The sequence below is a fragment of the Hyperoodon ampullatus genome, assembly GCF_949752795.1.
Source record: "Hyperoodon ampullatus genome assembly, chromosome: 18".
NCBI classification, from domain to species: Eukaryota; Metazoa; Chordata; class Mammalia; order Artiodactyla; family Ziphiidae; genus Hyperoodon; species Hyperoodon ampullatus.
In genome coordinates, this window is record NC_136931.1 from 58206504 (window position 1) to 58268300 (window position 61797).

Here is a 61797-nt window from a genome sequence, read left to right on the forward strand (position 1 = left end):
TTGAGCATGATTACTGGGTTAATAATGGTGTTCATAAGGAAGCACAGATACTACAGTTACTAAATAAAGATTTTAAATCAACTGTCTTAATCGTACTCAGAGACTTAAGGGAAACCATGGACAGAGAACTAAAAGAAAGTAGGAGAAAACTGTTTCAAGAAACAGAAAATATCAATAAAGAGAATTAGAAATTCTAGAGCTGAAAAGTACCACAACTGAAATTGAGAATTCACTAGAGGATTTCAACAGCAGATTGACAATCAGAATAAAGAATCAGTGAACCTGAACATACGTTAACTGGAATTATCCCCTCTAAATAGAAGAAAGGTGGTAAAAAGAAACATGAACAGAGACTAAGAAACTTTTGAGACATTCCCAAGAATACCAGTATACACATAATAGGAGTCCTAGAAGGAAAGGAGAAACAGGAAAGGGCAGAAATAATATCTGAAGAAATAAGAGCTGAAAAACCTCACAAATTTATTAAAAATGTGAACCTGCAAATCCAAGAAAGTCAACAAACTCCAAGTATGATAAATTCATAGAGAGCTTGGGCGAGACACATAATCAATTGTTAAAATACAAAAAAAGAATGTAGAGAGTAGCAAGACAGAAATGACTTCTCATGTACAAAGATGCTTAATAAAATCAACAGCCTCTTTCTCAGAAACTGTGGAGGCCAGGAAGGAATCTGATGATATACTTAAATTTTGAAAGATTAAAAAAAATTCATTATCAGGCAAACTATGCTTTAAAATTGGTAATGAAATTTAGAGACTCCTAGATAAACAAAAGCTGAGGAAGTTCACACTGACAGACTTATACTACATGAAACACTAAATGGAATTCTTGAGGCCAAAGTGAAAGGCTATAGCAGTACCTCAAAGGCACAGGAACAAATAAAGAACAGTGGTAATATAACTACATAGGTGTATATAAAAGGCAGTATTACTGTATTTTTTGGTTTATAACTCATTTTTTAACCTGAATTAAAAGGCAAATATGTAAACAATCATTATAAATCTGTTATTGAATGCAAAATATATAAAGAAGTAATTTTTGACAATAACAATATAAAGGGAGACAGGATATATATATATATATATAAAATATATAATCTGCAGGGTAACCACTAAGAAAATAATTTTAACATATACAGAAATGTGAATATGAAGGGAATCAAAATGTTATGCGTGTACAGACATACACAAAGAAGGAAACGAGAGGAATTACAAGACCAAGAAAATATTGGACGTACAGAAAGCAAATAGCTAAATAGCAAAAGTAATTCCTGCCTTGTTTATTGGGTACTTTTAATGTAAGTAGATCAAACTCTTCATTAAAAGTCAATGATTGCAAGAATTTTTATAAAATGATTCTACTGTATCTTTCTACAGAATGCTCGCTTTAAGATACTCAAATAGGTTGAAAGTGAAAGGAAAAAACATTGTGGAAATAGTTAGCAATCTTAGCTACACGAATGTCAGATTAAATAAACTTTAAGTCATAAAACTGTTACCAAAGAAGTTCAAAGATATTTATATATATATATAAAATTATATATATGAATATACACATATATAAGGTACATGTAAGGTATATGTATTTATATACATAAGAGTCAATTCATCAAGATGAAACAACTGTAAACAATATATACATAAGTAGAAAGCCCCACATTTTTTTGAAGCAAAATTTGAGGAGAGATAGACAGTTCAACTATAATAGTTGGAGACCTCAAAATACTCTCCTTTTAAACTTTTTTTTTGGCTGTGTTGGGTCTTCGTTGCTACGTGCGGGCTTTCTCTAGTTTTGGTGAGCGGGGGCTACTCTTCATTGCAGTGTACGGGCTTCTCATTACGGTGGCTTCACCTGCTGTGGAGCATGGCTCTAGGCACACGGGCTTTAGTAGTTGCAGCCTGCAGGCTCAGTAGTTGTGGCACACGGGCCGTAGGGCAGGTGGGCTTCAGTAGTTGTGGCACGCAGGCTCTAGAGTGCAGGCTCAGTAGTTGTGGTGCATGGGTTTAGTTGCTCCACAGCATGTGGGATCTTCCCAGACCAGGGATTGAACCCGTGTCCCCTGCATTGGCAGGCGGATTCTTAACCACTGCACCACCAGGGAAGTCCCTCAATACTCTCCTTTTAATAACCAGAGAGGAGCTCAATAAGGAAATAAAGAACTGAGCAAAACTGTAAACCAAGCAAACACTGTAGACCTAAGAGAAATATACAGAACACTCCATATAACAAAAACAGAGTGTACTCAAAACTAGGAATAGAAGGGATTATCTTTGGTCATAAAAAGGATATTTATTAAAATCTCACAGTTAACATCATACTCGTTGTTAAAGATGGAAAGCTTTCCCATATAATCAGGAAGAAGCAAGTGTGGGGACACATTTTTGGCACTGTATGTCAACATTGTACTGAATATCTAGCCAGATAAATTAGACCCCAAAAAAGAAAGAAAAGATGTCAAAATTAAAAAAGAAGTCAAACTACATTCACAGAAAACATGCTCTCATACGTAAAAACATTTGAGCAATCCTTAAAAAGACCATTAGTGATAATAAACAAATTCACTGAGGTTACAGAATACAATATCAATATCCAATATTCAGTAGTATTTCTGTACACTAGCAATAAACATATTGAAAGTAAGTGAAACAATTCCATTTACAAGACCATCAAAAAGAATAAGAATTTATTCAAGGAATTGGAAGATTTGTACAATGAAAACTAAAAGTATTGCTTAAAGAATTGAAGGAAAATTTAAATAAATGTCAAGATATCCTTTGTTCATTGTAAGACTTAGAGTAGTTAAGATGGCAGTACTCACCAAAGTGTTATAAAAATTGACAGCAATCCATGTCAAAATCCCAGCAGCCTTTTCTGTACAAGTGAGAACCTGATCCTTAAATTCATTTTGAATTAGTATGGACCCCAAATACCCAAAATAAGTGTGAAAAAGAGTAAAGTTGGAGGACTTACACTCCCAACATCAAACCTAACTGCAAACCATGGATAAAACTGTGGTTCCAGCTTGAGAAGAGTAATACAGATCAAAATGATAGACGAAGAGTCCACAAATAAACCCATACATCTATAGCCTATTACTTTTTCACAGGGTGCCAGAAACATTCAAGCAAAAAAAGTACTCTTAAAAAGTAGTCTCTCCAGTTGTACTGGGACAACTGGATATCCATGTGAAAGAGAATGAAATTGGACCTGTGCCTCTCACCATATAAATCAGTAAATTCAAAATGAATCAAAGACTAAGTGTAACAGGTAAAACTATAATACCCTTAAGTGAAAGCATAGGGATAAATCTTCATGATGTGGACTGGCAGTGGATTTTTTTTTAGATAGGACACTGAAAGCAAAAGATAGAAAGACAAAAATAGATAAGTTGAGCACCAAAATTAATAATATTTGTACACTGAAGGACACTGTCACATAATTGAAAACATAATCTACCAAGTGAGAGGAAGTATTTCCAAATCACATATCTGGTGTCTATTATCTAGAATATATGAAGAACTCCTATACATCAAGAACCAAAATACAAAGAACCTAATTATAAAATAAGCAAAGGACTTTAACAGAACTTTCTTCACAGAAGATAGAGAAGTAACCAAGAAGCAAACAGATGTTCAATGAAATTAGTCAATAGTAAAATGCAAAATCAAAACTACCATGAGATATAATTTCACACTCACACCTGATACGATGACTATAATAAAACAGAATAACAAGTTTTGGTAAAGATGTAGAGAAGTTAGAATCCTGATAAGTTGCCGGTAAAGTGTTGTAGCCATTGTGGAAAACAAAACCATGTGACCTAGTGATTCCACTGCTAGATAAATACCAAAAAGAAATGAGAACAGATAATTCAAACACATACTTCTGCATGAACGTTCCAGCAGCATGGGGCTTCCCTGGTGGCGCATCCCTGGTGGCACAGTGGTTGAAAATCCGCCTGCCAGTGCAGGGGACACAGGTTCAAGCCCTGGTCCGGGAAGATCCCACATGCCGCAGAGCAGCTAAGCCTGTGTGCCACAACTACTGAGCCTGCGCTCTAGAGCCTGTGAGCCTGAGCTACTGAAGCCTGAGTGCCTAGAGCCCATGCTCCACAACAAAGAGAAACCACCACAATGAGAAGCCTGCGCACCGCAATGAAGAGTAGCCCCCACTTGCCACAACTAAAGAAAGCCCGCGCTCAGCAACAAAAACCCAACGCAGCCAAAAATAAATTAATTAAAAAAAAAAGAAAGTTCCAGCAGCAGTGTTAGTAATAGACAAAAGGTGATTATAACCCAAATGTCCACCAAGAGATGAGTGAATAACCTGTGGTTTACTCATACATTGGAATATGACTCGGCCATGAAAAGGAAAGCAGTACTGATACATAACTGTAGCATGGCTGAGCCAGAAAAATTATTCACAGTGACAGAAACCAGACAAAAGGTCACATTTTATACCATCCCAGTTATATGGAAATATCCCAAACAGGTACATCCATTGAGACACTGCATTACTGGTGTCCAGGGACTGAGGCAAATGGGGGAGAAAGAAGCAACTGCTGAAATGGGTAAAGGATTTCTTTTGGGGATGACTGGAATATTTTTGAACAAGAAAGAGGTGATGTTTGTTCAACATTATAAATGTACTAAGTGCCACTGAATGGTACTTTAAAAATGGCTCACTTTTTGTTATATGCATTTCACCTCGGTTACATAAAGAGAAGCGTAACTTGCTCAAAGTTATCTTACATGGATTAGTCAGAACATTCACTTCAGCCAAGTCAATTCTTACACGTCTGTTTCTGTAAGTTTGTGTCAAACTCAGAAATCTCTCCTTGTCCACTTGGTGAAATGTGCTTTCCTTTCAGGGACTGTTTATGTTCAAGGATGTGGCCATTGAATTCTCTCAGGAGGAGTAGGAACGCCTGGACCCTGCTCAGAGGGCCTTGTATATGGACGTGATGCTGGAGACCTACAGGAACCTGCTTTCCCTGGATGAGGATAATTTCCCTCCGAAAGTCGGTAACTACTTTTGTATATCTTTGCATTTCCCCTTGGGAGTCTTTTAAGAGCCCCTAGCATGCTTGCGAGAGTTTCAAATCCCTGTTCTTAAGAGAGTGAAGCTGTTTGTATTCAGAATGAAAGGCTTCATAAAGTGGCTTATGACTAACTTCTCCTTTCTTCAGAAGTTTGGCACATGCTTGATTAGTGGTGGTTTGTAGAATATTAGTCAGAAAGCCTTATGGCAAATTAAAAAAAATTTCAATCTGTGGTTATACTCTTGAGCTTCTGATTGAGTAGTTCTTGGAAGGGTGCTAGATATCTACACATTTAATATCATCTCTAAACATTCAGGAGGCAGTCAGTTGATTACTTTTTGAAACACTTTTCTAGATCCATCTATAATACCCTTTCTTCTTAGCTGAACAAAGCACTGAGTATAGCATTATCATGTTGGGTTTTTTTTTATAAATTGAAATCTCTTTTGAGGTGAACAGTATCTTCACTATGGAATAAGGGGAAGAGCCCTGATCTGTGGAAAGTGAAGTGAAAATAGGGAAAAATACAGAGAGGTCAGCATGTATTACTGTTATTATTTTTTTTGGCCTCACCATGCTGCTTGTGGGATCTTAGTTCCCCAACCAGGGGTTGAACCTAGGCCCTCGGCAGTGAAAGCACAGAGTCCTAACCACTGGACTGACAGGGAATTCCTGGTCAGAATGTATTTAGATGTGAACTTAAATGAGAGCTCAGATGGGCACAGAGCAAGCTTCTTCATTAAATATTCTTTGAGAAGTTCTCCTCAAATGGGAAAGAACCATGGGAAAATAGAAGTCCATTTCATATGAGTTCTCCAGGGAAATTTAACCCTGCACAAGCATCCTTATCACTGTGTTACTCAAATATATGCAAGTTTAAACTCCCACTCTACTATGGTACTCCAGCTCATTCAAAGCCAAAGCAAAGGCTTTATCATGACCTATAACACTCTACTATCTGGCCCCTCCTACCATTTTGATGTCTTGGTTTGAGAGGGATGGAAAGTCCTCTTTCCCCTTCATCTCTTGGTTTTCAGTTAATACATATCAGAGCTAAGTCCCCTATAGTTCTGACCCCAGGACCTATTTAGTTTCCTCCACATTTTATAGTTTTGGGAGAACTTCTCAGGGGATAGGCAAAATAGCTGCTCTTCCACTATATCTGGGGTGCCATGAATCTTATGGGGCTGTGTCAGGCCTTCTCGGCCTGTTCAGGCTCCTGAGCCATTTTTTCAGTTTGCCACATGTATGTAAAGAGGAATGGGGTGCACATTTTGAGGTTGTTACTCAGAAGCAATATAATGACTAGAGACTGAGATCCTCTTTGATCCCAGCTGCTACATGGTAGTGTATCTCAGTCTTTCAGGCGTTCACCCTACTACAGCCTGTGGGTAGAGCATACCACCCCTTCTCAAGAGGACCAGTTTGACCTTGTCATTTTTTTCTCATATCTTGTATTTTTCTCCCTCTTCAGCTCTCTGCCTAGTACTGGTACATAGAAAGACCTTAGTCATTCTGATTTCTTTCTCTCTTCTAAGATTTTGCCTCTGAAACTTTTTTTTTTTTAATTTTAATTAAAAAAATATTTTTGGCTGTGTTGGGTTTTTGTTGCGGTGCATGGACTTTCTCCAGTTGCAGCGAGCGGGGGCTACTCTTTGTTGCAGTGTGAGGGCTTCTCATTGTGGTGGCTTCTCTTGTTGCGGAGCACAGGCTCTAGGCATGTGGGCTTCAGTAGTTGCAGCAGCAAGCTCAGTAGTTGCAGCATGTGGGCCGTAGAGCACACAGGCTTCAGTAGTTGCAGCACAGGGGCTCAGTAGGTGCAGCACGTGGGCTCTAGGGTGTGGGGGCTTCAGTAGTTGTGGCGCACGGGCTTAGTTGCTCCGCGGCATGTGGGATCTTCCTGGACCAGGGATCGAACCCATGTCCCCTGCATTGGCAGGCAGATTCTTAACCACTGTGCCACCAGGGAAGTCCCTGAAACTTGTTTTTAAACACACATTCCAGGGGCCTAAAGTTTCAATCTCTTTGCGCCTTTAATTCATAGGCAGCTTATGGTGGACACTTTGATGCAGGGGGTTTACTGTTTAAGAGAAGATTCTTGGAGCAAAACACTGAACAATATGTTATAATATTATCCTGCTCTACATGCAGAAATGTTTCTTGAAGCCACTGGATAGAGTGGTCAGCATGTCCAAGAAACTAAGATAGAAAGTATCAGGAGACCCTGACCAATAAGGACCTCCAGTTGTCCTTCTAGTTCTTGTGGAGTTTAACAATGCCTCTCTAGGGCAGGGTGACAGTGTGGGTAGGAAACAATATGGTCATCAACTCTGAGGTGGCAATAAAAGTTGTAAGAACTTATCCTAAGGAGAACACTGTCCAAGTTCACAACCTCATACCTGTGAGACTGATTAAACTACTGTTCACGCCACATTGTCAATCCTGTGTGTGCCGTCCTTCATTCACTTGCAACAAATAGGATTCTGATATGTCTTATTGAGGAAGCTTATACATTTGAATGGTGCTGACATGTTTTCTTTTTTTAAATTAAAAAACTTTTTTTAAATTTTATACAGTTTTTAAAGGCTACATTCCATTTACAGTTATTACAAAATATTGGCTCCATTCCCCGTGTTGTACAACACATCCTTGAGCCTATCTTACACCCAATAGTTTGTCCCTCCCACTCTCCCACCTCTATGTTGCCCCTCCCCCACTGTAACCACTAGTTATATCTCTGCATCTGCTGCTTTTTTGTTGTATTCAGTAGTTTGTTATATTTTTAAAATTCTACATATAAGTGATACCATACAGTATTTATCTTTCTCTGTCTGACTGACTTCACTTAGCATAAAACCTTTCAAGTACATCCATGTTGCTGCACATGGCAAAATTTCATTCTTTTTTATGACTATTATTCCACTGTATGTGTGTGTGTGTGTGTGTGTGTGTGTGTGTGTGTGTGTGTACAGCACATTTTTTTTTATCCATTTGTTTGTTGATGGACCCTGAGGCTGCTTCCATATCTTGGCAATTGTAAATAATGCTGCTATGAACATTGGGGTGCATGTGTTTTTTTGAATTACTGTTTTGGGGCTTTTTTGGATATATACCCAGGATTGGAATTGCTGGGTTATATGGTAATTGTAGCTTTAGTTTTATGAGAAAACCTCCATACTGTTTTGCAAAGTGGCTGCACGAATTTAAATTCCCACCAGCACTGTAGGAGGGTTCCCTTTTCTCCATATCCTCGCCAGCACTTTCTGTGTTCTTTTTGAGGTAACCATTCTGACAGGTGTGAGGGGATATCATTTGGTTTGGATTTGCTTTTCCTTGATGGTTAGTGATGTTGAGCATCTTTTCATGTACTTGTTGGGCATCTGCATTTCTTCTTTAGAAAAATGACTGTTCAGTTCTTGTGCCCTTTTTAAAATCGGGTTGTATGTTTTTTGTTTTTTGTTTTTTTGCGGTATGCAGGCCTCTCACTGTTGTGGCCTCTCCCGTTGCGGTGCACAGGCTCTGGATGCACAGGCTCAGCGGCCATGGCTCACGGGCCCAGCCGCTCCGTGGCATGTGGGATCTTCCTGGACTGGGGCACGAACCCGTGTTCCCTACATTGGCAGGCGGACTCTCAACCACTGCGCCACCAGGGAAGCCCGGTTGTAAGTTTTTTTGATGTAATGTTGTATGAGCTGTTTAAATATGTTGGATATTAATCCCTTATCATTTATATCATTTGCAAATATTTTCTCCCATTTAGTAGGCTGTCTTTTCCTTTTGTTGATGGTTTCCTTTGTTGTGCAAAAGCTTTTAAATTTAATTAGGTCCCATTTGTTTACTTGTGCTTTTATTTCCATTACTTTAGGAGATGGATCCCCAAAAATACTGCTGCAATTTATGTCAAAGAGTGTTCTGCCTGTTTTTCTCTCGGAGTTTTATGGTATATGGTCTTATATTCAGGTCTTTAATCCATTTTGAGTTTAGTTTTGTATATGGTTTTAGGGAATGTCCTAATTTCATTCTTTTACATGTAGCTGTACAGTTTTCTGAGCACCGCTTGTTTGAAGAGACTGTCTTCTGCATTTTATATTCTTGCCTCCTTTGTGGTAGATTAATTGAACATGAGTACCTGGATTTTTTTATAGTCTCTCATGTTCCACTGATCTATGTGTCTCGTTTTGCCAGTGCCATACTGTTTCAATTACTGTAGCTTGTAGTATAGTCTCTAGGGAGCATGATTCCTCCAGCTCTGTTCTTCTTTCTCAAGATTGTTTGGCTATTCAGGGTCCTTTGTGTTTCCATACAAATTAAAAAAAATTTTTTTTCTAGTTCTGTGAAAAATGCCATTGGTGTTGTGATAGGGATTACACTGAATCTGTAGATTGCCTTAGTAGTATGGTCATTTTAACAATATTGATTCTTCCAATCCAGGAACACAGTATATCTTTCCATCCTTTTGTGTCCTCTTCAGTTTCTTTCATCTGTGTCTTGTAGTTTTTGGAGTACAGGTATTTTGCCTCCTTAGGTAGGTTTATTCCTAGGTTTTATTCTTTTTGATGTGATGGTAAATGGGATTGTTTTCTTAATTTTCTCATTCTAATACTTCATTGTTAATTTATAGAAATGCAGCAGATTTCTGTATATTAATTATGTATCCTACAACTTTACGGAATTCATTGATGAGCTCCAGTAGTTTTCTGGTGGTGTCCTCAGGCTTTTCTATGTACAGTATCATGTCATCTGCAAAGAGTGATAGTTTTACTTCTTCCTTTCCAACTTGTATTCCTTCTATTTCTTTTTCTTCTCTGATTATTGTGATAATTTATTCAAAATTATGTTGAATAAAAGTAGCCTGAGTGGGCATCCTTGTCTCGTTCCTGATCTTAGAGGAAATGCTTTCAGCTTTTCAGCACTGAATATGATGTTAGCTATGGATTTGTTATATATGGCCTTTATTATGTTGAGGTATGTTCCCTCTGTGTCTGCTTTTTGGAGAGTTTTTGTTTTATCATAAAGAGATGTTGAATTTTATCAAAAGGTTTTCCAGTATCTATTGAGATGATCATAAGGTTTTCATTCTTTTTCTTATGATCAGTATTTTTTTAACTGAAGTATAGTTGATTTACAATGTTGTGTTAATTTCTGCTGTAGAGCAGTGATTCAGTTATTTTTTTATATATATATATATTCTTTTTTTAATGTACTTTTCCATTATGGTTTATCATAGGATATTGAATATAGTTCTCTATACTGTACAGTAGGACCTTGTTGTTTATCCAGTCTATATATAAAAGCTTACATGTGCTAACCCCAACCTCCTACCCCACCCCTTCCCCAACCCCATCCCCCTTGGCAACCACTAGCCTGTCCTCTATATCCGTGATTCTGTTGCTGTTTCATAGATAGGTTCATTTGTGTCATAATATAGATTCCATATATAAGTAATAACATATGGTATTTCTCTTTCTCTTTCTGACTTACTTCACTTAGTATGATAATCTCTAGTTGCATCCATGTTGCTGCAAATGGCATTATTTCGTTCCTTTCTATGGCTGAGTAGTATTCCATTGTATATATGTACCACATCTTCTTCATACATTCTTCTGTTGATGGACACTTAGGTTGCTTCCATGTCTTGGCTATTGTGAATAGTACTATGGACATAGGGGTTCATGTGTCTTTTTGAATTATAGTTTTGTCTAGATATATGTCCAGGACTGGGATTGCTGGATCATAAGGTAATTCTATTTTTAGTTTTCTGAGGAACCTCCATACTTTTTTCCACAGTAGCTGCACCAACTTACATTACCACCAACAGTGTAGGGTTCCCTTTTTCCATACCCTCTCCAGCATTTGTTATTTGTAGAATTTTTAAGGATGGCCATCCTGACTGGTATGAGGTGGTACCTCATTTTAGTTTTGATTTGCATTTCTCTAATAATGAGCAATGTTGAGGATCTTTTCATGTGCCTACTGGCCATCTGTATTTTTTCTTTGAAGAAATGTCTATTTAGGTATTCTGCCCATTTTTCAACTGGGTTTTTTTTTGTTGTTGAGTTGTATGAGCTGTTTGTATATTTGGAAACTAAGCCCTTGTCTATCGCATTGTTTGCAAATATTTTCTCCCATTCTGTAGGTTGTCTTTCCGTTTTATTGATGGTTTCCTTTGCTATGCAAAATCTTGTAAGTTTGATTAGGTCCCATTTGTTTCTTTTTGCTTTTATTTCTATTGCCTTGGGAGACTGACCTAAGAAAACATTGGTACAATTTATGTCAGGGAATGTTTTGCCTGTGTTCTCTTTTAGGAGTTTTATGGTGTCATGTCTTATGTTTAAGTCTGTAAGCCATTTTGAGTTTATTTTTGTGTATGGTGAGAGGGTGTGTTCTAACTTCACTGATTTACATGTGGCTATCCAACTTTCCCAGCACCACTTGCTGAAGAGAATGTCTTTTTCCCATTGTATATTCTTGCCTCCTTTGTCGAAGATGAATTGACCACAGGCATGTGGGTTTATTTCTGGGCTCTCTCTTCTGTTCCATTGATACATATGTCTGTTTTTGTGCCAGTACCATGCTGTCTGATTACTGTAGCTTTGTAGTATTATCTGAAGTCTGTGATGATTATGCCTCCTGCTTTGTTCTTTTTCTTCAGGATTGCTTTGGCAATTCTGGTTTTTTTATGGTTCCACATTTATTTTGTTTGGGACCCTCTTTACTTCCTGGACCTGGATATGTTTCCTTTTTTTAGGTTTGGAAATTTTTCAGCCATAATTTCTTCAAATACACTTTTGACCCCCTTTTCTCTGTCTTCCCCTCTGGAATCCCTATTATATACAGATTGGCACACTTTATTATATCCCACAGATCTCTTATATTGCTTTTATTTTATTTTTTCATTTGGTTTTCTGTCTGCTGTCATGATTGTGTGATTTCCATTATTCTACCCTTCTGGTCACTTATTCTTTCTTCTGCATTATTCATTGGGCAGTTGATTGCCTTTAGCTGAGCTTTCATCTGTACAAATGAGTTTTCTAGTTTTTCTTGGTTCTCCTTAATAGTTTGTAGTTCCTTTTTACAGTACTCTGCATTTCTGTTGATAGCCTTTATTAATTCCTTCAGTATTTTCAGTATCTTCTTTTTGAAGTCGGTGTCTGTTAGACTGAAGAGGTCTGTTTCATTGTTTGTTGTTTCAAGGGAATTCTCTTGGTCTTTTAACTGGGAGTGGTTCCTCTACTTTTTCATCTTAATTATATTTGTCTTACCCTGTGAGTTTAGGAGAAGCAATTGTCTACTGTGGTCTTCGAGGGCTATTTGTATGTGGGAGTGTCCCTGTGTAGCTTGTGTGGGCTTAATATATTTGGTGCAAGGGCTGTTTTTAGTATGGATGCCTGTCGCGTGTGTCATCAGTGTGTGCTGATCGTTATCTCCTTGATAGGAGATGTGCAGGTGAGGTGGCTGGTGTCGGGTCCTGGGGTTTTAGGCAGCGGTGGTGGTTCAGGTGCACCCCCTGAGCACGTAATGGGAACGAAGGTGGCTTGTGACCATTCCTGGAGTCCGGGTGGGTAGCGGTGGCAGCTCCTGACCACTTCTGGAGTCTGTGAGGGTGGCAGAGGCGGATCATGACCAGCCCTGGAGCCAGTACAGGTGGTGTCCTGTTCTCTGAGAGCAGGCACGTGCACAGGGAAAAAGGGTATGATGACGAGTCACCCCTTCCCTCGCCCACCCCTCAAACAATGGTGCCTGGCCTCTAAGGCACCCCGGGCTTCCTCCACATGCACCCTCAATTGCGGTTGCACCAGAATCCAGTCTCCCCGCGCCCCACCCCCCAGACCTATTTCCGCACAACCATCCCCAGTCCTCTTCCCAGGCCTGATCACCAGAGCCTGAGTTCCAGATCCCAGGATGTGCATCTCAGGCTGGGAAGTGCAGGGCGGTGGCACTATGTGCTTCTCCCTCCGCTCTGGCTGCCTCAAACCGTCTGCTGCGTTCTCCTCGGAGGCTCTGAAGCTCCCCTTCTGTCTCAGCAGATCTCCCTGCCAGTGAGGGGGCTTCCCAGGGTGCAGGAACCTTCCCTCTTTCACAGCTCCCTGCCTTCTCACTTTTTTTTTTTCCTACCCTGTTGTGTGGAGATTTTCTTGCCCTTTCAGCAGTCTGAGGCCGTCTGCCAGTGTTCAGTAGATATCATGTGAGAATCGTTCCCCGTGGAGATGTATTTTTCATGTATTTGTGGGAGGAGGTGAGCTTCACATCCTGCTGCTCCACCATCTTGGTTGCTCCTTCTCATTTTTATTTTTCAGTTTTTTAATGTGTTGTATCATATTGATTGATTTGCAGATATTGAAAAATCCTTTCATCCTGGGATAAATTCCACTTGATTGTTATCTATGATCTTTTTAATGTATTGTTGGATTCGGTTTGCTAGTATCTTGTTGAGCATTTTTGCATCTATTTTCATTGGTGATACTGGCCTGTAATTTTCTTTTTTTGGTGATATCTTTGTCTGGTTTTGGTATCAGGGTGATGCTGGCCTCATTTTTTTTTTTAATTGAAGTGTAGTTGATTTACAATGTTCTGTTAATTTGTGCTGTATAGCAAAGTGATTCGGTTATACATATATGTACATTTTATATTCTTTTCCATTAAGGTTTATCACAGGATATTGACTACAGTTCCCTGTGCTATAATAGTAGGACCTTGTTGTTTATCCATTCTATATATAATAGTTTGCATCTGCTAATCCCAAACTCCCAGTCCATCCCTCCTGTGCCCCCTCTTCCCCTTGGAAACCACAAGTCTGTCCTCTGTGTGAGTCTGTTTCACAGATAAGTTCATTTGTGTCATATCTTAGATTCCACCTATAAATGATGTCATATGGTATTTGCCTTTCTTTTTCTGACTTACTTCACTTAGTATGATAATCTCGAAGTCCATCCGTGTTTCTGCAAATGGCAAAATTTCATTCTTTTTTATGGTAGAGTAATATTTCCTTGTATGTACATACTACGATATCTTTATCCATTCATCTGCTGATGGACATTTAGGTTCCTTCTAATGTCTTGGCTATTGTAAATAGTGCTGGTATGAACATTACAGTGCATGTATGTTTTTGAATTATAATTTTCTCCAGATATATGCCCAGGAGTGGTATTACAGAATCATATGGTAACTCTATTTTTAGTTTTTTAAGGCACCTCCATACTGTTTTCCACAGTGGCTGTACCAGTTTACATTTCCACCGACAGTTTAGGAGGGTTCCTTTTTCTCACACCCTCTTCAGAATTTATTATTAGTAGACTTTCTGATAATAGCCTTTCTGACCGGAATGGGGTGATAACTTCATTGTAGTTTTGATTTGCATTTGTCTAATAACTAGTGATGTCAAGCATTTTTTCATGTGCCTTTGGTCATCTGTATGTCTTCTCTCGCAAAATGTCTATTTAGATCTTCTGCCCATTTTTTAATTAAGATTTTGTGTTTGTTTTTTTGATACTGGGCTGTTTGTATATTTTGGAAATTAATCCACTCTGGGTCACATCTTTTGAAAATATTTTCTCCCGTTCTGTAGGTTGTCTTTTCGTTTTGTTTATGGTTTCCTTTGCTGTGCAAAAACCGTTAAGTTTAATTAGGTCCCCTTTGTTATTATTTCCATTGGTCTAGGAAACAGATTCAAAAAGATACTGCTGTGATTTATGTCAAAGAGTGTTCTGCCTATGTTTTCCTCTAGGAGTTTTATAATATCTGGTCTTAACATTCAGGTCTTTAATCCATTTTTAGTTTATTTTTGTATATAGTGTTAGAGAATATTCTAATTTCATTCTTCTACATGTAGCTGTCCAGTTTTCCCAGCACCATTTATTGAAGAGATTGTCTTTTCTCCATTGTATATCCTTGCCTCCATTGTGGTAGATTAATTGACCATAGGTATGTGGGTTTATTTCTGGGCTTTCCTGTTCCATCGATCCATATGTCTTTTTTTGTGTATGCCAGTACCATACTGTTTCAATTACTGTAGCTTGTAGTCTAGTCCTTAGGGAGCCTGATTCCTCCAGGTCTGTTCTTCTTTCTCATGATTGCTTTGGCTATTTGTCTTTTGTGTTTCCATACAGATTAAAATTTTTTTCAGGCTTCCCTGGTGGCGCAGTGGTTGGGAGTCTGCCTGCCGATGCAGGGGACATGGGTTCGTGCCCCGGTCCGGGAAGATCCCACATGCCGCGGAGCGGCTGGGCCCGTGAGCCATGGCCGCTGAGCCTGCGCATCCGGAGCCTGTGCTCCGCAACGGGAGAGGCCACAACAGTGAGAGGCCCGCGTACCGCAAAAAAAAAAAAAAAAAATTATAGTTCTGTGAAAAATGCCATGGGTAATTTGATACATATTGCATTGAATCTGTAGATTGCTTTGCATAGTATAGGCATTTTGGCAATATTGATTCTTCCAATCCAGGAACATGGTGTATCTTTCCATCTCTTTCTGTCCTCTTCAGTTTTTTTCATCAGTGTCTTACAGTTTTCAGAATACAGTTCTTTTGCCTCCTTAGGCAGGTTTATTCCTAGGTATTTTATTCTGCTTGATGTGATGGTAAATGGGATTGTTTCCTTAATTTCTCTTACTGATCTTTCATTTTTTGTGTATAGAAATGCAACAGATTTCTGTGTATTAATTTTGTATCCTGCAACTTTACTGAATTCACTGGTGAGCACTAGTAGTTTTCTGATGGTGTCTTTAGGCTCTTCTATGTATAGTATCATGTAATCTGCAAACAATGACACTTTTACTTCTTCCTTTCCATGGATTTCTTTTATGGCTAGGACTTCCAAAATTATATTGAATAAAAATGGTGAGAATGGGCATCTTTGTCTTGTTCTTATCTTAGAGGAAATGCTTTCAGCTTTCCACTGTTGACTATAATGTTAGCTGTGGGTTTGTTACACATGACTTTTATCATGGTATGTTCCCTCTATGCCTGCTTTCTGTAGAGTTTTTATCATAAATAGATGTTGAATTTTATTAAAAGGCTTTTTGGCATCTATTGAGATCATATGGTTTTTATTCTTCCAATTTGTTAATGTATGTATCACATTGATTTGCAGATACTGAAAAATCCTTGCACAACTGGGATAAATTCCACTTGATCATGGTGTATGAACCTTTTAATGTATTGTTGGAGTAGGTTTGCTAGTATTTTGATGAGTATTTTTGCATCTATGTTCATCAATGTTCTTGACTTGTAATTTTCTTTTCTTGTGATATATTTGTCTAGTTTTGGTATCAGGGTGATGCTGGCCTCACAGAATGAGTTTGGAAGTGTTCCTTCCTCTGCAGCTTTTTGGAATAGTTTCAGAACGATAGGTGTTAACTCTTCACTAGACGTTTTGTAGAATTCAGCTATGAAGCCACTGGTCCTGGACTTTTGGTCTTTGGGAGTTTTAAAATTACTGATTCAATATCATTACTGGTAATTGAACCATTCATAGTTTGTATTTCTTCCTGGTTCAGTCATGGGAGATTGTACTTTTCTAAGAATTTGTACATTTCTTCTAGGTTGTCCAATTTTATTGGCATATACTTGTTCATAGTAGTTTCTTATCATCTTTTGTATTACGGTGGTATCTGTTGTAACTTTTCACTTCTGATTTTATTGATTTGGGACCTGTCCCTTTTTTCTTTTTTTTTCATGTTTCTCAGAAAAGGTTTATCAATTTTGTTTATCTTTTCAAAGAACCAGCTTTTAGTTTTATTGATCTTTTTTTTGTCTCTTTCATTTATTTCTTCAAATACATTTTTTATCTCCTTTTCTCTGTCTTCTTCTGGGATCAGTATTCTGCATAGATTGGCATGCTTTATATTATCCCATAGGTATTGTATATTGCTTTCATTTTTTTTCTTTTGTTTTTCTGTCTGCTGTTCTGATTGGGTGATTTCCATTATTTTATCTTCCATATCACTAATTCATTCTGCATTATTCAGTTTGTGATTCACTGCCTTCAGCTCAGCTTTTGCCTCAGCAAATGAGTTTTCTGATTTTACTTGGTTCCTTTTTATAGTTTCTAGTTCTGTTTTACAGGAATCTGCATTTCTCTCAATAGCCTTTCATAATTCTTTCAATATTTTTATTACCTCCTTTTTGTACTTGGAGTCTATTAGACTGGAGAGTTGTTTCATTGTTCTTTCAGGGGAATTCTCATGATCTTTGATTTAGGAGTGGTTTCTTTGTTTCTTCATTTTACTTATATTTCTCTGACTCTATGATTTTAGGAGAACCAGTTATCTTCTGTGGTCTTTGAGGGCCGTTTCTATGTGGGAACATCCCTGTGTAGCCTGTGTGAGTCTAATATTTTTGGTGTGAGGGCTGTTTTTAGTATGGATACTGTGCACGTCTCTCCTCACTGTGTGCTGTCCGTTATCCCCTTGATGGGGGTGTGACTGGTTTAGGGGTGACTAGAGCCTACAATGGGTATTGATTAGGCACTCCTGTTTTCTCTGTGGTTTTCACAGCCCTGTTGGGGCAGGGTCTGGTCCCCAGTTGTTGGAGTAGAATTGCACATCTGTTTCTGAGCTGCCATGTGAGGTAGGCAGGACTGGAGCACTCGCACTGGGAGAGGATCCTCTGAGTATTCCTCCGCAAGAGCTGTCCACCGGTGACTGTGTTGTGTGGTCGCCTGTCACCTGTTGTGTGGGCTCACAGAGTACAGTGTTGTCAGCACTGCTCTCAGCCCTGCCTCAACCGTGGGAATGCAGGCAGTAGGCCCTGTTGGCCCTCAGATTCTATGTTCATGAAGCCACCAGCACAAATCAGTAGATACAGCTATACTGAAGTCATTTACCAGGATCACAGCGCAAGCTATGGAAGCTGCTGAGACCCTGGCCCCGCCTCTATGTGGGTGTACCCACAAAGCCCGCAGCTGCTGATGCCGGACATGCCCCCGCCACGGGAGACCCCGTAACCCACTTGGGTGTCCCACAGATGCTGAGTTTACAAGACCTGTGGGGCAGCAGTGGCAGAGTAAGCCCACAGCTGGCACAGCTGTGGGGAAAGGGCTCTGACGTCGGCCCCACGTCCGTGGGTAGGCAGCCCACACTTGCGTGCTCCGAGAGCTTGTAGAGGCAGAGACGTGCCTGCTGTGAGCGTGCCGAGAGTGGGGCTGCTGTGGCGGGCCACCCCTCCCTTCACGTGCCTGTTGATGATGGCACTTCTCACACAGGTCCGGGCTCTGTCCAGGTACACCCCTGGCTGCAGCCTGTGCCACACTCCAGCTGCTTCAGGCTGCTTCCATGCAGCCATCCCGTCCTCTCCCAGGGTCTGTCCGCCGAAGCTCGAGTTTCAGCACATAGGTGACACAGGTCTTCTGTGCTCGTCCGTCTCTGTCCTGCCTGCCGCAGGCTGCTTGTTGCCCTCTTTCTCCTCTGAGGCTCCCTTTCCGTCGTGGCTGATCTCCCACCAGTGAGGGGGGGTTCCCAGGTTGAGGGAACCTTTCCTGTTTCACAGCTCTCTCCCCAGAGTTCAGGTCATGTCCCGATTCCTTGTTTTTTCCTTTGATCCTACCCGGTTATGTAGTGATCTTTCTTGCAATTTCAGTTATCTGATACCTTCTGCCAGCATTCAGTAAGTATTCTGCGAGAATTTTTCCTCATGTAAGATGTATTTGTGGGAGGAGATGATCTCCACGTTTTTCTGTTCTGCCGTCTTGATTCCTTCCCTTTCCTATTGTTTATTTAGTCTCTATTTTTGTTCTGATCTTTGTTATTTCTTTCCTTCTACTAACTTTCATTTTTGTTTGTTCTTCTTTCTCTAGTTCCTTTAGGTGTAAGGGTTAGGTTGGGTTGTTAATTTGAAATTTTTCTTGATCCCTGTATTGCTATAAACTTCCCTCTTAGAAGTGCTTTTGCTGTTTGGATCGTCATGCTTTCTTTTTCATTTGTCTCTAGGTATTTTTTATTTCCTCTTTGATTTTTTCAGTGGTCCATTGGTTATTTAGTAACATATTGCTTAGCATCCACATCTTTGTCTTTTTGCAGTTTTTCTTTCCTGTAGTGGATTTCTAGTCTCAGTGCTGTAGGTGGAAAAGATGCTTGATATGATTGTAGTCTTAAATTTACCAGGACTTGATTTGTGGCCTGGCATGTGATCTATCCATGGTGAATGTCCATGTGCACTTGAAAAGAATATGTATTTTGCTTTTGGATGGAATGCTCTCTATATATTTAATTATTATTATTTTTAAAATTTATTTATTGTTAATTTTTCTTTATTTATCTTGGTTGTACCAGTCTTAGTTGCAGCATGTGTGCTCCTTAGTTGAGGCATGCATGTGGGGTCTAGTTACCTGACCAGGGATCAAACCTGAATTCCCTGCATTGGAGGGTGGATTCTTAACCACTGCATCACCAGTGAAGTCCCTCTCTCTATATCAAGTCAGTTTAGTCCAATTAAGTCAGTTTAGTCTAATGTGTTATTAAGGCTTGTGTTTCCTTATTGACTTCTGGATGATCTGTCCATTGAGGTAAGCGGGGTGTTAAAGTTCTCTATTGTGATTTTGTTACAGTCGAGTCCTACTTTTATGTCTGTTAATATTTGCCTTATATATTTAGGTGGTTGTATGTTGGGTGCACATATATTTACAATTGTTATATCTTCTAGATTGATCCCTTGATCAATATGTAGTGTCCTTCTTTATCTCTTGTAACAGTCTTTTTTTAAAAATTATTTTTGGCTGTGTTGGGTCTTCACTGCTGCACGTGGGCTTTCTCTAGCTGCGGTGAGCAGGGGCTACCCCTTGCTGCAGTGCGCGGGCCTCTCATGGGGGGCCTCCCCTGTTGAGCATGGGCTCCAGGCATGTGCGCTTCAGTAGTCGTGGTACGTGGGTTCAGTAGTAGCTTGTGGGCTCTAGAGTGCAGGCTCGTTAGCTGCGGCACATGGGCTTAGTTGCTCCGCAGCATGTGGGACCCTTGAAGACCAAGGCTTGAACCCATGTCCGCTGCACTGGCAGGCGGATTCTGAACCACTGCGCCACCAGGGACGTCCCAACAGTCTTAATTTTAAAGTCTATTTTGTTTGATACAAGTATTGCTGCTGTGGCTTTCTTTTGCTTTCCATTTGTATGGAATACCTTTTTCCATCCTCTCACTTTCAGTCTCTGTTTTTAGTTCTAAGTTGAGTTGCTTGTAGGTAGCATATATACACGTCTTGTTTTTATATCCGTTCAGCCAGTTTATGTCTTTCAGTTGGAGTACTTAGTACTTTTATGTTTGAGGTAATTATTGATATGAATGTTCTGCCATTTTGTTAATTGTTTTGGATTTGTTTTTGTAGGTCTTTTTCTCCCTTCTGTGATTTGCTAACTACCTTTAGTGTTGTGTTTGGACTCTTCTTTTTTGTGTATATATCATAGCATTTTGGTTTGCAATTGCCATGAGGTTTTTATATAGCAGTCTATATATCATGATTAAGTTGCTGATCTCTTCATTTCAAATACATTTTATAAACCCTCCATTTGTACTCTCTTCCTCTCATGATTACTGTTTCTGATATCATATTTTACATCTAATTGTTTTGTGTATCCCTTAATTACTGTGGATATAGATGATTTTACTACTTTTTGTCTTGTTACCTCCCTGCCCTGTTAGCCTTGTGTGTGCAGGATTTCCTACCTTTATTGTACGTTTGCCTTTATTGGTATACAAACTATTTTGTAGTATTTTTAGTTTCTAGTTGGGGTAGATGCTGACATTTAAAACTCTACTGTTACTTGTTTTGCTTTTAGACCACTGATAACTTTCATCTTGCAAATTTCATTGTTATAACTGGCCTTCATTTTTCTTTATTCAATCATCAATTCTGTCTTTTTGATGATATTCTTAGTGTCTTTGTTTTATATCTACAATTTGGGGTTTGGAATGAATATTTCTTTAATATTTTATAGAATTTTTTTGAGTGTTTGCCTTAACTTTTTAATTTATTTTTTTGATGTGGGCTCTTTTTAAAGTCTTTTATTGAATTTGTTACAGTATTGCTTCTGTTTCATGTTTTGGTTTTTTGGCCACGAGGCATGTGGGATCTTAGCTCCCCAACCAGCGATCGAACCCACACCCCCTGCATTGGAAGGCGAAGTCTTAGCCACTGGACTGCCAGGGACTGCCAGGGAAGTCCCCGACTTAACATTTGTTTCCCCGAAAGCTGTATAACCTCTAGAAATTTTTGAAAAGATAGTCTATTCCTTTTTACTCTGTTTCATATTAGTACCTATTATGAACCCATACACCTTTGTTTTAATGGGCTTTTTTTTAAGGAGTTTTAGGTTCGTGGAAGAATTAATTAGGTGGAAGTTATAGAGATTTCCCATGTATTTTCCACCCCAGATATGCAGACCCTCCCTCATAATCAACACCCAACAGAAGAGTATGTTTGTTATCACTGAGGAACCTACATTGACATGAATTACCCCCTCAAAGTCCACATTTATGTTGGAGTTCACTCTAGGTGTTACATATTTTGTAGGTCTGGGCAAATGTATACTGACGTGTGTACCAAAAAGTAATTTCATTATTTAAAAATCCTCTGTGCTCCACCTATTCATCTCTCCCTCCCTCCTAACTGCTGCAATGACAGATCTTGTTACTGGCTTCATACATCTGCCTTCTGCAGCATGTCGTCTAGTTGGAATCAAACAGCTTATATAGCGTTTTCAGATTGTCTTCTTTGACTTAGTTATATCCATTTAATTTTCTCCACGACTTTTCATAGTTTGATAGCTCATTTCTTTTTAGTGGTGAATAATATTTCCCTTGCCTGGATGTACCACAGTTTATTACTCCATTCACCAACTGAAGGACATTTTGGTTCCTTCCAAGTTTAGATGATATGGATAATGCTGCTATAAATACTTACATGCAGGGAATTTATTTCTGCATGTTTGTTTTTTGTTTTGTGGCATGTAATAGTTCCTCATTGCTTTTTGTTGCCTCGTAATAGTCCATGAACGAATACAACATTTTGTTTATCCATTTGTGAGTTGTTGGACATTTGGGTTGTTTCCACCTTTTGGCTATTGTGAACAATACTGCTAGAAACATTTTGAACAACATTTTTTGTGGACGTATATTTACATTTCCTTTTGCATGAAGCTAAAAGTGCAGTTGCTTGGTCATGTGGTAATTTTCTGTTTAATCTTTTGAGGAACTGCCAGTGTCTTCCAAAAGTGCTGCTGCACCACTTGACATTTCCACCAGGAGTGAGTGTATGAGGGTTCCAGTTTCTTTACATCCTCACCAACACTTGTTATCTTTCTCTTTGACTACAGCCATTGTAGGGGTGTGGAGTTGTACCTCATCCTGGGTTTGACTTGCATTTTTCTATTGAAAAATTACGTTAAACATCTTCTTTGTGTGCGTATTGGCTATTTTTCTTTGTTCTTTGGAGAAATGTCTGTTCAGATCCTTTGCCCATCCTAAACTTGGGTTGTCTTTTTTTGTTGAGTATAAATAAGTTCTTTATATCTTCTAAATGCAAGTGCCTTGTCAGATATTTATGATTGGTGAGTATTTTTTATTGTTTTGTAGGTTTCCTTTTCACTTTTAGAGGGTAGAAGCTTAAAGGCTGCAGGAGATAACTGAGATTTTGTTTTTAAACTAGGTTCTTATAGCATCCACAGTAACAGTCCCAAAATGGATTTTCGTGACTGGGAGGCCTTTAGGTTAATTGTAAGTATTCCTCAGTCTTAACTTTCTGGGATTAAAGGTACTTAGGCCCACTTGGGGGTGCTTTCGTTTCTACCTGCAGCCTCTGAGAACTGTGTTTGCGCAAACAATCATGTGGATCACAACACCCATGCTGCTCTCCTTAGACCACGCCCCCTCCACCCATGGCTACTGTTTTCTGACTACATTCATCTTGTTTTTACATTTCCTGTTTACGAAAGTAATTGTCAATGTATAAGACATGTTTTGACCAGATAAAGTTTCACTCCCAAAAACCTTGGTCTAGAAGACAGTGTCACCTCATTTGACAGGAAACCCACCTTCCATTAACTTAATCCTTTGGGAAGATAAGTGTATTGTTGATCCTTTTCCTAATCTGACTAATAAAGTGGAGCTAAGTCGACTTGTTTCTTTTTTGTCCATGTTGGCTTGTTACCAGGATTCGTTTAGTAGGAAGAAGTCATGATGTGGATAATGACAAAAATTGAAAATTCAAAAATTAGATGTAGTTTACTTTAAATACAGCACAGCTTACTGATATGTCTAATTAGCTTCTCTGTAAAAAAAGAAACACCCCCCCCAAATCCCCCCGTTCATCATTCAGTCATAAGGTATTTGTCTTTCTGTGTGTCACTCACTTCAGGTAGCATAATGCCCTTCATGTCACACATGGCAAGTTTTCATTCTTTTTAATGGCTGAATAGTATTACACTATATATATTTAGACATGTCACAGTTTCTTTATTCATTTATATTCACTGATGGACACGTAGGTTGTTTACTATTGTAAATAATACTGCAGTGAACAGGGGGATGCATATATCTTTTTGAGATAGTGTTTCCATTTTCATCATATAAATACCCAGAAATGGAATTGCTGGATATTATGTTAGTTCTATTTATTTGAAGAACATCTGTACTGTTTTTCGTAGTGTCTGCACTAACAGAACACAAGGATTCCCTTTTCTCCACATCCTTGCCAATTTACTTGTCGCATATTTATATCTATATTAAAGCCATTCCAAGAATTGTGAGGTGAGATCTCATTGTGGTTTTAATTTTCATTCTCCTGATGATGATGTTGAACATCTTTTCATGCATCTGTTGACCATCTGTATGATTTCTTTGGAAGAAAATCTATTCGGATCTTCTGCCCATTTTTTTTTTTTTAATCAGAATTTTTGTTGTTTTTGCTGTTGAGCTGTGAGATCTTTATGTAATTTAGATTTTAAGCCTCTTAAATATGATTTGTAAATATTTTCTCCCAACACATACATTGCACGTTGCCTTTGCATTTTGTTGATAGATTCCATTCTTGTGCAAAAACTTTAGATTGACGTAGACCTACTTGTTTATTTTTGTTTCTTTTGCTTTTACTTTTCAGATTCAAAAAATCATTGACAAGATATCAAGGAGCTTACTATGCTTTCTTCTAGGAGTTTTTTTTTTCAGGTATTACATTCAAGTCTTTACTGTTTTGAGTTAATTTATGCATATGGTGTAAGATAGTGGTCCAGTTTCATTCTTTTGTATGTGCCTTTCAGTTTTCTCAATACTAATTATTGGTGACACTGTCCTTTCCCCCTTGTATATTTTTGGCTCCTTTGTTGTAAATTTATTGATTGCATGCATATGTGTGGGTTTATTTCTGGGCTTTCTAGTCTCTTCCATTGACTTACATCTGTTTTAAGGCCAGTAGCATACTCTTTCGTTTCCATTCTTTGTAACATCGTTTGAAATTAGGGAATGTGATGCCTTCACCTTTTTTATTCTTTCTGAAGATTGCTTTGGCTATTTGGTGTCTTTCTGGTTCCACACAAATTTTAGGATTATTCTGTTTCATGTACATGTTTTTGCATGCAGAGAAGTTTTGGGCTCATTTGTGTAACTTCCAGGTAGTGCGATTGCTAGATCAGATTTAAGACTGTAAGAAACCGGAAACTCTTCCAAACTAGCTGTACCATTTAGCATTCCCATCAGCAATGAATGAAAGTTTCTGCTGCTCTGCATCATTTCTAATTTTTGATATTTTCAGTGTTCTGTATTTTGGCCACTATCATAGGTGTTTAGTGGTATCACATTTAACACACATTTTCCTCAATTAAATCTATGGCATTTTAAACTTTTTCTTACTAAGTTTTAGTCACAGGTTACCATTCAACCTTGAAGTTTTCTATAAGGAAGTTTTGATTTCTATTTTAATTTTTTTTTGCTGCAAATAATTGTTTTGCTGAAAGTTTTACTTTCATTTTAGGTTCGTAGGATTTGCTGGCAAAATAACCACTCTTACACTCAGTTAAACAATAATTCAGAGAGTTCATTGAATTAAAAGATTACATTATACTAATTAAGAACAGTATAACTAAGAAAGTATAGTAAAGACAGGTTTATTACATCACGGAATTGGGGAAGCACCTACATCCAGATGCAAGTAGCACTGGGAAGTCCCTTCAGCAGCAATCTGGAATCCCAGCTGGGAAGGCCCAGTCGGTGCATCCACCCCATGGGTGAGACTTGTTTGGTACTGGAAGGATTCCTGCTTTTAGCATCAGGCCACAGGCTGACGACAGTCAGCCTACGTGCAAATTTGCAGCTCTGGTTATTGTCATAAATGCCTTGGTTTTAAGTCATAAGTCTTGGAGTGTTCTCTGATCCCTGGGGGCTGGCCAGGCCCTCAGGGTGCAAGAAGGCCCCGGACTTATGCCCTATCTTTTTTTTTTTTGAAACTTTCAGGGAAATTTATTCAACGGAAACATTGACTGAAACCATTGAACAGACGGCATAACAACACACAGAGGAACTTCTAACGGCCACCGGAGCCAACGGGTCCCAGCACCCCCACCCCAAGGTCACCAACAAGGTGCCCCCAATACACCCCACCCGGTGGCCCTGCATCCCCCCGCAGTCTCCCTTCTTGAGGGCCCCGTGGGTGGCCTCTCCCCAGGTAGATGGGCACCGGCAATGCCCGCTCCCCCCAGGGCAGACCCTCTATTTCTGGCCCACATGCCCGGGGCCTGGCCCTGCCCGATGGCGGGCACAGGACAGTCCCACAGCAGGGCACGTGCCACCGAGCCGAGGACGTGGAGTCCCGAGGAACAACGGGGTGGCACAGCAGAACACAAGCCCTGGGGGGCCTCCCGCAGACCTCCTGCAGCCGCGGTCCAGGTCTGCCTTCCCAAGGTCCCAGGTGGGCTCCCAGGTCCTGGGGTGGGCGCTGTCTGTGACCATGTCCATGCCGTCTCCCCGCCGGCTCCTGAGACTGGCCTCGGGGTCTCCACGCCAGGCAGGGGTGGGGGCAACTGCTCAGAGGAGAACACACGCACATTTCCACAACAAGCAGCGCTGGGCCTGAATGTACGACCAGAAAAGCACACGTTGAGCTCACGACACTGGCCCACAGAGACCAGAGCCTTGGCTGGCACGAGGCGCACCTCAGGGCTCTGCGGGGGATGATGGCTAGGGTGTGTGTTGGGGGGAGGGGAGCGGGGACGCTCCCTGGGTCCCTCTGGGGCCTACAGGGACACATTTGGGCTTGCCAGTACAGGGAACAGCCTGTCCCAGAGGGGGGACACTGAATAGGGGTCCCCTCTCGGGAGGAAGGCCCAGGAACCTTGAGTGGCCCCTAACGCCTCCCAGGCCAGTGTGGGTGGCAGCCATCTGCAGGTGCCCCTCACCTAGGCCGGGGCTGGCCACTGAGGGCTGCTCCCGGGTGGCAGGCTTTGGGGCTGGTGCTGGCATTGGCAGCGGGTGAGTTGTGGTTCTCCAGGCCAGTCCCAGGTCTCCAGTGGCCATGCAGAAACCTAGAGAGAACAAAACACTCGTCCCTCCCGCCAACAAGTTCTCTTGGGCCCCGCCCGGACCCCCTCCCCCTCTTCTCCACATCTCCTTCCTCCTCCTCCTCCCTCTCCTCCTCCTCCTCTGGAACACGCTTCCCTGCACCCCCACTCACACCAAAGCCAGTTGTGGGGTACTGGGCAACCAGCTACTCAGCGCCCTGCCGCCAAGCTGAGCTGACGCTCTCGCCTGGGATGGTCTCCTCAGTGTTCGCTGTCCTTGTCCCCACTGCCCTTTCAGGCTGCAGGGGGAGGAGACTCGCCCCTGCCCTCACTTGCGCAGAGGCTCCAGGGTGCTGCCTTCCTGGGGCTCCCCTCGAGCGGTGTAGATGATCCTGAAGTTGGACCCTGTCTCTCCCCACAGCCCTTCCTCGCCAGCGCCAGCTCCTTCTGGCAGGGGCGGCCCCGGGGGAGGCGCCTCTAGGCCCCGCGTGGCCTGGGGGCCCATCAGCATCATTAGCTCAGAGCCCACAGGGTGGGCGTTTGAGGGTGGCCAGAAGACAGGGCTGATGCCAGAGCCCCCGACTATACCTCTTTCAGCCTCTGCTGTGTTGGGGGTCTCTCTCTGAGGCTCGGGTACCCCTCGTGCTGCGTATGGTGGCTCCCCGCTTGTGTCGCCGGTGCCTCCCTGAGCTGATTTTGGCTGGGTTGGTGGAGTCCCTTCCAGCTGGTGGATGCCGAGGGGGCTGGGCCTGGGCCTGGGCCTGGGCCTGGGCCTGGGCCTGGGCCTGGCCGCCCCGCCCCTCGGCCCCAGGCAAGGCCCCCACTGTCTCTGTGGACCGCCCCTTCCCCTCGGTAAAATACTTGTGTTGCCTGCTAGGGGAGGGGGTGCCTGGGTATCTTGAGCCTATGCTCCCTAGGGCTTGGGGGGGCTCATGGCCCCAGCCCCCATCTCGTTTCCTAACTCCTCTGCTGCAGGCTGAGGCTTCTGCTTTGCCGGGGATTGGCCCTCATCCCTAGGACACGCTGCCTGGCTGTGGCCTTCCTCCCCAGTCCCGCAGCAGCATGGCACCTGCGTGCGCTTCAGTGACAGGGTGGCCCCTTCCTGGACGGTCTGCGTGCTGCTCTCACGAAACAGCCGTGCCTGCTCCCTGACCGGAGAGACGGGGACACTGGTTCCTGCCAGTACCTGGGCGCCAGAGGCCGTGCGGCCCCTTCCTACTTGCCTCTGCTTCTCCCTGGTCAGTGCCATGGCGGCCTCTAACTCCTCCTCATCTCGAATGAGCTTCAGTAACTCCAGGAAAGTGGGCGCACTCCCTTGCTGCTCCATGAGCTTGAGCTTGCCCTGGAGGGAGGTGCTCATGGAGGCCTGAGCCAGGATGTATTTCAGGCGGATCACGTCTGCCCTTCCCACTGACTCGGGGCTGTGCTTCACAGCGTTCTGCAGCACGGGCTCTAACCGTACCAGAAAGGCAGAGACTTTCCCTCCGGACGTCTGGAAGGTCTGGAGGAACTTTAACTGTGAGGTTCTATAGTCCTCTTTATTCCCGAAGATCTGCTTCAGGGCGTCCAGGCACTGCGCTACAGTCATGGAGTCGCTGTTGGCCCGGAGCGCCGGCATGATGGACAGGGTGGGGCCGTGTAAGCTTTCCAGCAAACGCCGCTGCTTCTCTACCTCAGACACCTGCCACATCCGCATCATCTCAGTCACCTGCTCTAGCCAGGCTTCAAAGTTCTCTTCGCCTGGGCCTGGGCCAGTGTTTCCCGAAAACACCTTCAGTTTCCCCACACGCTTCCTTTCCGAGGCTGCGGGTCTGGTGGCTCGACTGGAGCCAAGCCTTTGGGCTCCACGTCCTCAAGGTACGTCCCCGTGGTTTTGACCACATCTACCATTCTCTGGCCCTCACGTTTCAGGAAGTACTTCAGTCTGTTGATAAATTCATCATCTGACATACGGGGTTTCACCACCACTTCCCAGGTACCTCCCTTTCCTGGGATCTGACTGGGCGTCGAAGCATAATTGACCGTATCGGCCAATTCAATGAAAACTGCCTTGGAGTTGTCTTCCCTTCTGAACATTCTGCCCAGCACACTGTAGGCACCCAGGGGCTGTAAGCCCGCCTTCAGGGTCTCTTTAATTTCCTCTTCACTACACTCCACAGGGATGTCCACGATGAGCAGGGCCTTCCTGGGGTCCAGGTCCATCCCCTTGCATCAATCCTCCAACAGATTCACAGCCATTGCTCCCTCTATCTACGGACTGATCTAGTACAAGGGGCAGTAATCAGCTCACAGAGTTTGACCAGGACTCAAGGAATTCTGAGTCAATGCCAAGTATGAAGGCGGAATCGTTCTGGGTTTGCACAGCCTCTGCTTGCCGTGGACAACTCCTCAAAGTCCAAGGACTCTTCTGTGTGTACTGGAGGTGCCTGCTGGAGATGCCTACAGGCCGAAGCGCCTGTGCTCCACAACCACCACGCGACCACACTCCGCCCCATCTTATCTAATGATTTACAAGGTGTGCTGCCTGCAGGTAGCTCAGCAGTTTGGCTTGTAGCCAGCTCTTAGGGTCACTGCCTGGTCAGAGAGGCCTAGTGCTGCCTCTGAAGCCTGAACAAGACTACTTTACTAGCTTCCCCAACATTAATTTATTCTAATAATAATTCTCCCTGCGTAGATTCTTCATGCACATCTTGGTATGCTGATATTTAAATATCTCATTTTATTTAAGGAAATGTAGGTAAATTTTTTATACTCCATGGTTTCCTCATTATTACTGCTCCTAACAATGTTTCTCAGAAATTTTCTTACGTTCCTTGAATTACATATTTCAATGAAGCCTCTTTTGTTCCCTGTCTTCTCTTTCAATTAAATTTCATCAAAAGTCACCTGGTCCTTGTTGATATACATCCTATCATCGTCCTGTTCTTCAGGCTGTTAATTGGCTGCTTATGTTGTCAACCACATCTCTGCACACAGAACTCTGCCATGGATCAGCACGGCACTGCCAGAATTGTTTCTATGGTTAAACCCTGCTGTGAACAACACCTGTCCATACAAGTCATTCTTTCCCCTCTAGGTTGTTTAGTAACGCCCCTTAAGCCCTTAAGGTTACTATTTTCTGTTGCTGTTCCAGAAGTCAAAATCATTACTTTTTGTTAAGTGCATATTAATTTCTATTGGTAAGAGTAAGTATAGCTTTAGTGATATACATACAGTAAGAGCACTTCTCATCTGATGTCTGTTTTATGTTTGGGATTATAATGTTAAAAGATCCAAAGATATGATTTCAAATACTTTAAAAAATTCCTGCAGAAGAGATCTATTACTTTTATATGACGAAGCTGTTTGCACTAAAAAGCTTCATGCTAAAATTGATATTCTGTTTTAAAAATGTATAAGTAGTTTAAAAGTTATTCTTACCAAATATAATCACTTCCACAAAGAGATTAATTAAACCTTGGCAAAAGCCTCCTGCTAGTTTTGTTTCCACCAGTCAACCTGTCGCCCCTGCCAAGAGATCATCATCCAGCAACCACGATCATCCTCCATTGCTGTACCCTTGAGAGGGTTTTATTGCATCCACATGTGTTCACACAGAGTGAATTCATTCATTCTCCAGGTTTTGCTTTAGGTCCTGCAAAGAACATTCTTGTACACATCTTCCAGAACAAATAATATATGCCTAGGAATGGAATTTGTGGGATACTCAGCTTGATCATGTTTAGAGCAAATATTGGAATAGACGTAAACCTACAGTCTTCCCATAACAGCACTCTCTGTCTTCCTAATATCTTCCACATTTCCTTCATACCAACAATATAGTTTCCATAGAATGAGTCATGTTTATGCTTCTTGCTACAGCGGTTCTTCTTTTCCCAAGGTTAGGCTTTCATCTGCTTCAGTACAGTCCTCTTCCCATAGATTTGCAAGCACAAGCAGTGCTCCCACATTGCCCCCTACTTCACTCTTGCTTTGTTAAATCCCAGTCCTGCCTGGCCTTCCCTCGGATTTTTGTAGATCTAAGTGAACTCTATTGGTACTTCTTAGTACTGTGTCAATATTTAGCACTTGGGCTCCCCAGTTCCCATTAAGACCCACCCCTCCCCATACCCCACACACTGCATAAGGAAGGAGCCCTACTTGCACACAGTACAGTTTGCTCAGATCAGCGACTCAGTCTGGTCACTGTGTACATCAACACGTGCTGGACGTGACTCCTATCATCTGGGAATGGCAGGACAGTCACAGTGTAAGTGACACAACTCACTGCCCGTATCTTCCTTGAAACATTTCTTTCTAAGATACTGGTTATTTCCTTCAGATTTTCTTAAAATCTGTACTGCCTGGATGGACGATGTTGCTTAATACATATGAACATGTCATGTTACTCTGCACACCCAGGTTCAAACTGTCTCTTGAATTTGCTTTCTGTGTGAGTTAGAGATAGATGTGTGTTTTTGTATGAAATACTGTGATAATTTACCTCAAGAATAATTAAATAATGCTGTTATAGGGGCTTGAAATATTGCATGGCAGATAGTAAGGACTGTAAAGTTACCTTTAGTTAACTGGATGTGTCATTTTTTTGGTCATGGTTATTAAGAAACTGACCTTGGCCTACATTATATTTTGGCTGTTGTCTTTTTCTAATTATTTTCCATATAGATGTTCCTTAAGATAACATTTTTCAAAGCATACATTATATACCATATATATATATATATTTTTTGCCATACAAGTGTACAATTAAATGACACTCCACAGTTAGGTAGTTGAACTATGTAGAACCACAGGCATGACATCAACGATTGAAGACTTCAGACCGTTTTCCCCAATTCTTAAACTTTATACATACATTTAACTGAATCTGATATTTCAAAATTCAGTGCTTATCAAGATATTATTTTTCCTATTGTGTGTTCCTTCTGAAATGAAAATTATTTTTTTTTCTTGGTACCTACCAGAGAATCTTTTAGAATTCCAGAGACTTATTATTTTGTGTAAATGTGTTATTTATTACCTTACCTGCTTGATTTATCATGGGTTATGTAAATGCTTTATCAGTTATTATTGTGATATACAGATTTTAAAAAATATTTTCTTACATCATACTCACATGTGATTAACATTATAAAGGTTAAGGATTAGGGAAGACAGTCTCAAATCTCAATGATGATTTCATGCCTGGAGTTTTATAAGCCAGTACATAGGTAGACGTTCTAACTATGGACTACCATTTAATTATCCAGATACATTGCAAAATATATATATAGTATGTAGGGGCTTCCCTGGTGGCGCAGTGGTTAAGAGTCCGCCTGCTGATGCAGGGGACACGGGTTTGAACCCTGGTCCAGGAAGATCCCACACACCATGGAGCAACTAAGCCTGTGTGCCACAACTACTGAGCCTGCACTCTAGAGCCCAACGAACCACAACTACTGAGTCTACGAGCCACAACTATGGAAGCCCGGGCACCTAGAGCCTGTGCTCTGCAACAAGAGAAGCCACCAGAATGAGAAGCCCACATGCCACCACAAAGAGTAGCCCCTGCTCTCAGCAACTAGAGAAAACCCGTGTGCAGCAGTGAAGACCCAATGCAGCTAAAAAATTAATAAAATTAAAAAAAATTATATTAAAAAAAGCTCAATGAGGTACCACCTCACACCTGTTTACAATGGCTGTCATCAGAAAGAACAAGCATTGGCAATGGTGTGGAGAAAAGGGAACCCTGTCCACTATTGCTGGGATTGTAAGTTGGTGCAACATTTATGGAAAACATTACGAAAGTTCCTCAAAAATTAAAACCGTCAGATGAACCAGGTATTGCACTTTGAAGTATTTACTGGCAGAAAAGAAAAACAGTAATTTGAGAAAATATAGGCATTTGAATATTCATTGTAGCATTATTTCCAGTAGCCAAGATAGAGAAGCAGCCTAAGTGTCCATCAACAGATGAATGCTTAGAGGAGATGTTGCATGTCCATTCCACACAGTGGAAATATCAGTCACTCTTAAGAAAAGAAGTCCAGCCATTTGCAACAACATGGATGGATCTAGAGGATTTTATGCTAAGTGACAGAAATCAGGTGTAGAAAGACAAATACTGCACGATCTCACTTATACGTGGAATCGAAGAAGCAAAAGCACAAGACAAGGGAAACATTCACAGATAAAGAACAAATGTGTGGCTGCCAGAAGGAAGGGCAGTGCCGTGGCGGGTAAAACAGGTGAAGGAGGTTAAGAGGCACAAACCTCTATATAATAGATAAGTCACGGGGATGTAATATCCAGTATAAGGAATATGTTTAGAAGGACCATGGTGGTAGCTCTGAGGAAAGATGGCTACACATATCATTATGATCATTTCATAAAGTATGCAAATGTTACCTCATATAGTACAGCCAATACTAATACTGTTGTATATCAATTATATTTCAATAAAGAGAGACTCCATCGTAGAGAGAAACCATACAAAACTTGTGTGGAAAAGCCTGTAACTAGGGCTCATGCCTTACCTTATATCAGAATATACATCTTTGAGAAACAAAACAAATGTCATATATAACTGCATAGCAGGGTGATAATTAGTTGGAAATAATATTATATGTTAGTGCAGCTTCTATCAGAAATAATTTGTCCCTTCTTTGTTCACACAAAATACATCCAACCTTGTACGTTAAGGATAGAAGGAAAGGAGAAAAAGTTCTACCAAAATATGACTTCAGTCACACATGAGGATTTCTTAAGTTTCATGAGATTCCTCTTGAATCAGAGTCCTATATGGAGGCCTCATCACTCATAACACATTAAGCTGAAACAGAGAAATAAAACTTAAATAAATCCTACCATTTATTGAAGAAAAAGGAGGTACCCAGTGGTCTCTGGTCCACAGCAAATGTGCAGTTTCGCTGAGCAGATGTTCTCAGGTCCCTATTCCATACGGCCAGGAATGGGAAATGATCTTTTCTGGACTCTGTCTTTTCCCCTGAGAATGGATATCCAGTATTTTGTGTTTTGTTGTTCTTCACTTAACCTACTAACATCCAACAGAGTATTACAAACTATGCCTTCCTTGAGCAATAGGCACTTTTCCCCAGTACCTTCCCAGGACCTTTAGCCCATGTGCCACAACTACTGAAGCCCACGTGCCCTAGAGCCCGTTCTCTGCAACGGGATAAGCCACCGCAACGAGAAGCCTGCGCACTACAAAGAGGAGTGGCCCCCGCTCGCCACAACTAGAGAAAGCCCACGTGCAGCAACAAGGACCCAATGCAGATAGATAGATAGATAAATAAAATTTATTAAAGAAAACTACAGTGAGATATCACCTCACACCCCTTAGAAGGGTTATCGTCAAAAAGCCAAGAGATAACAAGTATTGAGCAGAATGTGGGAAAGAAAAAGGATCACTAGTGCACTGCTGGGAAATTAGAAAAGATACCAATAACTGCAAATATATCCCGAGTTCATGGATTGGTAGGCAGTATTGTCAAGATGTCAATACTACCCAAAGTGATCAACAGATTCAACACAATTCTTAGCAAAATCCCAACAGCGTTTCTTGAGGAAATACATAAATCCATCCTAAGATTCATATGCAATCTAAAGACCCTCATAGCAAAAACAAGTTTGAAAATAACAAAGTTGGAGGTCACACAATTATTTCAACATTATCACAAAGCTAAACTAATCAAAGTGGCAGAGTACTGGCATGAAGACAGACCCATGGAACAGAACAGAGACGTCAGAAATAAACTCTTGTGTATATGGTCACATGATGTTCCACAGGGTGTCAGTACCACTCAGTGGGGGAAGGTCAGTCTACTGAACTTTGCTGCGAGGAGATCAAGATGGTGGAGTAGAAGGATGTGGAGCCCATCTTCTCCCACAAATACACCAAAATACATCTCCACATGGAACGATTCTCACAGGATACTCACTGAGAGCTGGCAGATCATCTCATACAACGAAAACCGCAAGAAAGATCCCCACTTAACCGGTTAGGACGAAAGGGGGAAGAAAGGAGTTGGGATGGCAACTGCACCCCTGGGAGGGAGCTGTGAAGGAAGAAAGGTTCCCACACCCCGGGAAACTCCTCGACTGTCCGAGAGGTCCACCAGGACGGGTGGGGGGGGGCGGAGCTTTCAATGCTAGAGAGGAGAGTGCAGGAGCTGGCCTGTGGCCAGAAGGCTAGGGAGAGAGCAGCACAGCCAGTCCTTGCCCTGCTGCTGCATTTCCCAGCCCGAGGTGTGTGCCTCCTGGTGTGCACAGCAACTGAGTGCTGAAACTCAGGCCTCGGCGACATACTCGGCGAGAGGTTTCAGTTTTGCTGTGCAGAGACGGCCCAAAGGTCCTGGAGTGTGGTCTGGGCCACAGCTGGGGTTATGTGCAGGACACAGTGCAGGTTTGCAATAGGAGCCCACAATCAATGCACAAAGGGAGGGGCATGGGTCTGCTATGGTAGCCTCATTATCAGGGTGCTCAGGGGGGCACAGCTCTGGCTGTCGCAGGCTTTGGGAGTGCGAATGGGTGGCAGGTTTGGGGAGTGCACACGTGTCACTGGAGGGGCATCTGACCCGATTATTAGCACTCTGGCAGCAGGGTTGAGTTGGGGAATGGCACCAGCAGCAGCGGACTTTGTGGGCTCACACACGTGGAGTTGGGGCTGAATCTGAGCCTATTACCAGTGCTCCTGCGGTGGAGATGGGTCTGAGGGCAGCACCAGCAACCATGGACTTTGTTGGCACACACACCGGGTAGCAGGTGGTGTCGTAGAGTCACACATCCCAGTGGAGAGCTACTGGGGAGGAATACATCATAGCTCCTTTCCCAGCAGGGTGATCCAGTCCTGCCTACCTCATGTCACAGCTTAGAATTGGACTTGGGGGCTTCTACCCCAACCAGTACTCCAACTACAGGGCTGTTGAAGCCACCGAGCAAAGAAGAGGCCCTGCCAAACATCCACTGTAGGCTCTGGTCACCACAACAACAAACATACCACATATCAAGAGGACAACAGCCAGCACACCCTGACAAAAGACATGGCAAGCGTCCATACCAAAATAGCCCTTGCACCAAAAATTTTGGACTCCCACACACAGTCTACTCAGCGATGCTCCCGCATAAAAGCAGCCCTTCAACAGTAGATAACTGTTGCTCCTAAATTCATAGAGAAATATAAATAAGATGAAAAAGCAGAGGAATACTTCCAATTAAAAGAACAAGATAAATCTCCTGAAACAACAAAAAATTAAACAGACCTCTTCAGTCTATAAACCCCAAGTTCACAAAGGAGGTAATAAAAATGCTGATGGTATTAAGAAAGACTATCAAATAGAACTGCAGATCACTGTAGCAAGGAACTAGAAAACATAAAGAGGAGCCAAAGGAAACTAGAAAACTCAACTGCCAAGATAAAAACCTAACTAAATGTAATGAATAAGGAGACTAAATAAGGCAGAAGAACAAATAAGTGATCTGGAAGACAGAGTAACAGAAATCACACAATGAGAAGAGCTGAGAGACCTACATCAAGATACATTAAAATGGCAAAAGTTAAAGAGAGGATTCTAAAGGCAGCAAAAGAAAAAGTCAGTTACAAGGGAACCCCCATAAGGCTATCAGCTGACTTCTCTATAGAAACTCTTGCAGACCAGAAGGTAGTGGCAACATATATTCAAAGTCCTGAAAAGGACAAACCTGCAACCTAGAATACTCTAGCAAGATTATCATTTAGAATAGAAGAGGTAAAGAACTTTTCAGACAAGCAAAAACTAAAAAAATACAGCAATCCTAAACCCACCCTAAAAGAAATATTGAAAAGATCTTCTCTAAACAGAAAAGAAGCAAGAATCTATAGGAAAGGGAAAAATCACAATACAAAAGGCAAATATATAAAAGGATTGAAAATCACATAAATGAGCCAATTCACAGATTAAAAAACAATCAAAAAAATTTTATGAAAGCAATTATAACTACAACAAACAGCAAAAGGATAAACATGAAGATGTAAAATAGGACATCAAAATCACAAAATGTGAGGGTTAACATACTTGAAAACCAGGGTAACCACAAATCAAAAACATACAATAGAGTCACAAAAACCAAAAAGAAAGGAACTCAAGCATAATGCAAAAGAAAACTATCAAACCACAAAAGTAAAAACAAAAAGACAAAAGGAACACAGAAGAAATACAATATCAACTGGAAAACAAGGTTTAAAATGGCAGTAAGTACAAACTTATCAAGAATTACTTCAAACGTCAATGGACTAAATTCTCCAGTCAAAAGACATAGTGGCAGGGCTTCCCTGGTGGCGCAGTGGTTGAGAGTCCGCCTGCTGATGCAGGGGACGTGGGTTCGTGCCCCGGTCCAGGAAGATCCCACATGCCACGGAGCGGCTGGGCCTGTGAGCCATGGCCGCTGAGCCTGCGCGTCCGGAGCCTGTGCTCCGCAACAGGAGAGACCACAACAGTGAGAGGCCCGCATACCTCAAAAAAAAAAAAAAAAAAAAAAAGACATAGTGGCAGATCACAAAATAAAACAAGAACCTACAATATGCTTCCTATAAGAGACCCACTGTAGAGCAAATAACACATACACATTGAAAGTGAGGGGATGGAAAAAGATAGTTCACACAAATGGAAATGACAAGAAAGTGAGGGTACCAATACCCATATCAGACAAAATAAACTTTAAAACAAAGGCCATAAGAAAAGACAAACAAGGACACTATGCCATGATAAAAGGATCACTACAAGAAGAGGACATTATATTAACATATACGCACCCAATATAGGAGCACCTAAATACATAAAACAAAATACAGATATAAAGGGAGGAATTGAAGGGAATTCAATAATAAGATGCTTTAATACCCCACTAATATTTTTTTTTTTTTTTTTTTTGTGGTACGCGGGCCTCTCACTGCATCGGCAGGCAGACTCTCAACCACTGCGCCACCAGGGAAGCCCCCCCACTAATATTAATGGACAGATCTTCCAGACAGAAAAACAATAAGGCAACAGAGATCCTAAATGACACAATAGAACAGTTAGGCTTAATTGATACCTACAGGATATTACATCCAAAAAACCCAGAATACACATTCTTTTTCAAGCGCAGATGGAATATTCTCTACAATACACCACATACAAGGATAAAAAATAAATCTCAAATAACTTAAATGGATAGAAATTATTTCAAGCATCTTTTCTGACCACAACGGCATGAAACTAGAAATTAATCACAGAAAGAGAAATAAGAAAATGATTACATGCAGACTAAACAACATGCTACTAAAAAACCAATGCATCAACGATTAAAGCAAAGAGGAAATCAAAAAATATGTTGAGACAAATGACAATGAAAACGCAACCATAAAAAAAAAATCTATGGAATGCAGCAAAAACAATCCTAAGAGGGAATTTCATAGTGATAGAGGCCTAATTCAAAAAAGAAAAAAAGGGCTTCCCTGGTGGCGCAGTGGTTGAGAGTCCGCCTGCCGAGGCGGGGGACGCGGGTTCGTGCCCCGGTCCGGGAGGATCCCGCATGCCGCGGAGCGGCTGGGCCCGTGGGCCATGGCCGCTGGGCCTGCGCGTCCGGAGTCTGTGCTCCGCGACGGGAGAGGCCGCGACAGTGAGAGGCCCGCGTACCGCAAAAAAAAAAAAAAAAAAAAAATCTCAAACAACCTAAACTATCACCTAGAAGAATTAGAAAAAGAAGAACAAAACCTAAAGTCCAGAAGGAAGAAAATAATAAAGATCAGAGAGGAAATAAAACAGTGATTAAAAAATAGAAAAAAATTAATAAAAACAATTGTTGGTTTTTTCAATAGATAAAAATTGACAAACTTCTGACCAGCCTCATCAATAACAAGAGAGGACCCAAACAAACAAAATAAGAAATGAAAGAGAAATAACAGCTGATACCACAGAAATACAAAAAATCATAAGACAATTCTATGAAGTTATATGCCAACAAAATCGACAACCTAGAAAAAATATACAAATTTCTAGAAACATACAGCCCCCCAAAATTGAATCAAGAAGAAACAGATAATTTGAACAGACTGATCACTAGAAATGAAATAGAATCTGTAATTTAAAAAAAACAAAAAACAAAACAGGGCTTCCCTGGTGGTGCAGTGGTTAAGAATCCGCCTGCCAATGCACGGGACACGGGTTCGAGCCCTGGTTCGGGAAGATCCCACATGCCGCGGAGCAACTAAGTCCGTGTGCCACAACTACTGAGCCTGCACTCTAGAGCCCGTGAGCCACAACTACTGAGCCTGCGTGCTGCAACTACTGAAGCCCACGTGCCTAGAGCCCATGTTCCACAACAAAAGAAGCCACCACAATGAGAAGCCTGTGCACCGCAACGAAGAGTAGCCCCCATTCGCCGCAACTAGAGAAAGCCCGCACGCAGCAACGAAGACCCAGTGCAGCCAAAAATCATAAATACATAAAAATAAATAAATAAATAAATTTATAAAAACAGAACAAAACCAAACTCCCTGCAAACAAAAGTCTGGGACCAGATGGCTTCATTGGGGAATTCTACCAAACATACAAAGAACTTATACCTACCCTTCTCAAACTCTTTCGCAAGACTTAAGAGGAGGGCACATTCCCGAAGTCATTCTATGAAGCCGCCATCGCCCTGATACCAAAAACCAGAGAAAGACAATACCAAAAAATAAGATTACAGGCCAATATCTTTGATGAATATACATGCAAAAATCCTCAAAAAATATTAGCAAACTGAATTCAGCAACATATAAAAAGGATCATATACCATGATCAAGTTGGATTCATTCCAGGGTCACAAGGAGTTCAACATTCACAAATCAATCAACATGAGACACCACATCAACAAAAGAAAAAAACACATGATCATCTTAATAGATGCAGAAAAAGCATTTGATAAAATTCAACATCCATTCATGATAAAAACTCTCACCAAAGTGGGTATAGAGGAAATATCTCTCAATATAATAAAAGGCATTTTTGACAAACCCACGACAAAGGCAGCAAGAATATATAATGGAGAAAAGACAGTCTCTTTAGCAAGTGGTGCTGGGAAAGTTAGACAGCTGCATGTAAATCAGTGATGTTAGAAAATTCCCTCACACCATACACATAAACTCAGAATGATTTAAAGACTTATAAGGGCTTCCCTGGTGGCGCAGTGGTTGAGAGTCCGCCTGCCGATGCAGGGGACACGGGTTCGTGCTCCGGTCCGGGAAGATCCCACATGCCGCGGAGCGGCTGGGCCCGTGAGCCATGGCCGTTGAGCCTGCGCGTCCGGAGCCTGTGCTCCGCAATGGGAGAGGCCACAACAGTGAGAGGCCCACATACCTCAAAAAAAAAAAAAAAAAAAAAAAAAGACTTATAAAATATAAGACATGATACCAGGGAACTCCTAGAAGTAGACACAGCCAAAACATTCTGACAGGCGCTTCCCTTGTAGTCCAGTGGTTAAGAATCTGCCTTCCAATGCAGGGTATGTGGGTTTGATCCCTGGTCAGGGAACTAAGATCCCACGTGCCGCGGGGCACCTAAGCCCACATGGCACAACTACTGAGATCACACGCTCTGGAGCCTGTGCGCCACAACTAGAAAGAAAAGCCCACATGCCACAACGAAGAGCCAGTGCACCTCAATGAAGAGCCCATGTACTGCAACTAAGACCCAATGCAGCCAAATAATTTTTTTAAAAAAATTCTGACATAAATCGTAGCAATATTTTCTTAGATCAGTCTTCCAAGGCAAAAGAAATAAAAGCAAAAATAAACAAATGGAACCTAATCAAACTTATAAGTTTTGCATAGCAAAGGAAACCATCAACAAAACGAAAAGACAACCTATAGCCTGGGAGAAATACTTGCGAACAATGTGACTGACAAGGGCTTAATTTCCAAAATATACACACAGCTCATACAATTCAATATACAAAAAAACCCACCAAAAAACCGATCCAGTCAAAAGTTGGGTAGAAGGGGCTTCCCTGGTGGGGTAAGAAGACCTAAATAGACATTTCTCTAAAGACATACAAATGGCCAATAGGCACATGAAAAGATGCTCAGAATCACTCATTACTAGAGAAATGCAAATCAAACCTACAATGAGGTACCACCTCACACTGGTCATAATGACCATCATGAAAAAGTCTACAAGTAACAAATGTTGGAGAGGGTGTGGAGAAAAGGGAACCCTCCTACACTGTTGGTGGGAATATAAGTTAATGCAGCCACTATGGAAAACAGTATGGAGGTTCCTTAAAAAAGTAAAAATAGGGCTTCCCTGCTGGTGCAGTGGTTGAGAGTCCGCCTATCGATGCAGGGGACACGGGTTTGTGCCCCGGTCTGGGAAGATCCCACGTGCCGCGGAGCGGCTGGGCCCGTGAGCCATGGCCGCTGAGCCTGCGCGTCCGGAGCCTGTGCTCCTCAACGGGAGAGGCCACAACAGTGAGAGGCCCGTGTACAGCAAAAAAAAAAAAAAAAGAATTCAAAAAGTAAAAATAGAGTTACCACATGATCCTGAAATCCCACTCCTGGGAATATATCTGGAAAAGATGAAAACTCTAATTCAAAAAGGATACATGCATGCCAATGTTCATAGCAGCGATATTTACAACAGCCAAGACATGGAAGCAGTGTACATGTCCGCTGACAGATGAATGGATAGGGTGGAATATTACTCAGCCATAAAAAAGAATGAAATATTGCCATTTGCAGAAACATGGATGGACCTAGGGATTATCATACTAAATGAAGTCAGTCAGACAAAGAAAGACAAACATTATATGATATTACTTACATGTGTGTTGTAGTTGTTCAGTCAGGGACGAAAACGAGTCCAACACACGAGACGTATGCGTTAAAGCGCAGTGGTAGAGGGCTGCAGCTCGCTCAGGCAAAACAGCCAAGCCCTCAGTCCACTATGGCGTATTGATTTAAGCTTTATCTAATACAAAGAGGTTCTTTTTAGCACAAGCTGTATCGTCCTTGAACATCTAAGCAATGCACCTCCTTACTTTCTTATGTTCCCGATTATACCAAGGACATGCGTGGATCAGTGCCCAGAGCAATCAGTACTGCTTGCAGTCCTGAAACATTCTCAGGCACCCAGCTTGTTAGGTGAGCTGACTCTTGGGTCACGTCTTTTCCCATGTCCTCAGTTACCCTGCTACATATGTGGATCTAAAAAATGATACAAATGAACTTATTTACAAAACAGAAACAGACTCACAGATACAGAAAACAAACTTACGGATACCAAACAGGAAAGAGGGGGAAGGATAAATTAGGAGTATGGGATTAACAGATACACAAGGATGGTTCAACATATATATACTACTATATAGAATAGATAAAAAACATATATATACTACTATATAGAATAGATAAAAAACATATATATACTACTATATATAAAATAGATTAAAAAAAAACATTTACCATATAGCACAGGGAAGTATATTCAATATCTCATAAAAACCTATAATGGAAAATAACCTGAAAAAGTGTGTGTGTGTGTATATGTATGTATCTGTATATATACAGATATAAAACTGAGTCACTTTGTTGTACGCTGAAACCAGCACAATATTGTAAATCAAGTATAATTCAATAAAATAAACAAGCAAATGAACAAATAAATAATTTGTAGAGTGAATTAAAAAAAAGATGTTGAGGAAACAATATCCACATCAAAGAATGTAGTAGGACCATTATCTTACACAATATACAGAAATTAATGGAAAATGGATCAAAGACCTAAACATAAGACCTGAACGTATAAAAGTCCTATAAGTAAATATAGGGAAAAACTTGTTGACACTGGATTCAGCAATGATTAATTGGATATAACACCAAGAGCACAGGCCACAAAGTAAAAACAGATAAACTGGACTACATCAAAATCCTAAACTGTTGTTCATCAGAGCACAATCAAGTGAAAAAACACTGAAATGGGAGAAAATATTTGCAAATGATATAACTGAGTATAGGTAAAAATTGAGAATACATAAAGACCTCTAAAAGGGTCTGATCGCCAGTTCCACCACGGCAGGGGGCCTTTCCCCAATTCAATCCTCAACACTAATATAAAAAATACAGACCTGATGACTAAATAAACAAAAATCAAGACCATACATAATGCACAGAAATGTACAAAATGAAAGTAGCAGTGCCTTAAACAAAACGAACTATAGCTTATCATCGAAGGTATCACACCAATTCATAAGCTTTTATTAACATGCTTCAAAATTAGGTGTTGGGGCTTCCCTGGAGGCGCAGTGGTTGAGAGTCTGCCTGCCGATGCAGGGGACACAGGTTCGTGCCCCAGTCCGGGAAGATCCCACATGCCGTGGAGCGGCTGGGCCCGTGAGCCATGGCCACTAAGCCTGCGCATCCGGTGCCTGTGCTCCGCAACGGGAGAGGCCGCAACAGTGAGAGGCCCGTGTACCGCAAAAAAAAAAAAAAAAAAATTAGGTGCTGAGGTAGAATGAATAAAGGCACACACAGGTGACAAACTGTGTAGCGTGAGCAACAGTTTAGTCAACAGCCTCACAGATGTGAGGACGAGAACGTGGACAATGTTATTCGTAGGAGAAATTCCTAGACCATTTACTGAGGCTCATAAAGGGTGATCGTTGATATATGTAAGCAACGTTGTCACAGTGCCCTCGAGACATGCTTCTGTGACCCTCCTCAACCAGAATAAGAACCTGGAAAGACGTATCAGTCAGGCTCTCAGGATACTTTCTATCTCACACTGTAGAACATGCTGTCCACTCCAGTAAGTAGCTTCAAGTGGTGACTTTGTATGCAGCTGGAGAATACTGCAAGGTATGAGGGAAAGTATTCTCTATAAAAACTTTCTGCTACCAAGTAAACCCACTCCATAGAGTCCACCAGAAGTTTTCCACTAACTAAAAGTGGATTCTCACAGTAAAAACACTGGATAAAATTTCAAACCCTAGGAATATCTATTTCAGAAGCAAGTTTTAGAGTCAAATCAGGCAAACTTAAAGAACATATGAAATCAGGAAGTGTCTACATTACCCAACTAGGAAGAGCACGCCAAGAGAGAAAAAAATATAAGACATGGGGGTCAGATATGATAGGATCTTGAGATGGGACCATGTTCTCTACCCAGAGACACCAAGCTAAGAGCCTGAAAAGGTTCACATATGCTCCTCTTGGAGGACTGGGGATCAAAGAGAAGATGTCTCTGTCCATGGTCCTTACAGTTTTCCTAAGTAACAATTACATAAGGTTCAGTCCACCTGGCCACCACTCGCATCACTGAAGTATGTGGCAAAAGCAGAATGGAAGAAATGGCTGGGAAATCTAACTAAGCAGAAAGGGCTTCAGACAGCTTCATGTAGGTTATGAGGTCCAGATGGAATTAAAGAACAGCCAGTGTTTACTATCTGTTACTATCTGTTGATTACATCTTCTCAGAACATCAAATGGGGATTAAACTGACATAGGTTCAAGGGTTGGACTCCGGAAGCATCAACTCTTATCGCTATGGACTAAGAACTGAGCATCCAGTGGAATCAAGACCAGAAGGAGAGATGAGGGGGGAGCAAGAGACCCCTTTAAAACAGCCTGCCTCATGCTTCTTAAAGTCAAGAAACACCGAGTTCACAGAACGCATATAACAAAGTGTTGTGGATCAAGATAAAGACTGACTTTATCTTTGTTGGAGCTACAGCACCACTGGAAGGTGAAGGGGTAAATTTCACACACTGAAGCACAGAGTGAGAAGTTCCAGAGAAAAATTTCCTCTGCGAGCTCACAAGGAATAAACTTCCGTTTTCCCAGAGAACTCTCGCAACAATGAGAGAGTTTCCCAAACACTATTAAGGGTGTGGCGTCATCTCTGCCCTTCTGACATCTGACCTGTGTTCACACTTTTGCTACTTTCCCACTCATTAGGTTTTTTGATACTTTCATGTCACTCTTGACAGTCCAGGGCTCATTCTCTTGCTTCAAGATGGAGATAATATTCAGATCAGAAAGAGAAATCCCTGCTTATTAGAAGTAAGAAATGTGAAGTGCTGTGGCTCTTCCAGAATCCCAGCTCTTTGTTCAGCTGGGTAGTAAGGACATTACAGGTGGGTCTGCAAAAACATTTCACAAATTCATCCACCGCCTCCTTTTGAATGCAGAGGGAACAGTGTAATATGCAGACACCTAGCTCTCTTCCTAGAACTACTGAATCTAAAGCACAGGGGTAGAAAACACAGGAAATCGGGTACTTTAAAAGTTTCCCATTGCACTTTATAAATACTCAAGCTCTGGAACAACCTCCAATGTATCATGAAATGGGCAGATCACCTGAAGAAAAGGACAGTTTAAACTACTGACACTGCACATCCTGAAGCATTTCATGTCCGAGTCAACAGGGATTTCAGATCAGTCAGGCAAAACAGGGGCTCCCAAGAGGCACACAGGAAAAATGCAAAGATATCCAAGAGCAGATCCCAACTTCTAGAGGGAAGTTATCCTCACCCAGGGAGACCAGGTTCCTGTAGGTCTCCAACAACCCGTCCCTGTACAAGGCCCTCTGAGCAGGGTCCAGGCATTCCCACTCCTCCTGAGAGAATTCTACGGCCACATCCTTGAATGTCAACTGTGCCTGAAATGAAAACACATTTCACTAAGGGGCCATGAGGAGGGTCCTTATTTTTACACAATGTGAGAAGGGGAGAGAGGGGTAACAATCAATCTGGTTGAAATATGTAAATGGCAAAGCTAGGTAAAGGTATTTGGAGCAAATTATGTGTCTCTACTTTTAATGTCTTATGTTTTATGTAAGAGAGTATGATAGCTTCCAAACAATGTAGATTTTTGATGTTTGTCGACAATACATGAAATACACACAAATAAAACTGAACACCAATTGTCTATACAGATATTATGTTCTACACACTGAGATATTCAGTATCTAGATGAGCTACATTATGAGTGGCGTTTTCAGAGATGACAAAGTCCACAGTGGATTTAAAGAAAGGTCAGAATCTTAAATTATGATCAATAACAACCACAATGACTAAAAGGGTCTAAATACTTCCTATATGATAAGCGGTATTCTAAATGTTACATGTATTAACTTGTTATCAACAGAATAGCTCATTAGAGAAAGATGTGTTCCCATCGTACAGAGGAGAAAACTGTCAGAGACACTCTGAGAAACTCGACTCAGGTCAACAGATAAGAAATGACACAGCAAGCACCTGAACTCAGGTGGCTGGGATCTGGAATTGAAGCTAAAGAGTGTCAAAGAATTGGAACTGTTAAAATTCACAAATCTAAGGACATGTATAGGCTAAAAGGATGGAAAAAGATATTCTATCCTACAGAGAGTAGAGGTGGCTACATAATATCAGACAAACTAAAAACAAAAACTGACACAAGGGACAAAGGATATTATATAATTAAAAATGGTCGATTCAATAAGAAGATTCAACAATTATAAATACACACACACACGCACACACATCTAACATTAGAGCTCCCAAAAATGTGAGGTAAAAATTAACAGAAATGAAGAGAGAAATGGACAGCAGCACAGTAATAGTATGACATTATAAGACCCCAGTTTTATTTATGGATGGAACCATACAGAAGATCAATAAGGAAACAGAGAATGTCAATAACACTACAGGCTGACTGGACGTAACAGACATGTACACATCACAACCACCCAACAACAGCAGAAAAGACATTCTTCCCAACTATCCATGGAACATTCTCCATAACAGACCACATGTTGGGGCGCAAAATAAACCTCAAATTGAAGAAGACTGAGGTCATAAAAGTATCTTATCTAACCACAATGAAATGAAAAGAGAAATAAGCAGACGGGGGGAAAAAAACACCAAAAATGTGGGGGTAAAAGCCAAAAACCAATGGGCCAAAGAAGAAGTCACAAAGGAATTTTTAAAATATCTGGAAGAAAATAAAAATAAGACATACCAAAATTTATAAGATACAGTGAAAGCTACACTGAAAAATGCTTATAATAAAGAAAAGATCTCAAATCAGAAATCTATTTTTACACCTAAAGGAAACAGAAAAAGAAGAAAAAAACTAAACCCAAATTTAGAAGAAGAGGTAAATCAGAAAGATGAGACCACAGATAAATGAAACAGAAAATAGAAATATATAAACTAACAAACCAAGAGTTGGTGTTTTGACAAAATTAAATTTACAAACTCTTAGCTACACTATGAAAAAAAGAAGATTCAAGTAACTAAAAACAGATATAAAAGGAGAGAGATTGCAACTGATGTCACAGAAATTTTTACAGGATTATAAGCGAGTACAATATACAATAATAGGCCAAAAAAATTACATAATATAGAAGATAGAGGAAAATTCTTAGAAACATATAACCTACTAAGCCCTAATCACTGAGAAAAAGTCTGAACAGAAATATAACTGAAGAGATTCAAGCAGTAATCAAAAACTTCAAAGAAAAACCTAGGACCAGATGGCTTAACTGCAGAATTTTACCAAATATTTATGGAAGAATTACCTCATATCCTAATAAAGATCTTCTGAAGAGGGAACACTGGCAAACTTGTTCTATGGAGCTGGCATGATTCTGATACCAAACTCAGAAAAACACAAGACGGAAGGAAAACTACAAACTAATATCCCCGATGAACACTGATAAAAATATCATTAACAAAATACTAGCAAACCAGATCCACAGCAAATTAAAACCATTTTACATCATGACGAAGTGGAATTTATAAGGCAAGGATGATTCAACATACAGAAATCAATTAATGCAACGCACCACATTAACAGAATGAATCAACCCATGATCATCTCAATTGCAGAAAAAAGCATTTGACAAAATTCAACAACCTTTCAGGATAAAAACCTCAACAAACTAGGAACAGTGAACTATCTCAACATAAGAAATGCCATATGTGAAAAGAACAGTTAACATCATGCTCAATGGTGAAAGAGTGAAAGCTTTCCCTCTCAGATCAGGAAGAAGTCAAGGATGCACACTCTCTGCGCTACTGTCCAAAAAAGTACTGAAAGACTTAGCCAGAGTAATTAGACCAAAAAAAAAAAAAAAGAAAAGAAAAATCAAAAAAGTAAAATTATCTTTTTTAGTAGATGAGGTTTATAAAACTGTAAAACTGTAAAGATTCCACAAGAAAACTGCTACATCAAAAAACAATTTTAGAAAAGTTGCAGGATATGATATCAACATGCAAAAATCAGTTGTATTTCTATACACAATGCACAAAGTCAAATGAAAATTAGAAAACAATCCTACTTCTATAGCATCAAAAAGAATTAAACACTTAGGAACAGATTAGCCAAGGAGGTGAAAGACTTGCACACTGAAAACTACTAAATGTTGCTAAAAGAAATCTAAGATGATACAAATAAATAGAAAGACATCCTAAACTCATGGATTGGAAGACTTAAAATGCCCAGAAAATCCTAAATGTTTTATAGATTCAATGGAATCCCTATCAAAATTCCAATGGCAATTTTTGCAGAGATACAAGAAAACATGGTAAAACTGATAGGGAATCTCAAGGGACCCCAAATAGCCAAAATATTCTTGAAAAAGAAGATGGAGGCCACCCTTTTTTAGATTTCAAAACATAGTACAAACAAAGTAATCAAGAATGGTGTGGTATTGGGACGTCTCTGGCGGTTCAGTGGTTAGGACTCACTCTCACTGTGGAGGGCCTGGGTTCCATCCCTGGTCGGGGAACTAAGATCCTACAAGCAGTGAGGCTTGACCCCCCAAAAAAAGAAAAAAAAAAAAGATGGTGTGGTATTGGCATTAACTCAGAAATAATTCTTGGAATATATGTAAAGTGTATTTAAATATATATATTATTTATTTATTTTTGGCTGCGTTGGGTCTGTTGTTGCACGCGGGCTTTCTCTAGGTGTGGGAAGCAGCGGCTACTCTTCGTTGCGGTGCGAGGGCTTCTCATTGTGGTGGCTTCTCTTGTTGTGGAGCATGGGCTCTAGGCACACAGGCTCAGTAGTTGTGGCACACAGGCTTAGTTGCTCCGCAGCATGTGGGATCTTCCCGGACCAGGGCTCGAACCTGTGTCCCCTGCATTGGCAGGTGGATTCTTAACCACTGTGCCACCAGGGAAGTCCCTTAAAATGTATTGACAAGGGTACCAAGACTACAATAAGGGGAAAGGACCAGTCTAACAAATGGTGCTGGGAGGGCTTCCCTGGTGGCGCAGTGGTTGAGAGTCTGCCTGCCGATGCAGGGGACACGGGTTTGTGCCCCGATCCGGGAGGACCCCACATGCCGCGGAGCGGCTGGGCCCGTGAGCCATGGCCGCTGAGCCTGTGCGTCCAGAGCCTGTGCTCTGCAATGGGAAAGGCCACAACAGTGAGAGGCCCGCGTACCGCAAAAAAAAAAAAAAATGGTGCTGGGAAACCAGGTATCTACCAGCAAAAGAATGAAACTGGAACCTTACCTGCATCAAACGCAGAAACTTCTTTGTGTCAGAGAAGGCAATCAACACAGTGAAAAGAAAACCTCTAAAGAACGGAGGTGATGCAAGTGATTTAAAGAATTTCTAAAATCAGTGATGGAATGAAACGCCCTCTATCACTGATGTTCCTGAACTTTCCATTCCATTCTCAATCATTAAGATTGTGAAGTCAGTGAGTCACTCATTTAACTTCAACTGCATTAGAAAAAGAGCAAACTTCTACTTATTGGTCTCTTTTCTAGCACTTACCAGGTACTGTGCATATTAATACCATCACTTCCATGTGCAGCTTCTTTATCCCGGTTTTCAGAGAGCAGACAGTGCATCCTGATGGCGCCCTAAGCAATCCCTGCTGCCCAGTAACACTGACACCACGTCTCCAATCCATGGATGTGAAGCCCTGCCCAGTGGGGACTCCTCACAAGTTCCAGGTCACTGGGTCATGGGGAGGCGGGATCTAAGTGGAGATGACAGACCCTGAGGGAAGGACCCGGGTGACTGTGACTGTACAGGTGTCAGGCAGGCTACTTCAGAGTCAGAGATCAGCGAGTCCAAAGAAGGGCATTTCAGGAAGGACAGACAGAAGAATCAGCTGAGAAAATGACTTCACCTGAGAAAGAGGCATTCCTGACTCCAGTTCTTTCCTCTCCCTCCTCTTCTGAGTTTCTTCCTCAAGCAATAGGAGGCTTTAGAGGTCGATCTTGAAAGTTGGAAAGATGCCGTTTAATGCTCAGAATCGACACACCCCCTTCCTGAGTCACCACCACACACACAGGGAAGCCCTCAGCATGTGGAACAGACAGTCCTCTGCTGCCCCCTGTCCCAGGAGGGGCTCAGGACAGTGACTCCCACACAGAGACCAACAAGGGAGTTTCCCCACACTTTCCATCAGATCACGCTCCCCTCCTGGTGAGGCCCTCACGTCCCCAGCAGCAGCGGGCACCTCAGCTGGACCCCACGATCCCCTGCAGGTCACAGACCAGCCCTGATCCATCCCCACGCAGAGCAGAGCCCTCAGCCTCAGCCCAGATCTCAGCCCTCGGGAATGGGGGGACCCAGAGTCCTGATGCTCAGCGATGGATACAGATTAGAGTCATCTGGGGCAACATAAATATTATTGAGGTTGGGCCTCACCGCAGCTATTTAAAGGGGAATCTTTGGTCAGGGGCACAAAACTTGTATATGCAAAATCCCTCAATGATCTAATGGGAAGCCTGGGTTGAGCAGAACTCAAGAGGAAAGCCCAGCACACCTTCTTTTCCTTTTCCAGCTTAATCGAGGTATAACTGACGAATAAAAATGGTGCACATATGAGGTGCACAATGTGATTATCTGACAGATGTATACACTGTGAAATAATTATCACAATCAAGTAATTTACACTTCCATCAACTCACAATTACCATTTTGTGTCTGAGTAGTGAGAACACTGAAGTGATACTCCCTCAGCAAATTTCAAGTATGTAGAAACACAGTATGGATGACTATAGTCAGCATGATGTATATTAGATCCCCAGAACTTATTCATTTTATACCTACAAGTTTGTACCCTACGACCAACATCTCCCCATTTTCCCCACCACACAGCTCCTGGTAACAATCTTTCTATTCTGTTTCTATGAGTTTCACATTTCTAGTTTCCACATATAATATCTTTCTCTGTGAGGCTTATTTCACCTATCAGGTTCTCTAGGTTCATTTATTTTGTAATAAATGGCAAAATCCTTCATTTTTATGGCTGAATAACATTTCATTGTGTGTGTATACACACACACACACACATTTTCCTTATCCATTCTTTTGTCAACAGACATTTTGGTTCTTTCTACATCTTGTCTATGGCGAATGATGCAGTAATGCTCATTGGAGTGCAGATATTTCCCTCAAAATATCGATTTTGTTTCATTAGCTATCTAGCCAGAATAGTTTTTGATAGATTGTGTGCCTGTTCTTTTTTTAATTTATTGAGGAAACTCCATGTTGTTTTCCATAATAGTCGTACCATTTACATTCCCACCATCAGTGCACAAGGGTTCCCTTTCTCTGTATTGTGCGTGCGTGCGTGTGTGTCTGCATGTTTTCGGACAGAAAGGGAGAGGATAATAGAGTAACCAGCACTGGCCTGGCAACAAGAAAGTCTCATACAGCTTCCCAAGGATGAGCCTCTGGACTGCAGATCACTGTGGTGTTCCTACCCTCTGATTCTTGGAAAAATCTTTCCCTACATCACAGGACTTTGTCTCTTTGTCTCCTGTTAAGTTGTGCCCACAGACCCATACATAACAAGACCTCCCTAACGAAAACCTTCTGCCATCTGAAGCTTAGTACTCGTAATTTCCCTTCTGGACTCAAACTGACAAATTCTCATGAGGTCCAACACACTCTCCATATACCCCATAACCCCCCCTCCTATCCTGCTATAAAATACCAGAAAACATTCCAACCTCTAATAACTCGTGCATTCATGCTGGAATAATACATATGAAGACACCTAAGGACCCTCTAGACCCAAGACACTATATTTTAATATAAAGCATTATTTTTTAAAATTTATTTATTTATTTATTTTTGGCTGTGTTGGGTTTTCGTTGCTGCCCGCAGGCTTTCTCTAGTTGTGGAGAGCGGGGGCTACTCTTTACTGCGATGCACAGGCTTCTCTTTGCGGTGGCTTCGGGCTCTAGGTGCGCGGGCTTCCATAGTTGTGGCTCGCGGGCTTAGTTGCTCCGCGGCATGTGGGATCTTCCCAGACCAGGGCTCGACCCGTGTCCCCTGCATTGGCAGGCGGATTCTGAACCACTGTGCCTTGGAACCAGAGAAGTCCCAGGACACTAATATTTTAATTCACAGTGCCCCTAGCCCAACAATGTCATCTCCAAATCTAATAATAAAAGCAAGATGTCTGGGGCTTTCCTGGTGGCGCAGTGGTTGAGAGTCCGCCTGCCGATGCAGGGAACACGGGTTTGTGCCCCGGTCCGGGAAGATCCCACATGCCGCGGGGAGGCTGGGCCCGTGAGCCATGGCCGCTGGGCCTGCGCGTCCGGAGCCTGTGCTCCGCAACAGGAGAGGCCACAACAGTGAGGGGCCCTCGTACCGCAAAAAAAAAAAAAAAAAAAAAAGCAAGATGTCTCCAACGATGCACATGCCCCAATGAGAACATACATCTTCCAAGGAAACACTCCAACCTCTCTTTTGTATCTTTCAAAGTGCATCTAAAACTTTCTTCACTTGCAACCCAAAATACTCAAAAATACCAAAGGTAACCCAGAAAATGATTTCTGAGACATTCCCTATATTACTCCATGGGTTGCATGATGATGACGCTTGCCCCCCAAAAAACCCAACAAAAGTCAGCGTGTGGAGTGGATGCTGGGGGGCACCCTCTAGATCCAGCACCTCGGGACTAAGGCACCCATCCTCCTGCACCCACAGCTCCCTGTGGGCTCAGCTCAGGCCTTGGTTCTACCAGCCTTGCACGATATTATTTCCCTCGGCCTAATTCCACTCCTTACGTTCCTCCAAAGGTGTGATCATGACTTACCCAGTTAAAACTAGGACATGCAAAGCAGTTTCAGCACGTGTCCCAGGCAACCTGAGTTGACATTAGGGCACCCCAAACCATTCCATGCAGCCCACAACCACCCATAAACCCACTTGCAGATGCTCCAGCCAGAACTGAGACGTGCCTTCCCAACATTCCACACACCCACGGATCCCACGAGGAACAGGAGCACACAGCATGCACTGGGCTCTTCTGCTTGACCACACTTGCCGCCATATCCCTCCTGCAGACCCCTCCACTTTTCCCCATTTTACTACCTCTCCTAAGGGCATGACTGAGCAAATAGGGCTAAAAGGCACAGAGGCTTCTGGGCACAGACATCACAGTAGGAACGCTGCCACCCAAAGGATGCTAGGCATTCTGTATGAATATCAAGAAGTTGGCTCTCCTGGGAAAACCTGCCAGCAACTGGGGACGATATAGAGTCCAGTTACAAAGGCTACTGAGTTCAGTGGGGAAGTCACCAAGAGAGAGGGTCCCCAGGTCTCACTGTGTCCTGATCTCCCCACGCACAGCTAATTGCAAGACACCCTAGCTCTTTACGAGGGGCCTCCTTCACGCCCCCTTACGTTCCTGACTTTCTGCCTGCCTTTAACACAGTGAAATCAGTATCCCTGACTCTGAACAGATGAACTGCTGGAAGGCAAAAACCTCTCGTCAAGGTGGCGACTGGTCCCTGGGATGTTTAGAGCCTGGAAGACCTGAGAACTATAGTGGATCAATGACACAGCGGACTACACGTGAGGACACCTCAGCACACGGGCTGCGGGTACCAGTCTAAAGTGCTTACTAGGGTTCCCTAAATCGTTCTGTTCTTATTTGGAGTAATTAAGCAGCCACAGCGGGTAAGGATCAATTAAAGTTGAAATTTCCAAATAGAATTACCATATGATCCAGCAATCCCACCCCTGGGCATATATCCAGACAAAACTATAATTCAAAAAGATACATGCACCTCTATGTTCATAGCAGCACTATTCACTATAGCCAAGACATGGAAACAACCTAAATGTCCACCGACAGATGAATGGATAAAGAAGATGGGATATATATATATATATATTTTTATATATTTTATATATTTATATATATACACATACACACACACAGGAATATTACACAGCCATAAAAAAGGACACAATAATGCCATCTGCAGCAACATGGTTCCAACTAGACATTATCATACAAAGTGAAGTAAATCAGAAAGACAAAGATAAATACCATATGATATCACTTATATGTGGAATCTAAAACATGACACAAATGAACCTATCTACAAAAACAGAAAAAGACTCACGGACATAGAGAACAGCCTTGCGGTTGCCAAGGGGGAGGGGATTAGGGGAGGGATGGAGTGGGAGGTTGGGGTGAGCAGGTGTAAGCTTTTATATACAGGATGGATAAACAACAGGGTCCTACTGTATAGCACAGGGAACTGTACTCAATATCCTATGATAAACCATGATGGAAAATAAGTTTTAAAAAAATGTTCAAATTTCCAGAACAAATATGCAAACAATCATCATCATTTGTCCAAGTCCCTTGGTCTTCCCTGAGGATTACTCAGCCCAACCCACAGTCCTAGCATCTAAACACATTCTCAAAGTGATGTACTGCCGTCGTCCTGGGAAAAAGAGGAACGCTGTGTGCACTTCAATGGAGGGAAAACGGGCAAGACTCAAAATAATCAATGGAGAAGGGCATTTCTGTTGATGACAATTGATACAGAGGCAATAAGACCTGGGTAACCTGACAGAGATTGTCAGGAGGGGACGGGGAGCCCTCTCTGACCCTAGACCTGAAGGAGCACAAGGGGCCTGAGCCATGGTGACTTCAAGGCCAAAGGTAAGAACAGGGACTAAGATCTGACACAGAAAAGGTGTTGGTGTTTGGAAACAGAGAAAAGGTGAATATGACCGGGGCACAGTGAACCATGAGATAAGCTCCCAGGATGAGGCTGGGGACACTGGCAGGGCCCTGAGGATGACACAGGGCTGAGCAGCCACAGTGAGGACTCGGGATTTTGTCCTGAAGATAAATGGAGGCCACTGGAGGTCTGAGTGCCAGGACCGACATAAACTCCCTTTAGGTTTACACTTAATGCAGAGAAGGGTGACTGACTACGGGCTCTCCGACTCGGAGCCTAGCTTCCGGCCTCCATCCTAACACTTTTGTTTTTCATTCTGGGAGGGCTGGGACCCATTTAAAAAATTCTAATTACAACTGCACACTCCTTCCAAGAACTGCCACACACGGACACACACCCAACTTGGCCAATCCTTTCAGGGGTCAGTGTTGCTCAGACTGAGAATTTCTGGTCTAGTCTGTCATCTCATCTCATCTTGAGGCCCAGAGGGGAGACATTTCTGAGAAGGTCTGTATTTACAGAACAGACCAGGTGGAACTGAATTCTGAAAAGGTCACCTGAAGGGCCAGTGGGCACAGTGTGTCCTTATCACCTGTCCCATTTATTTATTTAATCATAATAATGAAAGGGAACATTTTCTTGGAGAAGTGCAACAATTAGAAAATTCCAGCTTGCTTTTTTTTTAATGCTTAGACAACAACTTCTTAATTTGCACAAGTCCAGAGACACTCAACCCACAAGAGGGCAGAACCCTTTGAATTCTTCCTAATGAAATGAAAGTCTGTTTTCCCAGAGTAGTCAAAAATATTTATTTGAAGGAAAGAGAAAAGGGATGAGTTATTGTTATACTGAAATAAGCCCTTACAGAATTAAGTAATTTGCTTTATTAAATTTTCATCGGTGTATTTCTTCTCCCTAAAACAGGCAGGAACTGAATAGAAAGACACAGAAGTGGGTTGTTATATTCTGGGAAATTACATAAACATGCAAAAGCAAGGGAATGATTAATAAATAAATCTCCAGCTCCAATCATTTCCTGATTTTGGATGCTATTATGGGTTGAACTGTTTCTCCTCAGAAAAGATATGTTGGAGTCCAACTCCTAGTTACCTCAGAATGTGACCTTATTGGAGACAGGTCTTCATAGAGATGATCAAGTTTAAATGAGGTCAGTAGTGAGTATGCTAATCCAATATGACTGGTGTCCTTATAAGAGAAGGAAATTTGGACACAGAGACACGCACAGGGAAAATGCCATGTGAAGATGAAGATTCTTCTTAGGCAGAAAAATATCTATGCCAAGGAATGACAGCGGTCATCAGGAAACCACCAGAAGCTAAGAGAGAGGCAAGTAACAGAGTGTCCCTCGCAGACCTCAGAAGGGACCAACCAGGCTGACACCCTCATCTCTGATTTCTCGTCTCCTCAACTGTAATGCAATAAATTTCTGTTGTTTAAGAGACTCAGTTTGTGGAACTTTGTTACAGCAGCCCTAGCAACCTCATACAGGAGCCTAGAGACCTAGTTATTTTTCTACATGAAAATACTTTCCTCTTAATACTATTTATTTTCTTTATGAAATAATCAACAGCGATATTTTTGGAAGAAAAGAATTCGTCAAAAGGTCAAAAGTTAGAAACATCTTACTCTCAATTTGCTTTTATATGTAACTATTAAATCTATTTTTGAAGTTTCTTTTATGAAAATAGTGTCATTTTCATAGAAAAAACAATTTCTCTATTTCATCATTGTATTCTAGGTTAATAAAATGGCAAATGCCATTTTGATTCTAACAATTATAAAAACTTTTATACACAATGTATTCAATTTCAGACCATGAGCTTCAAGAAACTATAGCAAAAATAAAGTTCTCAGAATGAGAAAAATAGAGAAGTCAATGTGGTGTTATAACATTAAATTAAAATCAATTACACACCCACTTACCCAACACAGGGGATATAACATACAAATAAAGAGAGGGTTAATAAGAAAATTGTTACAGACTTGCAGGATGATCTTCAGAGGATTACTAAAATAGAATTGTACCCTGTATTTATTGATGCCATGATTTTCTCCCCATCTTCATCTTGGGAATATACATGAATAATTCAATCAATAGGAAGTTCTACTGCTGTGTGTTTTAAAATATTTTCCTGGCTCAAAATGTTTAACAACAGGGTCCATATATAGGATGCCAGACTGACTGCCATCAGCAAGAAAATAAAAACATTTTCTTTGGAAATCTAATCATTAATTTGGATTTGACTGTGGCAGTTACCACATAAGGATTAAGCACTCAACTAATAGATAACTATTATCTTTTGTCCCCTCTTAGCAATAAGCTACTAAAGCATAAAAGTGTGTATAATTTGAGTGAAATTATTTTCCAGTTTAAAAGTGAGTTGCAGGCTTCCCTGGTGGTGCAGTGGTTGGGGGTCCGCCTGCCGATGCAGGGGACACGGGTTCGTGCCCCAGTCCGGGAAGATCCCACATGCCGTGGAGCAGCTGGGCCCGTGAGCCATGGCCGCTGAGTCTGCGCGTCCGGAGCCTGTGCTCCGCAACAGGAGAGGCCACAACAGTGAGAGGCGCACGTACCGCAAAAAAAAAAAAAAAAAAAAAAAGTGAGTTGCCTGTGAGTACCTCATAGAGCTGTAGCAGCAGTAGGATTTGTTTTTAAATGTTTACTTTATCAGAAACCTTTTTGTTGTTTAAATCTACCAGCTTACTAACACAGATGTGTTTGTTCAATTTTCAGAAGAGATAGCAGATGCTCAAATTCAAAAATAATGGATATGGCTGATTTTAAATAGCAAAGATGAAAGTTGATTTTACAATCTTATTTTCTTGCCGAGCAGCTGGGCAGCCATAAACCACGCTCACCTAATTGGTGCCAATTAATTACCATGTGGGTTCAGTTTAGTGCTGAATCCAATACTGGTTCAGAAGCCTATACCATTCAGGGACTCATCAGACACACCTTCAGAAACGCTATAAACAAACTACTTTCCAAAATGCGGGTGGCAACTCCTTTAATGTCTCACTGTCGAGGGAAACATGTATTTAATAAAATACTGCCTATGAGATCAAAGGCCCCTAGCACCCATCCCTCTCACTAATTACAATAGTAAATTTGGATACATTACAAAAGAAAACAAACACTACTTGAGGACTCTGGAAGGTAAACAAGAGCAGAGAGGTGATGGGAATGAGGCAAAAGTTGGAGAAGCAGCCCAGTCGCATGGTTTCGCACCAAGGGTAGACACCACTTGCACAGTGGCACGTAGCGCGTGCAGCTAAAGCTCTGACGGGAAATTTGGATATTTCTGGCCAGGGAACAAGGGAACAAAGTCAGTTAGTTAGACCAGAGTATGTGAAGAAAACCCTAGAGGAGAGGAAGCTTGAAAAGAGGCACCAGCATTTCTGTGCAGAAGCCCATAAAACTCCCAGCCTAACATGTGAACCACACATGCTTTGCACAAACCCAAATCAGCATAGCAACAATTTTGAGCACTCAGCTGACATTTGAACCACTTGCAAAATCTCAGCCTAACCTCAGCCTAATCCCTGAACCCAACAGGTTCAAAGGAGACAGGCCAAAATCAGCATGACCAAGGTTTTGAGAAAACAAGTGAGACTTGGGCCACTGCAACAAAAGGTTAAACACAACTGGCAGTCTGAACAAAATAAACTCGATCTCCTACAGAAACAAACCATCAACATTCTTCAGAGGATTATAAAACCCAGAGTCTACACAACTCACAACATCCATGAAATAATAAAACAACACTTGGGCTTCCCTGGTGGCACAGTGGTTGAGAGTCCGCCTGCTGAGGCAGGGGACACGGGTTCGTGCCCCGGTCTGGGAGGATCCCACATGCCGCGGAGCCACTGGGCCCGTGAGCCATGGCCGCTGAGCCTGTGCGTCCGGAGCCTGTGCTCCGCAACGGGAGAGGCCACAACAGTGAGAGGCCCGCGTACCGCAAAAAAAAAAAAAAAAAAAAAAAAACTTAACATACCAAAACTGAGGAAAATAGGAGTCATTCTCAAGGGAAAAGGCAACTGAGAGACATTGATTCTGGGATGATTCAGATGATAAAATTATCAGATAAAGGTTTTAAAAGCAGCTATTATAAAACTATGCTCTATGTGGCAAAGAAACATACTTGAAATAAATCAAAAAGGTAGAAATTTTAAAGAAATACAAAATTTTATAAGAAGGACAAAATGGAAAATTTACAAATAAAAAAATAAATTATTTAAATAAAAAACTCCCTGGAAACTCCATGAAGACATGCCAGTTTGTCTTCAAACTGTATTTTAACCAGCACTAGTAACAGTTTCTGCTCAGAATAGGTCCATGAAAATACTTAATGCATAAAATCTTAAGTCTGGTAAAATGAAATATTATTTAAAGTATTTTAAATAGAGCATATAATTCACATAGGCTGAAAAATTTATATGAAAGCACATATAAATTTTTAATGGAGAAACCTCAGTCCTTTATAACAAGGATGAACCACATTATCATCTTTATCTTTTGAAATACTAAATATCCCATACTAAAGACAAAATACAAAGTAATCTATTAAACATCCTAGATATATAAAAAATTAAAATTTTCCCATGTGTCTTGAACCTGCTTGAAAGGAGACTGGAAGTTGCAACTCTGTTCTAACCATAAGGCTTAACGAACTAAAAAATCAACAACTTTAAGAAAAGTAAGGTCACAGAGCCAACAACAATTTTCAGTTGAACCGAAAACTGGAGAGACAGAGAGGCAGACAAAAAGAATCACAACTTACCTGAGTGGAAACTCATGAGCTGAAACTCCACCAGAACCCGGTCCCAGGGTAAAACAAGAAAAAAAAAAGCTGAACTGTAATTAACAAATTGCTGGAGGCTCAGAGCAGACCAGTCCAAGAAGTAAAAACTCCAAGGGACCCAGTCATAGGTGGGCCCCTCCACGCAACTGTGAGTTTCACATGCAGGAGCTCAACCAAGTTCTCATAGTAAATACTGGAGAAAAAGACTCTGGAGCTTCCACCGGGGACAGAGAAAAAGGAAATGCTGTTCTTTTTAAAAAGGCCCGCCCACAGGTAAGACTATTTAACCATAGCCTTACCTGCTGAGGTTTTTTTTTTTTTTTTTTTTGCAGTACGCAGGCCTCTCACTGCTGTGACCTCTCCCGTTGCGGAGCACAGGCTCCGGATGCGCAGGCTCAGCGGCCATGGCTCACGGGCCCAGCCGCGGAGCGGCATGTGGGATCTTCCCGGACCGGGGCACGAACCCGTGTCCCCGGCATCGGCAGGCGGACTCTCAACCACTGCGCCACCAGGGAAGCCCGCTGCTGAGGTTTTGAACCTAAATGACTTGCTGGGAGGGAAACATCCAACTGCAGACCATATTAGTCATCCTGTCCCACAAAAGGAAAGAAGAATGAGAATTATACATGCAGTTCACAGTGCAGAGTTACAGGCTCACTAAAAGACTGAGACCCGCTCATAGAACTCTGAACGCTTCCCATCCCCCCACACCCCACCATCACATTACTAAAGGCCCATTTACAGCAACTGCTTTTACCCAGGGCATCATGTCTATCACGAGAAAAATTACAAGGCACATCAAAGGCAGCAATTACAGTTGTAAGAGGCAGAGGAAACATCAGAATCAGACACGCCAGGGATTATCAGACTATTTCTGCTAACGCCCGTCCCATTTAAAACACTGGGACCATCTTTCATGTTCCTGAGCAAAGGAAACTTCTTTCAAGGTCTGATCACACTGATACCAAGCATTTACTTCTTCTTTTCCAGAAAAATCACAGTAAAATACAGAATTGCAAAAACATAGCTGTGGAAAACATAGCAAGGGGTCAACTTAGAAATAAGCTCTGAGCAAACTTCTTCATCATGAACAGAGGGGCTCTGTTGGAAGATTCCAAGTCAATCCAGCCCATCCTTCATCAACTGCAGTGACAATCAAGAGGGACCTGAGGGAAACATCTTCATGTCACCTCACAGCTCACGATTTTCACAGATCACATAAAAGGGAAGGCAATGTATTATTATTAAGCTAACTGGTTAAACTAAGTTTTAACTGTTAATAGAGAAGATCACTGACGTCTTATCACAAGTCCTTATCAAAAGAGTCAAATTATTTACTAGTTACCAAAGAACATTTCCAATATATAACTTAACGAGGAGAAAGCAGGCAGGCCTCGAATAAACCTGAAACATTTTAAAAAGGAATATTTTGTGAAATTAAAAAAAATTTTTTTTAATTTAATTATTTTTGGCTGCGTTGGGTCTTTGTTGCTGCACGTGGGCTTCTCATTGTGGTGGCTTCTCTTGCTGTGGAGCACAGGCTCTAGGCATGCCGACTTCCGTAGTTGTGGCTCGCGGGCTCTAGAGCGCGGGCTCTAGAGCGCAGGCTCAGTAGTTGTAGCGCACGGGGCTTAGTTGCTCCGCGGCATGTGGGATCTTCCCAGACCGGGGATCGAACCCATGTCCCCTGCATTGGCAGGCGGATTCTTAACAACTGCGACACCAGGGAAGCCAGTGAGTTATTTTTAAATCTAAAAATTCTGGTGTCAAAGTTTAAAAACATTGAGACTATATCATATTTAGAAAAGTAGTACACGAGTTGATTATAGAAGGCCACCAAAGCTTATTCCAGAAGTTACGAATTACTTACAGGAAAGTTCCAATTGTACATACTAAAATTTATGCCAAGCTATGTAAAGAAATGATAAAGAAAACGTGAATCCATCCCACAAAAACCCACCACTTCCAGTTGTTCCTTTACAAAGGCACCACGTAGTGACAGATTCCACCATTTCTTGCCCCACGTGTCCTCTCCCTACTACACGTCAGGAAAAGGGAGGCGGGTGACTCACAACTGAGGGAATCAGGTCACTGCCCCCTGGCTGAACATGGCGGGCAAATGTTATCTTCGCATACAAGTAACCACAAAACGCACAAGCCTTGCAGACAGCAGCTTGCAATTCCCATCCTCATCTGAATAATTTAAACAAAAAAAAAAATTTTTTTTTTGGGCCGCACCGTGCGCATGCAGGATCTTAGTTCCCCAACCAGAGATCGAACCTGTGCCCCCTGCAGTGGAAGCACGGGAGTCTTAACCACTGGACCACCAGGGAAACCCCAATTTAAACAAATTTTAAATGTATTAGATTCTAAAGACACCAATCAGTATTACCACAAGTTATTCATCCATATCCAAACAACTCACCACCCATGCGAATCCAGTCTCCCCTCTCCACCTGCACTACTAGGTCTTTCCATTTCATCCTGTTCCTCTGTCTCCC

At 41.6% G+C, this 61797-nt stretch overlaps 1 protein-coding gene across 1 annotated transcript; it reads right to left on the reverse strand.

The window, feature by feature from the left end:
• Nucleotides 1-25124: 25124 nt before the first annotated feature.
• Nucleotides 25125-60259, reverse strand: LOC307066035 (uncharacterized protein). Its single transcript, XM_079723089.1, has 4 exons — nucleotides 59596-60259; nucleotides 59276-59300; nucleotides 26428-26553; nucleotides 25125-26101 (listed from the first exon to the last, which is right to left on the reverse strand). Exons 2-4 carry the CDS (start codon nucleotides 59289-59291, stop codon nucleotides 25557-25559), a joined length of 687 nt encoding a protein of 228 aa, XP_079579215.1. The 5' UTR covers nucleotides 59292-59300; nucleotides 59596-60259; the 3' UTR covers nucleotides 25125-25556.
• Between the last annotated feature and the right edge of the window lie 1538 nt (nucleotides 60260-61797).

Bases quoted from the DNA above. Each gene is read 5' to 3' on its own strand.
- LOC307066035 (XM_079723089.1), bottom strand. The intron at 26,102-26,427 runs GTGAGGGGCACC...TCGTACATTCAG, and splicing joins AGTGGCCAGCCCCGGCCTAG to GCCCAGCGCTGCTTGTTGTG.